The sequence below is a fragment of the Erinaceus europaeus genome, chromosome 13 (assembly GCF_950295315.1).
Source record: "Erinaceus europaeus chromosome 13, mEriEur2.1, whole genome shotgun sequence".
Taxonomy (NCBI): Eukaryota; Metazoa; Chordata; class Mammalia; order Eulipotyphla; family Erinaceidae; genus Erinaceus; species Erinaceus europaeus.
Window position 1 is genome coordinate 45847561 of NC_080174.1, and position 72089 is coordinate 45919649.

Here is a 72089-nt window from a genome sequence, read left to right on the forward strand (position 1 = left end):
AGAGACTCCACTAACAGCATTCAACATATGTTCTGGATCTGTTTACCCTGATTATGAAGCAAACATTATTCTTCAAAATAAACCTTGTGGTTACCTGGTGAATTACACATCACACATCTGTTGATGTGATGACAGTGAAGTTTAATTAGTAATTCCAAACAAGATGCTCTGGTTCAAGTATAAATGCAGACCACACACTCCCCAGCATATTCTGCGTTTATACTCTCAGGTATTATTTTTCACAATGCTATACATTTTCCAGTGTGCTCTGTTTTTCTGTCTTTCATAATCATGTCCAGATTTTACAGTGTATGCTAAATCAAGCAGAACACTAAGGGCATCACCATCTCCAAAGAAGTGGATCTCCAGTCTATGACCACACCCCCATGAACATGTCCGATGATGTCTGATCTCAGAAGTTAAGCAGGGTCAGGCCTGGTTAGTGCTTGGATGGGAGAAGTGGCCCCCCAGTCATAGGACAGATGACTTGCAAAATAAACCAGAAGCAAACAAACATGATGAAAGGGCCTGAAAAATACCACTATAAGCCAGCTATCAGATTGCCCACATAAACACTGAGTTTTTTTCCACCTCTTTCCAGTTGGCTATGCTCTGTTTTCTGTCTACTCTACCTTGTTGGTCAATGTTGAGCTTACAACTGAGCTCTCTTGGCCTCCTGCCTACAGCTCTCTTATTTGTAAATTTCCTGATCAAGCTCCCCTTGCTTTGATTTCTTCTATACTTTGCCTTTGTGAGTTCTTCTACACATACTTGAAACTGCCCTTATACCTACACACCTCACCTCACTGGGTCTGGTCCTATTTCACTCTGCAATGTCAGGAGGAGAGTCACTACAGCTCCACTTAGGCATGAGTGGCCTGTGTCCTTTACTCTTCAGGCTAACCCCTGCCGAGCCAGCCCACCATAAGTGAGCCAGGTGCATATGGCCTGGTGTTGCCTCAGAACCACTCAGGAAATCTGCAGTATGCCCACATGTCCCTTATACCCAGGCCTGGCAAGTTTTGTAGGACTCTTTCCATTTTGCTGCTAAGGCAAAGACACTAAAAACAGCCTCTCCTCCCAGTGGGCAGCCCAATCGGTAAAAATAACTGCTGTTATTGAGCTCAGCCTCCACCTCACTGGAGGAAGCTTTAGTGCTCTGGCATTTTTCCATTCCCCTCCCCACTCCTGGTCTGTCTCTGCTCTTCATCTCAGGTTCTGTTTCTTTCTTACTGTGAGTTCCCAGAAACGGCCATAGAAAAGCCAATTTTTTTTTGAGCTCTGGTCCCACCATGGGACACTGTGCTGGGACAAGTGGCCCATTCACATTGCCCTGCAAACATCAGGAAGCAGGTTCTCTGACTGCTGTCTTTCTCACAGAAGGAATCTAAGGCTCTTTTGTTTGTGGTTACCAGTTAACCTGGGCAGAACCAAGATGCCAACATACCTCAGTCCATTATTCTTCATGGAAGCTGCACTGGGACATTCCTGCGTGCAAGTTTAACACCATCACATCCACCAGCCAGCCACTAAGGTAGAATTACTTTAGAAGGTCACACAGTCTGTTGATCATGGCGCACAGCCACTGGCCACATGCACCTGTTGGAAATTGGAAAGGGATAGCTTTGCAAGGCATCCAGAGTTTACACTTGACAATGGGAAAAATGTGCTAACTCACTGTTAATACTCTAATACAAATTACAGGTTGACAGTAAGCACTGGGTTAAGTAAAATACATTGTTAGAGTAGATTTTACTTTTTTATGTGGCTTCAACAAAACTTCGAACAGCCTAGGTGACTCCCACTACAGTGCTATTGACAGAGCCGATCTAGACCCCAAGTTCAGGCTGATTGCTGATTTGCTTCCTCCTTAAGCCTCCAGAAGCAGTGGTCAAGCTTGTGTCTTGTGTGCAGTCACTCACATATGTAAGGGAAAGAGTTTGCAAAAGTGGATGTGGGGTGGGGGAGCAGGAAGCTCATGCAGTAGAGCGCACACATCACCATGTACAAGGGCCTAGATTAGAGCCTTGGGGCATCACAAGGGATGATGAAAGACAGTGCAACTGTTTGTGTGATGTCTTTCATTCCCCTTCCCATATCTTATGTTTTATCTAGAAGAGAAACAAATGGTCCTACAAGAAATAGTATTGAGGCACAGAGTCCTGGTAATAATCCTGAAGGAAAACACAGCGCACAGAGAAGGTAAATTTATAGAGGCTTTGTCCTGGAAAAGTGACAGTACATCCTCTCCCCTTGGCTGAGAAGTGCTTGTGGCTTCTTGTCCAGGCCACCTGCTGGGCTGGCAGCAAGGGGCTAATCAAAACAACTGTAAGGACCAGGGTCAAGTGTTGTCCTAAATGGAAAAATTGAATAGTTTCTTGTTTGTGTTTCTGAAATTTGCATTTCCACATATCTAGAAGCATTTCTGCCTCAGAGATATCTATCTCCCCAGTGCAGATTATGCATTTTCTTATTGGCCTGGATATGAGGAATTACCATATGCCTTCACAAGACAGTTGCTTTGTTACTTTGATATACTGTAAATTTCCTCTTCTTGAGAACAGCCAACCAGCTGCACCCATATATAATGTGGAACTTACATGGGGACAGGGGAATCAGCTTATCAGCATTCTCTCTACAGAGAATTATTTTTCCCCAGGTCAGCCTTCAAGTTAACTCTAGCAATTAAAGTTCTTCCTCCCCTCTGCACAGTGGTCATTGTTTCTGAAGTCAGCACCCTGAACAGGATTCTCTTAGTGATGTGGGCAGAGTTCTAAACCCTGCCATTAGCAGCCCCTGCCCCCAGTGCACCCATGAGGAGACTGAGGCTGGGAGCATTGAAGTTTACACAGTGCTGAGTGCAGCATCAAATTCCAATGCATTCAATGTCCAGGGCTGCCTGAGGTCAGATGGGTGCCAGCTCAGTGCAAGGATAGATGGGTGGCACCTTGAATCACCAAGCTCAAAGTCACAGAGTCTTGGATTCACCAGAGCATAGACTTTGCACACAAAGTGTAGACTTTGGCATGTAATGCCCCTCCCTCCTAGAATGCTAGACCTGCCTAGACTTGAGAATGCCCATGACTGAGATCTGGGGTCTGCAGACACACATATTCAAAGAAGCATGAAGTCTAAAGCTCACCAACACTGGGGTTGGTGCAGGTGTAATGCCTATGTGTGACCCATCTGGGACCCAGAACATAGCAGGGGCAGGTGAGAGGGCGAGAGCTGCCCCTGAGCCTGTCAGGACCTGCCTAGCAGCTCTGACTCAGAGCAGAAGTCCTGAGCTCTGTCTAGAGGCTTGTGAGGATTTCCTCGCCATCTGGGTGGAGCCATGGACCCAGGAGGGATGACTCAGATCTGTGGCTGGTCAGAATAGAGGCTGTTGTGTAAACTGCTGCACCACTGTGTCAGTGTGTCTGAGTGAACATGGGCACAGGCTTCAGCAGGGCCCAGCAGGCTGCAGGAGGAGTTAGGGATCCTGGTCAGCAGCCCTATAGGATGAGAATCTGGAAGTCAGGGAACCTGGATCCCCAACCTGACAGCAGCCAGTTAGTTACTCCTCAGTATCTACACAGACAAAGCAGGCTTCTTTGCAGTGCCCACTGGAAGAGTTAGCAGGATTAAAGGACAATGTAGACAGAGCCCATTTTCTGACATCAATAAATCCTTCTCCTTCTGCCTCCAGGCTCCTTCACTGCCTCTCCCTATCCCCTACATTCCTTCTCCCAGTGTGGGAAGACACAGATAATGACACCCCTTAATACCCACTGGGAATCATTCCCAGGACCCAGGCTCTGCCCTCCATTAGTCTTACCTGAGAAACCAGAAACAGACATCTACCTTCTAGTCACCCACCCATCCATTCATTTATTCACTCATTATGCATGTGAATGAAGTGATACAGGAAGCTGGCCAGCAGTGTAGAGTCCTTCCAGCCTAGTCCAGATGACAGCACCCTTCTCTACAGAAACTGCAGGACACCAGCTGGTGGGCATGCTGGGAATGCTCACCACACAGAGAGAGAGGGATACTCTGACCATGGGAAATTGACAGGCAGACTCCTCAAGTCTCAGTGCACTTAGATTCTACAGCCTGATCACCCTCTTACCTACCTGCAGACCACACTCCTTCCTTCCTTCCTTCCTTCCTTCCTTCCTTCCTTCCTTCCTTCCTTCCTTCCTTCCATCCTGCCTGCCTGCCTGCCTTCCTCTCTCCCTCCCTTTCTTCCTCTCTCCCTCCCTCCCTTCTTTCCTTCCTTCCTTCCTTTCTCCCTTCCTTCCTTCTGTCACTCATTGAGTTTTTTTTCTTGTTTATTTTCTATTGTTTTTATTTGTGATTAATAGTGGCTTACAAGATTGTAGGGCTACATACAGGATATAATTTGATACCTTACCTATCACTAAAATTCTGTGACCTCATTCTCCCAAAGTTTTGGAGATAGTCTGCTTGTGTCTGGTGTTTTGTTTTTCTTTCTTTCTTTCTTTTTTTTTTTTTGCTTTGTTTGTTTGTGAGTTCATGTTCAGTTCTCTGGATTCCACATAGTGAAACCATCCTGTAGTTTTCTTTTATTTCTTATTTCTCTATGAATTCCATTCATTTTGTCCCAAAGAACATAATATTATCTGTTTTAATTACAAAATGGCATTCCATGGAGTATATATATCCCACACCTTCTTTAGCCAGTCATTTGTTGATGGGCATTTAGGCTGCTTCCACCCTTTGGCCATTGTGAATAATGCAACTATGAACATAGGGATGCATATGCCCCTTTGATTAAGTGTTTGTATGTCCTTAGAATAAATGTTTAAGAATGATATTGCTGTATCATAAAGTAACTTCATTTTTATTTGTTTAAAAACTTATTATTATTATTAGATGTTACTGTTTTATTTCTTTTGTATAGTGGCTAAGAGTAATTAAGAGGGAAGGGGAGATAGAGAGACACCTGCAGCACTGTTTCACTGCTCATGATGCTTCTTCCCTGAAGGTGGGGACTGGAGGCGTGAACCCAGATCTTTTTACACTGTAATGTGTGTATATAACCCAGGGCACCACCACTTGGTCCTGCAAGGACTCTTTATTCAGTCTTCCGAAGGGGCTGCACCAGTGTGCATTCCCACCAGCAGTGTAGCAGAGTTCCTTTTTCTCCAGAACCTTTCTACTCTACAACACCTTCCACTTGGGCTCTATAGCAGCTTCCTCCTTGCCCACTGATCACCACCCTCTCCACACCAGAGGCCACAAAGTTAGGTTCACCGTAGTCATTCCATCATCTGCTTTGGCTTCCAGAGTTGCCCAGAACTCTCAGGATGAAAACTGCTTCCCTCAGTTGACCCAGTGCCTGGTCCCAAAGCCTGCACCTCAACCTCACCTGCTTTTTTCTCTGCCACCCCACCTTCACCCCAGACTCCAGGATGACCATGGCATGAATTTATCACCCTCCTCTACCACAGGGTCTTTGTACAAGTTGTTCCACATCCTGAAACACATTCCTTCCTCTTGTCTCCAGCATTTTCTCTCCTCAGCCTTCCAAACAAGGTGAGGCCTTGTTTGGGAACTTATCTTCCTCCATTGTCCCCACTGTGCCCAGGATCCATACCTAGCCAGACCACCCCGGGGTCCCAACTCTTACTCCATGATTCCTGGATTTCGTTCTTTCATTCCCTCTCCTGGAACATCCTCCCTCACCTCTGCTTCTGAAACTCAAGTCTCCTTCAAGACATAGCTCAAGTCTACCTTGTCTTTTCTCTATTCCCCAAAAAATCCTCAGGTATCCTCTTCCAGAGCTTGTTTCCATCTGACCACAAGACTGTGAGTTACTGGAGGGAGTCACAGAAGAATATCTTATTCTTCTTTTCTTGATGTCAGTTACATGACACATAGTAGGTTTACAAAGTGGAATGTCTGGCTGATTGGGTGGATGGATGTGTGGATATTGTTTGCCTCCATGTTTCTGAGGTTTTATTTATTTATTTGTTTATAATTGGGGGATTAATGGCTCATAGTCAACAGTAAGATACAATACTTTGTATCTATATATAACATTTCCATGTAACAATATAACCCCCACTAGGTTCTCCTCTGCCATCATGTCCTAGGACTTGAAATGCCACCCCCACCAACCCTGTCTTTTATTTAGGTGCAGTACACCAACTCCAGTCCAAGTTCTGCTTAGTGTTCTCCCTTCTGAGATTATTTTTTCAGTTTCTGTCTATGAGTCAGATTATCTCATATTCATCCTTTTGTTTCTGATTTGTCTCGCTTAACATGGTATCTTCAAGCTCCATCCAAGATAGGGTAAAGAAAGTGAATTCACTAGGGGGTCAGGTGGTAGTGCAGCAAGTTAAGTGCACATGGCGCCAAGCGCATGGACAGGTATAAGGACCCCGGTTCAAGCCCTCAGCTCCCCAACTGCAGGAGGGTCACTTCACAAGCGTTGAAGCAGGTCTGCAGGTGTCTATCTTTCTTCCTTCTTTCTGTCTTCCCCTCCATTCTCCATTTCTCTCTGCCCTATCCAACAACAACAGCAACAGCACTAACCACAATAACAACAACAGCAACAAAAAACAAGAGCAATAAAATGGGAAAAAATGGCTGCCAGAAACAGTGAATTTTTAGTGCAGACACCCAGCCCCAGCAATAACCCTGGAGGCAAAAAAAGAAAGAAAGAAAAAAGAAGATTAATTCACCATTTTTCTTTTCTTTTCTTTTCTTTTCTTTTCTTTTCTTTCAGTTTTTATTTATAAAATGGAAACACTGACAAGACCATAGTATAAGAGGGATAAAATTCCACACAATTCCCACCACCAGAACTCCATATCCCACTCCCTCCCCTGATAGCTTTCTTATTCTTTAACCCTCTGGGAGCATGGACCCAGGGTCATTATGGGGTGCAGGAGGTGGAAGGTCTGGTTTCTGTAATTGCTTCCCCACTGAGCATGGGTGTTGACAGGTCCATTCATACTGCCAGCCTGTCTCTCTCTTTCCCTGGTGGGGATCTGGAGAGGTGGGACTCCAGGACATCTGCTCTGGGAAGTCTGGTTTGCATTATGGAAACATCTGGAACCTGGTGGCTGAAAAAAGAGTTAAGATAGAAAGCAGAGAAAATTGTTGACTAATTGTGAACTTAAAAGCAAGAATATTGCAGATGCTGACTTGGGGTTTCCATTTTGGAGAAAGCTCATAGGTGTATTTTAGGTATAGTCCAAAGTGCCCATGACTCAACTAGTTTTTGCCTGTGCATGACATCTAATATACAGGTGACCTAAACTATTGTCCGGGGGGATTGTGTCACAGTTGGAAAAAGGACCAGAAAGCTGGATCAGGGAAGAGATTAGTATATAAATATTGTTACCATTTTTAATAGCTGAGTAGTATTCCATTCTGTATATAGGTCAAAACTTACTCAACCACTCTTCTGTTGTTGGACACCTGGGTTGCTTCCAGGTTTTGGCTATTACAAATTGTGCTGCTATGAACAAAGGTATATACAGATATTTTGGGATAGGTATGTTTGGTTCCTCAGGGTATATCCCCAGGAGAGGAATTACTGGGTCATAGGGCAGGTCCATTGCTAGCCTTGTGAAAGTTCTCCAGACTGCTCTCCACAGGGACTGGACCAATGGGCATTCCCACCAGCAGTGCAGGAGGGTTCCTTTGTCCCCATAACCTCTACAGCATTTGTTGTTGCTGTCATTTCATAACATTCTCACAGGAGTAAAGTGGTATCTCACTGTTGCCTTTATTTGCATTTCGCTGACAATCAATGGCTTGGAGCATTTTTTCATATGTTTACCAGCCTTTCAGATCTCTTCTATGGTAAATATTCTGTTCATATCCTCTCCCCTTTTTTGGATGGGGTCATTTGTTTGCTTGTTGTTGAGTTTGGCAAGCTCATTATATCTGATAGTTTCTGGTCTAACATTCAAGTCCTTGATCCACTTGCAATTTACTTTTGTGCTTGGTGAAATATAGTGGTTCAGTTTCACTCTTCTACATGTTTCTACCCATTTTTCCAACACCATTTGTTGAAGAGACTCTGCTTTCCCCATTTAATAGTCTGGACACCTTTGTTAAAGATTAAGATGTCCGGGAGTCGGGCTGTAGCGCAGCGGGTTAAGCACAGGTGGCGCAAAGCACAAGGACCGGCATAAGGATCCCGGTTCGAACCCCGGCTCCCCACCTGCAGGGGAGTCGCTTCACAGGCGGTGAAGCAGGTCTGCAGGTGTCTATCTTTCTCTCCTCCTCTCTGTCTTCCCCTCCTCTCTCCATTTCTCTCTGTCCTATCCAACAACGACAACAACAATACTAACTACAACAATAAAACAACAAGGGCAACAAAAGGGAATAAATAAATAAAATAAATATTAAAAAAAAAGAAGTGCAAAAAAAAAAAAAAAAGATTAAGATGTCCATAGGTGTGGGGGCTTACTTATGGGCTCTCAATTCTATTTCCATTGGTTAGTGAGTCTATTCATGTTCCAGTACCAAGCAGTTTTGATTACAGTGGCCCTATAATACAATGTGACATCTGGGAGTGTGAGGCCTCTAGTTCTTTCTTCTCAAGATTGTTTTTGGCAATTCTAGGTCTTTTATGGTTCCAGATAAACATTTGTAGCATTTGTTCTATTCTCCTAAAAGATGTGGTTGGGATATTGATGGAGATTGTATTAAATTTGTAGATGGCTCTGGGTAGTATATTCATTTGATGATGTTAATTCTTTCAACCAATGAACATGGAATATCTTTCCACTTCTTTTTCTATTTCCTTGACTAGGGACTCATAATTTTCAGTATACAAGTCTTTTACTTCTTTTGTTAGGTTTATTCCTAGGTATTTTATTGTTTTTTGTTGCTATAGTAAAAGGAATGGATTTCTGCATTTCTTCTTCTGCTACCTTAGTGTTTGCATAGAGCAATGTTACTGACTTTTGTATATTTATTTTGTAGCCTGACACCTTACTAGATTTCCTGATAATTTCCAAAAGCTTCCTGCTGGTTTCTTTAGGTTTTTCTATGTATATTATTATATCATCTGCAAATACTGAGAGTTTGCCTGAATATTTTAAGATGGACTGTATCCTGGCTCACCCACTAAGCATTTCATAAGTATCATCTCATCTAGCACTACCTACAACCCCTCTGTGTCTGGACATCTGCCTACATTGCAGATGTGGAAACCGCTGGTGCTGGAAGGGGATCATTGTAAAGGCAGGCTATGGGTAAGCATGAGCACTACCTTTACCTACTGCCTCTGCTTCTGTGCTCAGCACACAGCATGACAACGGCAAGGGCATCTTCACTGCCCTCACTGCTCAAGAGGGACCATGACAGAGGACTTGGCTGAAAGTCTTTATCATAAAACTCAGTCTCAGTTCTAGAGCAACAGTGAAGGTCCTTCCTTTTTACACTGCACATGCAGGGGTGAGGGCATCTGCAGGGGTGTCTCTACCTAACTGACAAGATTTGGGCAATGCTGCCCAAAGACATTCTCTCTGCTCTTTGATGGAAGAGCCCTCACTCTCCTCTCCACTCGGGCTGGAAATTTCTTTGTCCTTGTCCCTGGAAGCATCATCCGTGGACCACAAGGACTCAGACTGCAGAGTCAGACTTTGGTGCTCAGTAGAGCATACACATTACCATGTGTGAGGGCTTGGGCTCAGGCTCCAGGTCCATACCTGCAGATAGGAAGCTTCATGAGTGAGCACTGCCCTCCCTCTTCTTCTTCTCCTTCTATCTCTTACCATTTATCAAAGCAAGTAAGTAAAGAAATAGGGGTTAGAGAGATAGAATTGTGGTTATGTAAAAGATAACCATGATTGAATCTCCAAAGTCTCCCACACCACCATAAACCAGAGCTGAGCAGTTCTCTAGCATAAACAAGAAAAGTCAGATTGTTTGTGTGTCTCCAGTGAGCAGGGGCTATTTGAATCCCCCAAAGGCCTGGGGAGGAGAAGAAAATCTTAGAGAAAAAGCAGAGAAACTAGAGGAAACAGGATGTGCCAGGGAGATTAATCTCCACTCAGATGTGAAAGAAGTATGCTCAATTATTTTTACTGCATTTCATTCAAATGTACACAGCGCACTTAGCTGCCTGCAAGCTTCAGATTACCCAGAGAGAAAGCACAATGAAAGACAAGAACATGAAACACAGACAAAAGCTCCTCTTGGAATTGGAGTCATTAAGAGAGAAATAAAATTTGGACTTGAGACAAAAGCAGCCACTTGGCACAGAGGCATTCTCACTACAGACCCAGGTCCCTACCATCACAAGGCCCAGTGCCGGCTACCTGATTTCTCAGCATCCTGGTCACTAGTACCCAGAAGAATCCCAGAGCAGTCAGGAGGCCACTGTCCTCCCGGAACTTCCTTTCTGCTGCATCACCTATACATTTAAGCCACCTTATCCAAGGATGAAATGAGAAGTAGCCTGGACCAAGTGTTCTCAAAGGTAATGAGTGGGGTATATGTCAGAACAAGAATGCATCACAAGGGACCCTTTTCAGAGTCCAGGGGAGCCCCTATAATATTCCTTGGAGGCTTTGACTTCCTATTACAGGCCTAACTGTATCTTCTCAAATCCTTATGATGAAACTTCAATCTCCAATGTGACTATTTGGACAGGGATTTCAAGGAAGTAATCAAGATTAAATGTAGTTGTAGAGGCAGAACCCTAATCCAGTAAGACTGATCTCCATGTAAGAAGAGGAAATAATAGTGGTCAGGCACTTGATAGACACTTGATAAAACACACACATTACAATGTGCAAGGACCCAAGTTTTAGTCCCTGGTCCCCACCTATGAGGGGAAACTTCATGAGAAATGGAGCAGTGCTGCAGATCCCCCCCCTCTCTCTCTCTCTTTCTCTCTCTCTTTCTCTCTCTCTCTCTCTCTCTCTCGATATCTCTCTCTCTCCCCCTGTCTATTCCCCACTTCCTTCTCAATTTCTCTCTGTATGAATTTCTAAAAAACCAAGTGGAGAGGTGGATTTGTCATGCAGCCACCAAGTCTAAGCAATAACCATGATGGCAGAACAAGTTTAAGAAAGAAAAGAAGAAAGGAAGGAAATACTGAAAGTATACACAAAGAAGAGAATATGAAGTCATGGGGGGGGTGGGATGGGGGAAGACATCATCTGAAGCCTGAGGAAAGAGCTTTCAGGAGTCACCAGCTTTGCTCATACCTGATCTAAACTTATAGCCTTTAGAACAGGGAGAAAATGAACTTTTGTTGTTTAAGCCTCCCAGCCTGTGGCCATCTGTTACAGCATCCCCAAAAGACTAGGGCATCACACTGATGAGTCTGAACCAAAGCTCCCCTATAATCAATCAGGACAATGTGCTGAGCACAGGGATATACTAGTCCTGCCACCTCTCCTTTCCAGAACCTTATGTCTCTCCCATAACCCTAGCCTTGTCACCCAGATGTGCTTTGTCCATTTTCTTGGAACTAGTCACCAAGAGGGTGCTGGAGTCTGAGGCAGAAGAGATAGAGGACCTTGTAGAAGGTGACCCTCTGGCTTCTCAGTCACTGATTCTGCCCACCCTTAACCAGGTCACCATGGAGATGCAGTGAGTTAGGGTGGAAAATAGGAGGGTTAAGTCTAGCATCTGTTTGTAGGAAGTGATTCCAAACACTTTCTTTTCCCTCTAATGGGGCAATTAATGGTTTAAAGTCTACAGTGAAACATAGTAGTTTATACATGTTTATACATTTCTCAGTTTTCCACATAGCAATGCCTGGAACCAGTGGTGAGCCACCACCCAGATCCCAATTTCTTCTTCTTAGTGCCAAGCAACAAACCTTTGGAGCTACTACTCTGGGTCCTTCTCTAGATCAGGGGGGTTAGAGCAGGCAGATACAACCTCAGAAGCAAAATGATTTTATTTTTTCCAGGGATTTCAATATATTCCTAGAGTTGGGGTAGGTGAGTGGAACCAGAAGAGGGGACCCAATCATGACAAACAAGCTATTCTAGACTTTGTGTCTTATAGTAAGAGTAAAAGTAGGACATCTATATCAAAAGATGCACTCAAAAACATAATAAATAGATCAAAGTGTAGTATGAAGAATGTCCAAATAACCCACAGGGAACCAAGCAAAGAGAAACAGAAGAAAAATAACCAAAGGAAACCAACAGAAATCTATCAGTAAGATGACACAGATATGTCATATTTATTTTAAATGAAAATTTAAATTGTTGTAAATGTAAATTTGAATTTAAGTGATAAGTCAAAGATCTGAAAGTGGTTCAGAAGATTAAAAATACAGCCTATCTTATAAGAAACTGCTGCTTATAAGAAACCCACTTCAGATTCAAGGACATGGGAAGGATGAAAGAAATGGGATATGCAAAAGATCTACCACTCAAACATGAACCTAAGAAGGGCGGAATCATCTATATTAATATAAAATGATATATAATTCAGAGCAGATGAAGCCACCAGAAGCAAAAGAATACGTAATGATGAAAAGATTCATATACCAAGAAAAACCTAACAACTTCAAAGATCTATGCACTCAGAAATAAAAACCTCAAAATACATACATGAAAAACTGATAGGAATAAAAGGTGAAGCAGAAGAATTTTCACTTACAGTGGGGAAACTCACCACTCCATTATCAGAAACTGATAAACTGGTAAAATAATATCACAACACAGTCAACCAGCAGGATCCAGTCTAATAGACCTGTATACAACATTTCACCTGACAACATCTGAGTCCTCGTTATTCAAGTACTCAAGAAACATTCTCCAAGATAGACTATAAAACAGGCTATAAAAAACCTTGGCAACTTTTTAAAAAGAAATAATACAGAATGTGCTGGGGAAATATCACATTTTGTTTGTTTGTTTAGGCAACAGACTTTTAAGGCTGAGGCCCCTGAGGCCCCAGAGGCCCCAGGTTCAGTTCCTAGCATAAGCCAGAGCTGAACAGTGTTATGGTCAAAAAGAACTTTTGAAAAAGATACAGAAGGAATTCTTTGGCATATTGGAATAAAATTCGAAATCAGTAAGAGAAAGACATTAGAAAAATACTGAATATAGAATTAAGCAACATGATTCTAGATAATTCATAAACCAAAGAGATAATTAAAAAATTATATAGAGCTGTGTGAAAACCACACTGTGTGTGTGTGTGTGTGTGTGTGTGTGTGTGTGTGTGTGTGTGTGTGTATGTGTGTTTCAGCTAAGTCAGTGCTGAGAGGGACATTTATAGCACAAAATATTAGCCATCTAGTATACTTCTGAACACTAACCATGAGCTAGCCATGTTACAATCTCCAAAGGAAATAAAATATTTCACCATAAATATACAAGATTGGTCTTCTGTTAATTAACGTAAAGAACTTGAAAGGTACCATTTCCATTCTCACAGTGGGGGAAAAAACAGATGAATAAAGTAAAAAAAAAATAATCATAATATTTTTATTATTATTGTCACCAGAATTATTGCAGGAGCTTGGTGCCAGCATTATGAATCCATGGCTCCCAGCAGTCATTTTTTCCACAGGGAGTTAGAGAAGGAGAAGAGAGAGGAAGAGAGAGAGAGAGAGACCTGTAAACCTGCTTCACAGCTTGTGAAGCATTCCCCAGCAGGTGGGGACCAGAGCCTTGAACCCAGGTCCTTGGGCATAGTAACATGTGCTCCTTACCAGGTGTGCCCCTCAAGGCCCCTTAATAATCATCTTCGTGATCCATCAGAGAACTAAATTCATAGACAAAACAGTGTCCCGAAAACCAGAGAGATGGGCAGATGATGAGGATCGAGTTTACCAGGGACAGAATCCCATGTCTGAGCCATCAACTGTAGAACACATTGAATTCTAAGTGATGAATCTGATGAGTCCTTGGAGACTAGTTTGAATGTAAAATGCTCCAAAGCAGGGCTGGAGGGATAGCACAATGATAGTGCACCAGACCTTTGTGCCTGAGGCCACAGAGACCCTCCATAGGTTCAGTCCCCAGTAGCTTCATAAACTAAAAGTGAGTATTTCTCTACTCTCTTTCTCCCTCTCTCTTTAAGGTATAGATAGATACAGGTAACATAAATATATTCTCTTTCAAATATCCAGGGAAGTTAAGTCTCAGTGGGATGCCCATATTTTTGTGAATTTTACCTCCAGAAGCCATGTTCTCAGTATAATAAGAGAAAAATCCCCTATTTCCAATAGGAGGGGAGGGAAATGAAAAGTGATGTGTTTCCAATGTCTGCTCCAAGGGGATGGATCTTACCAGAGACTAACTACACCCAGCATGAGAAATCCCCAGACCAGGCTCAGAGAGAGACTGAGACCAACTCATAGGTCTTCAGAGTGCTTCTCTGGCCCCACACCTCACTGACACTTTAATAGCACTTCTGTGTGCTAAGGACAGCTAAAAGGACTGTCAGTCTCATACCCCGTGTGAGGTGTCTCTAAGAAACACAGTGTGATAGGGGAGACATACACAAGGGCATTGGAGGAAGTTTGGGCCCATCCCACAACTACGGCACAAGTAAACAGCTTAGTTCCTAGCCAGATAAACATCAACCTTTATATTAAACACCTATCGACCCACCGACCTGAGTTTTCTTTTGACCCAACACCTCATGTCTAGTTCTCAACAACAAACTCTATTGTGTGCTAAAAGGCAAAAGCACAGGTTGGAGAAACAAAGCTAGCCTCCTCTGTGAGGCATTGATGTTGTTTGCACAATCCAATGGCAAAATGCTCTCACCCCCATGTTAGGATACGTGAAATAGATTCTCATCTCAAAGGGCACAAAGAGATATTTCAATATGGAAATCAATAGTCGCTCCTGAAAAGAATTACCAGCGGAATAATGAGGGAGAGAAGTCAATAGGACTGACTAAATGAAAAGGAGAGGGAAGCCACAACTCACTCTTGATTAGAAGGTTGAAGACACTGAATTGATAAAAACAAAGACACTGCGATATGAAGAAACCTGCAACTTCTTAGCAAAAGAAGCAGGAAACCAGCTGAAGGGATAAGGCATGCTACAGGGAACATTAGAGCCTGGCTCCAAAGTAAGCCCTGGACTGGACGTGAGACCTGGGCTTGCCTTCCTTATACTCAATGAACTCTGTCTTCCCAGCACTTTCTCTAGACTGAGGCCAGTCTGTGTTTCCTACTCTTATACCCTGAGTGTGTAGTCCAGCCCCTCCAGGAAGTCTCCCGTGATTTCTCCAGGTTCCAGTCACCATGATTCAGACCACAGACACCTTCCTTCTTCTAAGATGCAAGAAGTCACAGCAGAATACGATGCTGAGTTTACAGAACACACCTGTCTCTGCTGGGTTCAGGTCTTCATTCCCGTAGAAGAGGACCAGGCCTGCCATTGTCTACAGTTTGCAGGGCCCATCCATGCTCTTCTTAGGGGATGCTAAGGACCCCAAGAAAAAGACATTGTCTTTTTTAAGCAAAGTTTTAAAAATTTATTTATTTGTTTGTTTTATTTGATAGGACAGAGATAACTCTATATAGAAGTGAGAGACAGGGAAAAAGAGAGACATCTAGAGAACCGCTTACCCATCCATGATGATTCCTCTGTGCAGGTGGGAACTAGGGGCTTAAACTGGGATCTATGTGGTAACATGTGTTCAGCCAGGTACACCACTGCCCAGTCCAGCAGGCAAGGTCTTGCATGAGCTCTAGAGGCAGACTTTCTGGGTTCAGATCTGATGTCAACACTTCCTAGTTACCTTGAACAAATGATTCCCTGTGCTTTTGTTGCTGTTTTGAGGAGCTGTCCTTGTACACACACACCATTCCACTGCTCTTAGATCAATTTTGTTTCATTCAAACAGGTGAGAGATAAAGAAAGGGGAACGATACCACAATACCAAAGCTTTCCCCTGTGATGGGGCTCAAAGCTGGGCTGCATGCAGAGCAACACCGGTACCCTTGTCTTATGAGTTGCATCTCTGGTCTAATTTCTAGGGCTTGAGTCTCAGTCTCATTGCCTGTAAGCAGGGGCTAACTCTGTATGGACTGCAAAGGACATTGAAAAGCCTGTAAGCAGTGCCTGGCAGAGACAGTGTTTCACTTGTACCTGAACTCTTTATCATCATCCCAGCTTTATAGAAGAGGAAACTAAGGCCCAGCATGGGCATGGAGTTCAGCTAAGAGTTATCCAGCAAGAATATGAAAGACTCAAGATCTAGGACAAAGGTGATTTCCTCCTCTCTTCTTATTTAAGATTGTTCAGCGGGAATCAGCAGGCCAGAGATGGAGGTGAAGAGCAACTGGGACTGTAAGAAGATAAGCTGGACAGCCAGCCTCATCTCCTGAACTCTGCATTTGTCAGAGACCTTGCAGGCTACAGCCCTCTGCAAAACCAGAAACTGCTCCCCAAGAAGAGTATCCTCTACCCACTCAGTATCCACAGATAATGCGTGAGCATCAGAAGTACGAATTCTATCTTCAGGTGCCCCAGGATAATCTCCCTAAAGCTGGGTTTTCCTCAGCCTCATTATCTTTGCCTCTCATAGTCTCAGGTCATGTCAATACCTTCCTACCCAAGGCCACTGTGAATCAGAGGCACAGCCTCAGGCCTGTTCCAGGAGCTGTAACACCCCTCCTCCCCCTGGAAATAGATTAAGAACCTACTTGCTAAATCCACTTGTTGAGGAACCAAAGGCCTCTTCTGGGCGTGTACTGGGATGGCTGAAGCTCAGTCTCCCCAGGCCCACATTCTGCCCAGGGCTAGGGGATCAGCAGGAAGCCTCTGGACTCAGAGAGTGCCACAGGGAGACCCCCAACAAGGTGAGCAGCTGCTGCCCAGCCTGCCTGAAACTCACCAGCACCGAGCAAGGCTCACCAGGCCCCAGACAAAGGCAGGAGAGCCTGTGGGGAGAGGCACCCTGGCTGGGGAAGAGTGCTTGCCTATCACCTGTTCCAGATAAACCCTCATTCTCAATTTGCCTCAGGGTCTGATGCTCTACAAAACCAAGGGGCTTAGGTCTGTGCCTCCTGGTGTAGGCAAGGGAGTGAGAGGCTGAAAATGGGGCTCATTTCCTGTTTCCCTTCCCTGGGACATCTATGAAGTGGTATGGGTTAGGTAGCAAGGGCTTAAAAGAGCTCATCTATGCCCAGAACACATGAACCCTCTCTCTGCCTGAATTCACATTGGAAGTAAGCTGCATAGTCCCACTGGCTGGGGCTATGCACCTTCAAGTTAATGCTCTGACTATTTGGCTATAGTCAACAGTCTGAAAGAGTGAATAGTGAGGACCCAAAGAGCCAGACCAAACATCCCCAGAGGCTTGGGGCATTCTTTGCACCCATCCAGGTTGTAGGGCTGGGGCGGGGTGTGCCTGGAAGCTTCCACTCCTGGCAGTGTAATCTGGGGCCAGTAAATCCCTCCCAGCACTGGAGAGGTCTGCTGGGGGAGTCAGGGAGGCAATGAACAGAAGCAGAGTAATTAGGCAGGAACTGCGAATGTGCCCAGCCTCTCAATGCTATAGCCTGCAGGGATGTGGTACAACGGGTGGCATTTGATTCCTGAAATCACTTGAGGATCGAAGAGAAACAAGCTCCTGAGAGGTGGGGCATAACTGGGAGAATCACCCCTTTATTGGACAGAAGGGAAAGCCAAGGTCCTGAGAGGGAAGGACATCTGCCCAAGGACACACAGCAGGGTAGTAACAGAAGTGGGCTGCATTCCAGCTCCCCTAGAAAGCAGTGCAGGCTGTTGTCAGCACACCTGGCTAAATAGGAGCTCACTGTCAGTTGGTCATGACTAGGCTAGCAGGAGGCAGTCTGTCAGGTGATAGATAGATTGGGGGGACTGAGGTTCATAGGTGGTAGGCCATTTGTCCAGAGATTCACAAGAACTGTGCTTTGCTGGCTCATTGTCTCTTCAGCTCAAGGTTCAGCTCTCTGGAACACAGGAAGGACCAAGACAGGAGTGGGGAGATCCCCAGAGGCCAGCTCCTTCAAGTGTGACTGCCAGGGTGTGCTCCTTTCCTGGCAGGTACCCACCACCCAGGACACTGGATGGGATGGTGACCTCAGTCCTGACAGCAACCCAGCAGCAAGGTGGTAACTGTTCCTCTTTATAGGTGAGAATACTGAGACTCAGAGAAGGAAAATACCTTTCCCAAATTTCCACAATGGAACACACAGTGCCCAAATGTGTCATTTATCAATTATCTCCTAGCTCTAAATCCTCTATCACCTGCTTGTGTTGCTGGGATGTGTCTCCCCTGACAGCTGATGGAGGTTAAGTCTTGCCATTGACTGACACTGTAAGAGACTAAGAGAAACAGAAGGAGGACATTTCTTGTTTCTTCCTGCTTCCTGCTTTCTGTCTGATTGCTCCAGAGCATGTAAAGGCCAGTATTGTAGGATGGTATCCATTTTTTGTCCCCCAAGTCCATTTGCATAATCCCTCCCAGGTCCCCAACAAGTTCCTCTGGCATGACATCTCAGAAATTCCTACACCATCCAATGTAATGCCACACTCTTTCTTACGATACCTGAACCCTGGTGTTGGAGGAAATGCAGAAAGAAGGTCCTTCCAGATTTGTCCCTTCCTCACATGGGTCCCCAGATGAGATGGCTGCTTTTAATAGCTACTATTTCTGCATGTTTAGAGTTTTGACTGCCCTCAGAGACAGTCCCCAGCTGTACTTAATAACTATGTCTGTTAAACTTTCCCTACCCCAGACAGCTTCTGTCTCCTCCCCAAATCTAATGAAGAGTCAGTATAAGGTATGACACCTAGGTAGCAGACTGGCAAAAAATGAGATATGAAGCCTGAGCAAGGCTGTGACCTTGGGTTTGGACACTGTGCTGAGCTCTTTGGGACCCTGTGGCACTGTCATTCATGAGGCTGTCACCTGAGCTTGGTTGTGATGGAATTCTAACAGAAGCCAACTCCAGTGGGAGCCCAAGTAACTGCAGCACTTGACTGTGACCATAATGATGACAATGGTGATGGGGTTGCAGTGCTCTTCCTGTGTGCACTGGAGCACACAGAAAAGATGATGAATTTGGTCCTTTTGCTCTATGTAATGACAACACTAAACAAATCTTCTTCCTTGCAGCCACAGAATGGAGAGTGCCCCCAAATCATAGACAAAGGCATGAAATTTGCTGGATTCCAGCATTGGTGGAACTTCTAGTCTTGACAGGTTTCTCATGTGAGTGTTAGGTGTTTGAGGAGTTAGAGAAGTACATAAGAATTCCCCACACCTATGAACATCTAATTTTTAATAAGGGGGGCCAAAACATTAAATGGAGAAATGAGGGTCTCTTCAATAAATGGTGCTGGGAAAATTAGGTTGAAACATACAGATGAATGAGACTGAACCACTGTATCGCACTAGAAACAAAAGTAAACTCCAGATGGATCAAGGACCTGGATGATAGGCCAGAAACTATCAAACATTTAAAGGAAAATATTGGTGGAACTCTTTCCCTTCTAAATCTAAAGAGCATCTTTGATGATACAGATCCAGTTGCAAGGAAGACTAAAACAAAAATAAACCAATGGGACTACATCCTACATCAAATTGAAAAGCTTATGCACAGCAAAATAAACTATCACCCAAGTAAAGAGACTCCTCACAGAATGGGAAATGATTTTTATATGCCATACATCAGACCAGAGGCTAATAACCAAAATATATAAAGAGTTAATAAAACTTAGCAACATAAAAATCAAATGACCCAATTCAAAAGTGTGTGTGTGGGGGATATGAACAGAATACTCACTACCAAGAGATACAAAGGCCAACAGACATGAAAAATTTCTCCAAATCACTGACTGTCAGAGAAATGTAAATAAAGACAACAATGAGATACCACTTCACTCCTGTGAGAATGGCATACATCAAAAACAACACCAACAACAAATGCTGGAGAGGTTGTGGGGACAAAAGAATCCTCCTGCACTGCTGGTGGGAATGTCAATTGGTCCAATCCCTGTGATGAACAGTCTGAAGAACCCTCACAAGGCTAGAATTGGACCTTCCTAATGACCTAGTAATTCCTCTCCTGGGGATATATTCTAAAGAGTCAAACATACCCATCCAAAAATATGTGTATGTTCATAGCAGCACAATTTGTAATAAATAGCCAAAACCTGGATGCAACCCAGCTGCCCAACAACAGAAGAATGGCTGAAAAAAATGTGGTATATACACACAATCGTATACCACCCAGCTAAAAGAATAATGAATCTACCTTCTTTGACCCACCTTGGATGATGCTAGAAAGAATTACGTTAAGTGAGATAAGCCAGAAAGAGAAAAAAGAGTATGAGATTGACCCACTCATAAGCAGAAGTTGAGAAAGAAGAACAGAAAGGGAAACATGAAGCAGAATTTGACTGAATCTGGATTATTTCACCAAAGTAAAAAAAAGAGGGCAGGGAGGGTAGATTTTCAGCTCTATTGTAGGAACACAGACCCTGGGTAGCAAGAATGGTGTAATATAAAATCTTATTAACTTATAGTCTCATAAATCACTATTTAATCAATATGAAAGGGGAAAATAAATTGAATATCTTTAGCTTTTTAATGCATAGACTTCAGTTCTGAGTATATATCCCTCCAACCTAAGCACATAAGGTTTCAAATTAGTTAAAGTGAATTTCAACAATGGGATTAAATTGCTAATGTATTTTTAATAATAACTTTTTTGAAATATTAAATCATCTTAGACCAGGGAGACCAGAAGCAACTGGTCTTGTTAGTATATAAGATATAGTTATTTGTAAATAGCATTAAATGACATAAACCATGGCAAGGCCTGATATGGAACCTCTGGGGCTTTGCTCATTTTCCTTCATGCTTCTTTTGATCCATGCTACTTGACACTACATCCACTGCTCTCAACCAAATCAATGCAACCAGGGTCACTTTAACATGTTTCACTTAGGACTGTGTCCAGAGACGCCAGGCCTGGGTAGTCAACCCTCCAACTCCAATACTTGAATGAGACACTTCCTAGCCAATAGAACTCTTAAGTTCCATTTTGGGTACCTCCTGGCAGAGTTATATAACCTAGATAAAGACCAGGGCACATAAGATAGGGCACACACATGTATGCGTAAGATAGGGAAAATATATACTTTAAAGTAAAAACAGTAGTGTACAGTGACTCAGTAAGTGCAACAAGCAAGTAGAAAGACCTAAAAAAGACAATATAGAGTTGGAGCCAAGATGGCGACTTGGAGACAATACCTAGTGTGAGCTCTGAAAAGAAGCAGCTTTCCACCTGGAATTCTTGGGAGAGTATAAGATTTCTGGGACATCGGTGGAAAGAGAGAGCAATGGGGGGTCAGGGTGACACCAAAAAAAAGTCCTATAAACCACTCTTGGGCTGACAAACAAAGGCCATAAAGGACAAAGGAAATGAGATCTTTGGCTTGATTATTTCTGAACTCCCCCTCCCCCTCCCCTCACCAAAACCAGCCCCTACATTTTGGCCAGCTGCTCCTAGCAGGCTTCCTATGGAGCTATGTTCTTTATGAATATTACTGGCTCAGCAGGGGTGTCATTCCAAGTCCTTTTTCCCCCCTCTTTTTTCTTTTTGAAGGGGGCTGGAACTCTACTTGAGTAAGAGAATACCTGACCAATCAAGGCTTCAGCCCTGCCTGGGAAAGGCTAGCTGGAGTTTTTCTTTGTTGTTTTTTTTTTTTTTTTTTTTTTGATACTTCTTATAATTGTTGTCTTTGCTTGGTTTAGGAAGGAGTCCAGGCTGCATGCAGCCAATCTGGAGCAGTCCAAGCTGCAGGCTGACTGTTAGGGTTTTTAACTCTATTTTATTATATTGTTATTATTATATATGCGTGTCCCTTTTCCCTCCTCTTCAGGTTTACAAAAATTAACTGTTATTGCTTTTTCCACTGATAAGTGACTGGCTGTGCTATCCATTGTGGGAGGAATTTGTTTCTCTCTCTCTCTTCCCTCCACCCTCCTTTGTCTCTCTTGCTAGATAATTCAAAACAAATCTCTTTTCTTTCACCACTTTTTTTCTTCCCTTTTTCTTCTTTCTTTTGCTTTCTGAATTCACTGACACTCATTTGTGAATTATTTTGTGAAGGAAATCTGACTCGAAGTGGATTCTTTCTCTCTCTCTCTCTCTATCTCTCTCTGTGTATGTGTGTATGCCAGCACGTCTTTTCTCCTTTCCTTTCTCCTCTTGCTATCTCTAGAATTTATAGTGCCAGTAGATTTGCCTAATTATTTGTTTGTGATTTGTCTTTTTTTCTTTCTCTTCTTTTTCTTTCTTTTTTTTTTCTTGAATTGGAGGTGTTGTTTGACTGGTATTGGTTGAACTGCATCAATCTTTGCTTCAGTTGTTATTGTACTTTCTGAGGTTTGTGACAGCATTTGTAAAAAGACTTTAGTTTAGCATGGCTTGTTCTAAAACACAACTGAAGAATGACAGAACAGAAAAATATAAACCACATCAATAAAAAAAATGGTCATAATCAAAATAAAATTGCTACCATAATGAATCAGGACAGGAGCCCAGAAAAAGACAATATAAAGTATTTAATCAAATATTTTCTACTTAGACTTAGAAACTCTCCTCTCATTCTTCCTATGTCACTTCCCTCATCACTCTAAGCCTAACCCTGTAAGGTAAAGTAATGACTACAAAAACTGGATAAGGGCAAGAGACCAACACATTTTAATGATGGTCTTTTTGGTCAACACCAGGCCACCCCATCATCCTAGGCCCTAGTTAGGGAATCCTGGGATTCCCACATAGATATGATGGGTCTAGACCAAAAAAAAAAGTCTAGACCATCACTGGTCATCTTAATCAGGAACAGCATCATAAACCCTCTTGTAGGCCTCTACAAGACCTTGTCTTCAATGTAGAATAACAATGATAGAAACTGCCCAACTCTTTGAAGAGAGGGTCAACATACTTTACCACTCAAGGAAAACTGGTCCTGAAATGAGTGCAGCCTAATGTTCCTAGATATGACCAAAGTTCAGACCAGTGTGGAAGCAGAGGTTTCACAAGCTCGTGTGCTAAGTATGGATAGACATGGGTCCCAGGTCAGATAAATGGGGTTTTAATTAGCAATATATACACTTTCCCCATATTTGGGAGCCACTCTTTGCCCTGATCCAGCTTTCAAGTCCTATTCCCAACTCTGATACCATCTTCCTAGACAATACTTTCAGCCCACCTGCATATTAGCTATCAGACTCAGACAAAAGTTAATAAAGGTATGGGGCCCTTGGAATATACCTAAAATAGACTTCCTAGCTTCTTCCAACATGAGTACCCCAAATATCATCTGCTATATTCTTAGCTTTATTTTCCTGATTACTAAACAATCTTTTTTGCTTTATACCTTAATGTTTTTCAGCCAACAAGTTGCAGATACTACAGTGATGCCAACCTGACTTCTCTGGGCAGATGATTTCAAAAATGAGTCCAGGAGCCCCAACTCCCTAGAACCATACTCCACTAGGGAAAGATAGTAACAGGCTGGGGTTATGGATTGATCTATCAACACCCATGTCCAGTGGGGAAGCAGTTACAGAAGCCAGGCCTTCTACCTTCTGCACCCCATAAAGATCACTGTTCCATACTCCCAGAGGCATAGAGAATAGGGAACCCTCCAAATTGATGAGATGGGATGTGAAACTCTGTTGGTGGAATTTGTGTGTAATTGTAGATCTCTCATCCCACAATCTTGTTGATCAATATTAAATCACTAATAAAGTAAATATAAAAAAATTATTTGTGATCATTGAGGAATTACTTATACTAGAAAAATATTGGGATCCTGAACTTTGCACTGTGAGTCAAAAATCTTTTTTGAAAGACCTTTTCATATATGAGGGAGAGAGAGGAGAGAAAGAGAGAGAGAACCAGAGTATAATACTGGCTCATGTGATATGGAGATAGAATTCAGGACCTCATGCTTGAGAACCATGCTTTATCTACTTGTGCCACCTCCTGGATGTGAAGGCAAAATCTTGAACTTCCAAGTCACTCGGCACTCCTTTATAGTGGGGATGTATGCATTCTCCATACTCGGTGCCTGAGGACAATTTCTATCCTAAGTTTAAAAATACTGTGGTTTTTCAGGTAACTCCTCTGGGGCAGGTTCCTTCAGATGAGATGCTCACATGCCTGGAGACACACAGCACCACCATTTGGGGCCACTAGACCCATAACTGTGATCAAGTTGCAGCCAAGCCCTAAAGAGTACTGTCAGTACGATTCAGTAAGATATCACCTAAAAAAACAAAAGCATTTCTTTGTTAACAATAATATATTGAAGTCAATCTGCAGAACATTTAGGAGGAGTGGGTCCTATAGCTTTTAGACCAAGAAGGAACAAGAAACAAAATTAGGACCAACACATTGATACGGGAATGCTTACCAGAGATCCTGAAAAGGAAATAAAGAAAGCAATTCCATTTACAATTGAACCCAAAAAGTTGAAATACCTTGGAATGAATCCAACAAAAAGAAGGTCATGGCCTCTTGCTCATTTTTAAGACCTAAAGCTGATCACAGATACAGAATCCCTTGATTGAAGAGGAGGCCTGACACCTTCAAAGAAAGGCTCTGTACCATCATTACAAGCATGTTTCATTAATCTTCCCCAAGCCTTCTCCAAAGAAGCCTGCAGCCATTTATTAGAGCAAATGCACACTGGGGAAGGGAATTCATTTAGAGGAGTTCTCCACACTGAATCTGAATTGACATTAATTCATGGGGACTCAAAGTGACACTGTGTTCTAACAAAGTATGAACTTACAATGATGAGGGAATAGAAAAGAACTTTAAGGCACAGAGTGTGAATCTTAATGTATGCAATTCTTTATAATATCATTTAGTTGGTCAAAGGCTCTCAGGATGCAAAGCAGACAATAGCAAAACAATCTCATTGTGTTACAAATGTATCAAACAACCTCTCCAAAGGGGAGGTGGGGAGAACATACTGGCATATAATTTAGAAGTCAGTAGTCTCGCCAACTCTCCTTATAACAAGTGCAGTTAACCCACTGGCCACTTTGTGGAGTTCCATTGCCCTGACCTTACCTCTGTAAATAGCCCATTAATTGTACTTTCTGCAGAAGCAGACAGAGTCAAAACCCAAAACGTAAATTAAATACATGTGAATTTTTACGAATATAAATAAATGATTGAATAAAATAATAAATGGATAAGATGAGACACATCTCCAATTAATAACTCCAAATAATTTACGTAGCTACTCTGCCCTATTTGGAGGTGTTAGATAACCTGTGTAGACTGTACATAATAATTTCTTTGCAGAGAGTACAGTAAGAAAATGTGCATGGGAAGAAGAGAGGAGGGGTAACTCTCCATAGAGAAAAATCCATCTTATCCAGGTGATAAGACCAACAGCGACTACAAAATTTCATGCTGATGGTATGAACCCTCACCAGGAAGGGTAAAAGCAGACCACTCTCTGGTTTACCAAAATTTCACAATATGAGTGTAATCATAAAGAACAAATCAGGCCAATTCCAATAGAGGGGTCTCCTAAAAATACCTCCCCAGTACTCCTCAAAGCAGTTAAGGCCATCAAAAGTGAGGAAAGTCTGAGAAACTGGCATAGTCAGGTGAAGCCCAAGGTGGCATGGTGACCAAACATAATGTGACATCATGGCTCCATTTTGGAACAGAAAATGTATAGTACATAAAAACCTGCATAAATTGGGGCTCTAGGTGATAATAATATACCAACACTGTTTGATTACTTGTGGCAAACATATCAAGATAACATAAGGACATCTATGGTGTCTCTGAAAAAAAGTCTATTGCCTCATTTTTTTCCAGTAAGTCTAATGTCATTCCTTCCTTCCTTCCTTCATTCATTCATACATTCATACATTCTTTACCACAGCCCTGCTCAGTTCCGGTTTATGATGGTGCTGGGAATTGAAACTTGGAGCCTCAGGTATGAAAGGTTTTTTGCATAACCATTGTGCTATATCCCCAGTCCTGCAGTAAAGCTAAAACTATTTTGAACAATGAAGTCAATTTTTTAAATATCTAAAACTAAAAAAGAGATGGTTTAGACTTTTGGAGGTGGGGCTACAGAGCAGCAACAACTGTGTTTCTCTGCTCTCCTCCCTGGGTCAACTAGGAATACCAAAGAAGACCACCTGGGGACAGCAACAAGACAGGACTAGAATGACTATAGGAACCCACCAAATCACCAGTGAGTGAAAATATGTGTGTGTTGTGGACAAAGAGGAGCCTTGGGAGAGATTAAGTGGCTGGTAACAGTTCACCAGATTACCAGTTGAGACACAACATTCAGTCTGTTTCACCAACAAAAAGATGGCTGAAGGGAGGAGAGGACTCCCCTAAGACTCACCAAATGCAACTAGCGTCTTCATTGCTACTGCTCTCAGAATCTGGATCTGGGGGTGGGGGGGTAAGAGGGTGGGGAGGCCCTGTGCTGACTGACACAAAGGGACAGAGAACTAAAGAAGAAACACAGGAGAAGATTTATACCTCAGTGGCCAAGAAGTGGGGCTATGACAGTCTCTTTTCATAACCACTGAATTATATCTGCCCCATCCTGCTTTATCTCTTGGTCAGAAGTCAGTGTTAGTCTAAACTAAGAAGCCTACTTAGAGTTTAAAAGCTCTCAGACTCCCATAGCCTACAGGGAAGAAACAAAACAAAAGAGGCTTTTGCTGCACTGTGATCCAGCTCAGGGATTAAAATAATGTTGAAACAACTGTCAATTTCCACAACTGTGAACCCTTTAAGTACCTTACTTAGACAAAAGTCAAATCCAGGCAAGAGTGATCAGTAATTTCAAAAATACTGAGAGAGGGACCTCGTAACATACTATATAGAATGGTTAAACCAAGAGAGAGGCAGACTGGGAGTATGGACCGACCAGTCAACGCCCATGTTCAGCGGGGAAGCAATTACAGAAGCCAGACCCTCTACCTTCTGCAACCCTCAAGACCCTGGGTCCATGCTCCCAGAGGGCTAGAGAATGGGAAGGCTATCATGGGAGAGGGTGGGTTATGGGGATTGGGTGGTGGGAATTGTGTGGAGTTGTACCCCTCCTACCTTATGCCTTTGTTCACTAATCCTTTCTTAAATAAAAAATTAAAAAAAAAAAAAAAAGAATTAAAAAAAAAAATACTAATAAAGAATGGAAGGTAAAAAAAAAAAAAAAAGAATGGTTAAACCAACAAGAAGAAATATTGGAGAAATGAACCAGGACAAGAGTCCAGCTAAAAGCTCCACAAAGGTTAAAGCACAAAATAATGACGTCAACGTCCAAAGGGAAATGATCACAGGAGTGAGTAAAGAGTTTGTAAGAAATTGGAATACATATTCTACTCAAGTCCACAGGGGTAATAGACCATATGTTAGGCCACAAAGACATCATCTGCAAATTCAATAGCATTGAAATCATCCCAAGCATCTTCTCAAACCACAGTGGAATTAAACTAATACTTTACAATCAACAAAAGATTAGTAATATTCCAAAAGTGTGGAAGCTCAACAGTACACTCCTTAACAACTACTGGGTCAAAGAGGAAATAAAGGAAGAAATTCAAATGTTTCAAAAGTTCAATGAAAATGAAGACACAAAGCACCCAGAAAGACAGAAATCACTAAAATTAGAGCAGAAATATACAATATCGAAAATAAGAGAACCATGCAAAAGATCAATGAAGCCAAATGTTGGTTCTATGAGAAATTAAACAAGATTGACAAACCCCTAGCCAAACTCACTGAAAAAAAAAAAAAAAGGAGAACACTCAAATTGATAGAATCGTAAACAATAGAGGAGATATCACAACTGACAGCATAGAAATTCAGAAAATCATGCGAAACTTCTATGAAGAACTATACGCCACCAAGCTAGAAAATCTGGAGGAAATGGAAGAATTCCTAGAAAATGAAGACAGAAACTATCAAAATATTTGGGACACAGGTAAGGCAGTACTGAGAAGAAAGTTCATAGCCATACAAGCACACATTAGGAAATAACAAAAAAGCACAATTAAACCACCTGATTACACATCTTAAAGACATAGAAGAAGAACAAAGGAACCCTAAAGCAAACAGAAGGACAAAAATAACTAAATTTGGGGCAAAAATAAATAACATTGAAAATAAAAAGCCATATAAAAGATCAGTGAAAGTAAATGTTGGTTTCTTGAGTGAACAAAACCAACAAACATTTAGCCAGACTCACAAAACAAAAGAGGGAAAAGACCCAAATAAATTGGATTGTAAATGAAAGAGGAGATATCACAACAGACACCACAGAAATTCAGCATATCATGTGAGGCTTCTACGAACAACTATATGCCACCAAGCTAGAGAACCTAGAAGAAATGAACAAGTTCCTCAATACCTACAAACTTCCAAAATTAAATAAAGAGAAACTAGATAATCTGAACAGACCCATCACAATTTATGAAATTGAAAGAGTTATCAGAAACTTTCCCAAGAATAAAAGTTATGAACCAGATAGTTTCACAAATGAATTCTACAAAACTTTCATAGAAGAACTAGTGCCTCTACTTTTAAAAGTCTTCCAGAAGACTGAAGACACTGGAATACTCCCTTTCAGCTTCTATGAAGCCAACATCACTTCGATACTAAAAGCAGACAGGGACACAACCTAAAAAGAAAACTACAGAATCACAACTCTGATGAATATAGATGCTAAAATACTGAACAAAATTCTAGTCAACTGGATACAGCATTATATTAAAAATAGTTTTCTTTTCCTTTGTTTTTTTATTTTTTTAATATTTATTTATTCCCTTTTGCTATCCTTGTTGTTTTTTATTGTTGTTGTCATTGATATTGTCGTTGTTGGATAGGACAGAGAGAAATGGAGAGAGGAGGGGAAGACAAAGAGGGGGAGAGAAAGATAGACACCTGCAGACCTGCTTCACCACTTGTGAAGTGACTCCCCTGCAGGTGGGGAGCCAGGGGCTGAACCAGGATCCTTAATGCAGGTCCTTGTGCTTTGCACCACGTGTGCTTAACCCGCTGTGCTAACCCCCGACTCCCTAAAAATATTTTTCATCATGACCAAGTGGGGTTTATCCCAGGGATGCAAGATTGGTTTAATATTCATAAATAAATCAATATGATCCACCACATCAATACAAGCAAGACCAAAAACCAAATGGTCATAGCAATAGATGCAGACAAAGCCTTTGACAAAATACAACATCCCTTTATGATCAAAATACTACAAACATGGGAATAGATGGAAAATTCCTGAAGATAGTGGAGTCTATATATAGCAAACCTACAGCCAACATCATACCCAATGGTAAAAAAAAAAAAAAAACTGGAAGCATTTCCCCTCAGATCAGGTATTAGACAGGGCTGCCCATTCTCACCACTATTATTCGACATAGTGTTGGAAGTTCTTGCCATAGAAATCAGGCAGGAGCAAAGAATTAAAGGAATACAGATTGGAAGAAAAGAAGTCAAACTCTCCCTAGTTGCAGATGACATGATAGTATACATAGAAAAAGCCTAAGGAATCCAGAAAGAAGCTTTTGGAAATTATCAGGAAATACAGTAAGGTGTCAGGCTACAAAATTAACACTGAAAAGTCAGTGGCATTCCTCTATGCAAACACTAAGGTAGAAGAAGTTGAAATCAGAACTCTATTCCTTTTATTATAGCAATAAAAACAATAAAATATCTAGAAATAAACCTAACCAAAGAAACAAAAGACTTGTATAAGGAAAATTATGAGTCACTACTCAAGGAAATTGAAAAAGAAACAAAGAAGTAGAAAGATATTCCATGTTCATGGGTTGGAAGAATTAACATCATCAAAATGAATATACTACCCAGAGCCATATACAAATTAAATGTTAACCCCATAAAGATCCCAACCACATTTTTAGGAGAATAGAACAAATGCTACATATGTTTATCTGGAACCAGAAAAGACCAAGAATTGTCAAAACAGTCTTAAGAAGAAAAAACAACTGGAGGCATCACACTCCCAGATGTCCAATTGTATTATAGGGCCATTGTCATCAAAACTGCTTGGTACTGGTACATGAATAGACACGCTGACCAGTGGAATAGAACTGAGAGCCCAGAAGTAAGCCCCGACACCTATGGACATCTAATTCTTGACAAAGGTGCCCAGACTATTAAGTGGGGAAAGCAGAGTCTCTTCAACAAATGGTGTTGGAAAAATGTGTTGAAACATGCAGAAGAATGAAACTGAACCACTATATTTCACCAAATACAAAAATAAATTCCAAGTAGATCAAGGACTTGAATGTTAGACCACAAACTATCAGATACTTGGAGGAAAATATTGGCAGAACTCTTTTCTGTATAAATTTTAAGGACATCTTCAATGAAATGAATAAAATTACAAAGAAGACTAAGGCAAGTATAAGCCTATGCGACTACATCAAATTAAAAACTTTCTGCACAGCAGAAGAAAGCACTACTCAAACCAAGAGACCCCTCACAGTATGGGAGAAGATTTTTTACATGCCATATATCAGACAAGAGGCTAATAATAAAAATATATAAAGAGCTTTCCAAACTCGACAACAAGACAACAAATCTTCCCAACCAAAAATGGGGAGAGGACATGGGCAGAATATTCACCACAGAAGAGATCCAAAATGCTGAGAAACATATAAAAGAGTGCTCCAAACCTTTGATTGTCAGAGAAATGCAAATAAAGACAACAATGAGATACCACTTCACTCCTGTGAGAATGTCATACAACAGAAAAGGTAACAGCAGCAAATGCTGGAGAGGTTGTGGGGGCAAAGTAACCCTCCTGCACTCCTGGTGGGAATGTAAATTGGCATCCTCTATGGAGAACAGTCTGGAGAAATGTCAGAAGGCTAGAAATGGACCTACCCTATGATCCTGCAATTCCTTTCCTGGGGATATAGCCTAAGGAACCCAACACACCCATCCAAAAAGATCTGTATATACATATGTTCTCAAGCAGCACAATTTGTAATAGCTAAAACCTGGAAGCATAGGTGTCCAACAACAGATGAGTGACTGAGCAAGTTGTGGTATATATACACAATGGAATACTACTCGGCTATTAAAATCACTGAATTCACTGTTTTCAGCCAATCCTGGATGGACCTAGAAAAAAATCATTTTAAGTGACATAAGCCAGAAACAGAAGGATGAATTAGGGATGATGTCACTCTGTAGCAGAAGTTGAAAAACAAGATCAGTAGAGAAAACCCAAGTAGAACCCAAACTGGAATTGGCATATTGCACCAGAGTAAAAGACTCTGGGGTGTGTGTGTGTGGGGGGGAAGAATACAGGTCCAAAAAGGATGAGAGAAGACCTAGAGGGGGTTGTATCGTTATATGGAAAACTGGGAAATGTTATGCATGTACAAACTATTGTATTAATGTCGATTGTAAAACATTGATTCTCCAATAAAGAAATTGAGAGAGAGAGAGAGAGAGAGAGAGAGCTATTCTCAACACTTGAAAACCAGTGATCTATTGATATTTCAGTTTCATTGCTTCTAGTACTTTCTTTTGTAGTCCTTTTGGCATAGTTATTACTGATCGGTGTGATAATTACCTTGTTTTTGTTTACTTTCCTTCTGGCTTTTGACCTGCAGTATGGTGGGTGTCAAGCAACCACCATGCTGTTATAAACACAGCGAGGACTTTATTTATGGTGATGCATCCCATCAACTATATAAGCTTCAGTGTAGTTGACTGAACTCAATTGATTGAGTTGTTCTTAACTTCTTGTTATTATAAATAATCCTACACTTTAAAGCCTCTAGAGATAACAGTAGGAGAGAGCCCAGACAATATATACAATGTGCTACTTATTAACTATTGAATGGCCAACATCTGATGATCACCAATAGGAACAGTATCAATGCTGTTTTCCTGATTCAAATAAGCTCTGTTCAACATCCTCCCCACAACTTAAACAAAGGGCAACACAGTTTCTGCTTTAGCCTTGGACTCTTCCTCCTCTTTCCAGCATCTTGTATAGTCAAGATCACTATGCTCATCAGCAGTGAAAGTCCAGTTATAGTCCTGTCCCCGATTTAGGTCTGGCTCATCAGGACAGGGATCACACAAGTGAAGGGGTGGGTAGGTGGAGTGTATGTCTATCTGCTGCTTCCCTCTTCTTTTCCCTCCAAGATCTTTGGGAGAGGAGAGGAACCTCGAAAGAGCAAAAGGACTCTGTTTGTTACTTGCCTGGTAAAGTTTGCAGTCATTTCACAATGGTGGAACATGGCCAAGTTGGGCATGTACATGCCAACTCTCTCTGGGGACAAAGGTGAATATGTTCCTGAAAATCAACATGCTTTCTCTTACTGATCTCCAATCGCTATCGAACAGGCCATGACCGGTGCGCCGCTATGTTCCATCGCTGGGGAGCCAGAGACGACCAGAACTGCCCCTGCGGCTCCAGACAGACTATGACCCACATAGTCAATGACTGCCACCTCTCCAGATTCAAAGGAGGTCTCGAAACTTTACATCAGGCTCAACCTGATGCTGTTGACTGGCTATGGAAGAAGGGCAAACGCTAGAAGAAACTGATCTCCCCCCACCCCCACCCCCGGACACACCCATCCCCAAATACTCTCCTTGTTCAGTTCACTCTTCTACTAGGATTCTTTCCTCCCAATGAGACTGCAAAGAGACTCTAGGCCCAGTGAAATTCTGCCACCTCCATGTGTGTCTATTCAAACTGCTATAACACAAGTAGCATAGAAGTAGAATGTGAGGGGAGTCAGGCGAAATCGCAGCAGGTTAAGCGCAGGTGGCGCAAAGCGCAAGGACGGGCACTAAGAATCCCGGTTTGAGCCCCTGGCTTCCCACCTGCAGTGGAGTCGCTTCACAAGTGGTGAAGCAGGTCTCCAGGTGTCTTATGTTTCTCTTCCCCTCTCTGTCTTACCCTCCTCTCTCCATTTCTGTCTGTCCCATCCAAGAACGAAGGCATCAATAACTACAATAATAATAAACAACAAGGGCAACAAAAAGGAATAAATACATATATATATATATATATATATATATATATTTTTTTTTTTTTTAAAAGAAGTAGAATGTGTGGATCACAGTTCTAAGACCGCAAAATCGCATGATTAAGATACCAACAGGTTTGGTTCGTGGACAGTTTTCTTGCTGTGCCCACACATGGACAAGGTTGTCTGAGTTATAAAGGTACTAATCCAATTCCTGTGGGCTCCACTCTCATGAGCTGAATTTCCTTTCAAAAGGGGGAAGATAGGTTTCAGTATATGAATTTGAAGAAGATACAATCAGTTCATAGTAACATAGAGGAAACTTCCCTTTCCTCACTCATCACTTGGGCATCCCAGTGACCTCTCATCTGTCCCTACTTGGGTGGATGACTGTGGACAGGTTCCAATCAACCTTTGACCCCCTGTATACCCCATGTATGCCTATTCAGGTAACTGGGTTATTCTTCATCACATGAGGCATAGAGAGGGTAAGTCCAAGATATATGTAGGGGATCAACAGAACCAAGAGTTTGCTATCTAAAATTAAGTTAAAAAGCAGAGATGATTACTCCTTCCAATAGAGAAAAAAGGGGTAAAAAGCAGAGATGCCAGGAAAAATTGAACAAAAAGAGTATAAATAGGATATTGAAGCAGTGGAAGGGACAATCACTACAGAAGTACAGAGTGTATAGAAGTAACACACAGGAAAATTGTATGAATAACTTTATGCCAATGCATTTGAACTTTTATATTGATTAAATGCATTCCTAATAAAATGTGACTACCAAAAGTGACCCCCATTTATTTTAATTCTCTATAAGTTTATAACCACTAAGTGAATGAACTCAGTACTGGAAAGGAAATATCCTCACAAATAAAATATTCTTACTATGCATTTTTACAAATTTTCTCAAAAATTTTCTTTTTGTACTAATATTTTCATTCACAAAACTAATGGAGCCCTAAAGTTCAAGTCACACCAACAATGGTCATCAAAGAGCAGATTAAAAAAAAAAAAAAGGAAATGCAAAATACTGTCTTTCAACATTTACCAAGACAACTCCAGCAATAAATTTAATAGATGATATCCTATAATAAACTTTGATTTTTCTTAGGGATATGATGTCAGGATAGTATCACCATATTAATGTAATTTATCATATGGGAGATCTGTGATCATCTGAATAAAAGCACTTGATAGAAGTCAGAGGCTAGTCGTAATAAAAAAAATTAAAACTACCAACAAAATAGGAATAAAAAGAGCCAAAGACATTTTACCAAACCAAAAGCCTACAGAAAACATCACATCATGATGAAGCATTGAAAGCTGTCCTCTTAAGCTCAGGAACAAGCCCAGGATGACTGCCAACATCATTACTATTCAACACGGGTGGTCCTTTCTAGAATACTTAGCAAGAAAAGGCATAACAGGTATACGAATTGGAAAGGAAGAGTAAAAACTGTCATCATTTACATATTGTGTGATTGTCTCTTTGGAAAAAAATCCAAGAGTCCCCATAAAATAAGAGAGTTTAACATGTTGTCAGGGTTCGAAAACAAAATACAGAAATAAAGGTGCCATTTGAAATAAAAAGAAAATACACCACATTTCTTAGATAAATAAATCTAACCAAAATCAAGTTCTTTATGTAGAAAATGAATACTTGGATCTGCCTGATATATATGTGGCATGTTGTAACATTTCATTAAATATGCATTTCTGTCTACCCCTGCCTGAGAGTCTTTCATTTTCATCCTAAGGAAATGCTATCAGATTTGTCAGAACAATTTGTAGACATTGAATTTGGCTGACTGACTATTACTTTCTAGATGAGTATTTGTATAACACATTTGCCAAACACTGTCACACTCATCTTTTCCCCAAGGAGTGGGCGATAATGTTTTCATTTTGCATTGGAGGATGAGGACATGCAGGGTAGAGCAGGCTTGGCATAGGGCTTGTCCCAGGTCCACTTTGTTTCCATAGCTGTGCTCTTCTACTCTCCCCCTACACACACACACACACACACACACACACACACACACATACACACACACACCCCTGTTCAGTGAGAGATTGCAGAGGTAATTATGGAACTTGTGCCAAAAACAAGGGTCACAGTGTATACACAGGGGACTTGAAACTTACCTTCATGGGATTCAAGTCCACTGCAATGTTCTTTTTTTTTTTATTATTTTCCCTTTTGTTGCCCTTGTTGTTTTTCATTGTTGTTGTAGTTATTATTGTTGTTATTGATATCATCATTGTTAGATAGGACAGAGAAAAATGGAGAGAAGCGGGGGAAGGCAGAAAGGGGGAAAGAAAGATAGACACCTGCAGACCTGCTTCACCACCTGTGAAACGACTCCCCTACAGGTGGGAAGCCGGGGGCTGGAACCGGGATCCTTAGGCCGGTCCTTGTACTTTGTAACACTTTTTGTACTACCACCCGACTCCTTACTGCAATATTCTGATCAAGCACTACTAGACAGTGTTCAGCTGTGGATGATGCAAACACACCGGAGAGAAATGAGGGAGGTGGTTCTGGAAGAATGGATGCTTCTTATCGGATCTGACTGAAGAAGCATCCTGATACAAAGAGAGGAAGGGGGAAAGAATAGGGGGTAAGGCAGTGGCTCAGGGTGATGCATCTACCTTGGATTCTTGAGATTGTGGATTTTGTTTCCAGTGTTGTGAGAGGAGCATAGAGAAAATGAGTAGAACTCTATGAATTGCATATGTGAGTTACATATATCATGCACATACATGTAAAATTCTCCCATAAAATTCACAAAATATATATTGGACCAGAGGTGACACAGAAGCAGAGTATATACCCAAGTCCCTGGGTTCCATCTCTGACACAGCATGAAACACAAAAGAAGCTAAGTGTCAGCCAGAGGAAGCAGCATATGCCGGACGTGGAGGGGTGAGCCTGGGTAACATGTAGAGCATACAGACTCGGTCCAGAGTCAGTATATTGTATGCAGGCATAATGAGTGAGAAATGAGGCACTCAGGAGCCAGACACATACCAGAATAAGAAGTGCACCTTTGATGCTAAAATCAGGAGGCAGTGACTAAAGTGTAAGCAAGAGCATGGCAGAGCCAGACCTGAGCTAGAAGACAGTAGGCAGACTGAAGGGTGGACCACTGGAGGAGGTCCTGAGGACAGGGAGTTGGGTCAAGTTGAAGAAGAGCTGTGTACAAATCTAGCAAACTCACTTGCTGCTGATGCTGAGCCCTTACGGACTCATGAGCCCACTCACACTATCCAGGACAATGGGCCCCAGGACAGTCCAATAGCTGAGACTTGAGAAGGAATAGTTAGTCCCAGGATGAGTGAATTCAAGAGCTAGACGGAAAAAAGAATGTTCACCTCTGCCTTTGGGACTCTACCATACCTATGTTTCATCCCTGTTTCCTTCTTTAAAGTAGCCTCATCCTTTCCAATTCTACCTGTGAAATGGTCAGTGGAAACAGAGAAGAAGCCTCAAATGTTTCCAACATCATGATTCCAAAGGTAATAGGAAATCCCCCACCCTCAAGAGTAACAAAAAAAAGAAAAAAAAAGAAAAAGAAAATTCAGGGAGGGAGTCAATAGCATATAAGGGCTATTCTTCTAAGACTATTCTACCAGAACATCTTTTCTATAAAGGAAGCTACAGAATAGGAGCTGGAAGTGCCCTTGGGAGCTGTCCAAGGACATGGCTAAGGCAGCGAATGAGTAGGTAAAGATCCCTTCCCATCTCATCCCATGAAGCCTGGGGCTAGCAGCCATCTGAGACTTGCAACCACACCTTCCCCAAAACCCTGGAGCCTCACAGAAGACCTGGTCTGGTAAACATTGTAAGCTAGCAATTCAACTCCAGAGTATCACAGATAGACTTCCACAGACACAGTGAGCACACAAAAAGATGTATTGCAGGGTGAAGATGCCTGTATAGGAAGGGGATGGAGACAAGTAAAATAACCTTGAGTTGAAAAAATGGCAATGGTAAAGGAAGAGAGAAAAAGCAAAGTAGAATGAGGAGGGAAGAAGAGGGAGGAAGGAGGCAAGATGAAGAAAGAAAGAGAAGTAGGGCTTTAGGAGAAACACCCAAGTATTGGAGATAAATTACTTGATTAAAATGAATACAGTTCCTATTGTACTGACAAAGAAAGATTTCCATGGCATTACAAAATGATTAAACAACTAGATACACAGATACATATCTTATGACACCTTTCATCTATTTTAAAATAAGCATGAGGGGGGCTGGGTGGTGGTGCACCTGACAGAGAGCACACATTACCATCCACAAAGACCTAGGTGCCCAGCTGCCAAGGAGAAGCTTCAGGAGTGATGAAACATTGTTGCAGATCTCTCTCTCTCCCTCTCTTTCTTTCTCTCTCTCTCCCTGTCTCTCTTTCTGTCTCTATTAAAACATGGAAAATATTGACCACTGGGAATGGAGGATTCATTGTGCAGGCACCAAACCCCAATGATAACCTGGTGTCAACATAAAAATATAATAAGCCTGCACATACATGTGTGTGTAAATGGATAAAGGTCTATAATAATTATATACCACTTTAGTGCATAGTATAGATGTGGGTAAAATTTTGCAGGGAAGTTGTATAATTAGAAGTCATTTTTAATGAGTGAGGACAAATAAAATGGCAGGCAATATATTTTGCTTGCAAAAGCAAAAAAAAGCAATCTAAATACAAATACATCTGAAGGGAACTGACTAAAATAAATGATAGTGCCAATTACAACAGAAAGCCAGGCACAAGGCCATTGAAATCAAAGGAGACTTACATCAGAAAATATTCTTAAATGAAAAGCAGATTACGAATTAGTGGGTACCATATACTTTTATTTTGTAAAAAGAAAAAAAGAAAATTTAGAATATGCATAGGAAAAATAATATATAAGGAAAAGAGTGAGACTTCATGAGATTAGATGCACTTTGGACATTCCCCAGTTGAGTGGCAGCTGGAACTCCAGCCACATAAAATCAGGTAGATAGAACCCAGAGCAAAGGGCATGGAGCCCTCACTCTCTGTCATTTTGTCTTGAGTCCTGAGAGGAGCTGGCACCATAGCCCTGCAGCCAGTAAGGAGATGGGTGGGGCTTTGGGGAGAAGGTGTCCAGGAAACTACTGTTTCCTTCAGACTCACTTGGGGCTGCTGCTGCCTCTCCAGTTTCAGGGTGTCAGGGGTTCCATCCAGCTGTGTAGGTAGACAGTGAAAGCTGAGCACCTGATGTGTGTCTGGCCAGTGCAGGGCCCCCAGCTGCTGTGAAAAGGACTGGCCTTCATCCTATGATCAGCATCTTGACATGATGAATAAGCCCTGTTCTCTTTCTCACAACTCTGGGCTAAGTGTGTTTAACCCTTACACTCTGTAAAGCACAGTTGTGCTATCATATTCATCTTACAGAAAAGGAAACTGAGGCTCAAAAGTGCACATCAACCGTGTGACATTTCTGTGCAAAGGCAGCTGGGACATGAGCTCAAGTCACTGTATGCTGAGCATGTGTCCTGCATAGCCCGGCATTCCTGGCACCTGCTAAAGTGCTCTAGGAGTCACATCCTTCTCAGCATCGCACCCAAGTCAGGGACAGACCCCAATAGCAATTTCCTGTGCACACACACACACCCACACACACACACACACACACACACACACACACACACACACACACACACACAGAGAGAGAGAGAGACTAGGTTAACTTGAATGCTCACATCTGGAGACTGAGCCTGGTTTGAGCAGCCTGGACCCTGGTTCTTCCCCTGGTTATACCCCCTCCCTCCAGCATCTATCTTCTAAATTATCTTACTTCTTTCTTATATGTCCTTACCCACTAACACATGACTTGTTCATCATCTGTCTACACAGCCACACAGCTGAACTTGAATATAGATGGGAGGGAAGTGATCTGCTAAGACTTGCAACTAGGTATGGGCTAGTGTCCCCAACATCCCAAGGAGATGCTATCCTCTCCAAAGGACAAACCCCAAAGCCTGCTTTCTTGAGTGTCACTGTCAGTAGGACCTTGGCACAGAGACAGGAAACCAAGTGCATCACAGAGAAAGGGAAGAAGATTTTCCCTGCTCCCCTGCACCCACCCCAGGGCAGGGAGCTACTCCAGTTACTGGAGCTCCGGCTGCCCCGTGAGGATAGAGATGCAGGCCCTTGGCATGTAGGTGACACTGTCATCCCCATGGGGCATAGCCAACAGGGCAGATTACAGGCATACCCAGTGATTTCCCAAACTCAGACTAGTGCTGGCAGCAGGGGTCACCAAGCAGAGTCCACTAGCAATCATATGAGGCCCCAAGGGACCCTCAAACTAGGGGCTGGGAAGGGAAATGGAGCCAGTTAATTCAGGTACAAGAGAGACTCAAGAGCTTGTGAGGCCTGACCAGTTTGATGCCATCTGCTTTCCACCAAAGCCAGTGAGATCCAGAGACATTAAGAGACTGTGAGCCCCCAGACTGTATGTGCACTCCTTCCTGTGCCCTCAGGCCTGCTTCTCCCTTAGGTGACTGAACAGAGTGGAGCCATAGCAGGACAATGGGGCCTTTTTTGTTGAAAAGCTCTAATACTTCCAGAGCCCATGATCACTACCATATATACAGGCTGGCACCCTGGGTCTACCATGGGCACACAGCTGCTGAGTGCCATACCACCTCATCAGACTTATACCTGGACATTGAACAAAGTCAACACTTATTTTGTTTGAGTAAGTCAGATACCCACCACAGCCAGACAGTGTGGAGATTCTAGGGCATCCAGCCACTAGAGGGAGAAGAACAGAGATCCGATCCCAAGGCTTGATGATTTCACCTTCTCTAGGCAGCTGCCCTTTTCTGGGTAGCTTGCCTGCAGCCAAGCTGTGCACCCAGAACCTTGCTTCCACTCCACCACAGAACCTACAGGCGGCTTCCATCCCTTCCTGTTTCCTTCTCTTCTCTTCTTCTCTGCACTTGCCCCCGGTTCTCCTGCTTATTTTCTCTTTCTGCTTATTTTCATCTCCGAGGGCAGAGTAATGTGATCTTAGAATGGTGCAGCCTGCCTTTAATCGGAGCCTAACTCCTTATCAGAGAGCTCAGACAAGAGGGTTGCAAGGAAGCCTCAGTGATAATTAACATCCCCTGCTCTCTGGAAAGCAGGACTCACTTCCAGGTGTGGGTTTCTTTCTTAAGGAGCTTTAGAACGAAAGGCTGAATCTTGGAGGCCAGTCCATGGATTAGCAAACTCCACCAGGCAAAGCAAGATTCAGAGCAAAGGAGGGTTGCCAAGACTAGCAGCGCTCCTTGTAAGTCCTCCTCCCACCTCTCCTCTTCCCTTGTGTGATATAAGTAGCCCCTGTGCAGAAGAGCTATCCTCCACCTCACAAACATCACTACTTCAGGGCCTGCTACAACTCCCACCATCAGTGCCATCATGACCTTCTCCTGCCAGCCTCCTCCCCATCCTTCCCTCCAGGAAACTCCTTGCAAGGTAGGTTTTCCCTGTGCTCCCCACACCAGAGCCCACTGGGCCCACTGTTATCCTGCCAGGACTCTGCTCCTGTCCTGCTGTAACGCCTCCCTTCTTCTCCATCCTCCACTGTGAAACTTCTGTGTATCCTACAAAGCCCAAACTTCACCCCTCTGGTAATATTTTTTGGTGAAACTACTCTGTCCTTTAACTCTTTTCAAGGGCAGGTCATAGACAATATGCTCTGGGTTATAGGGGATCCCAGGAGGCCGGGTGGCTTTATGCCATCACAGGCTGAGGTCAGGCACAGGGGAGGGCTCAATGTCCTCTCAGGAGATGCCTATGCCTGCTCCAGCAGCCTCACTCCATTCTCCTAAGCAGTAGCAGAATTCTACAACACCCTTATACCTTTAACTCACCCTCACCTCCTAACTCTGTAGAAAGACATGTGTTGTGACACACACACACACACACACACACACACACACACACACACACACCAGACTCACAGACCTTAGCACAGCTTTCCCTCCCTTGAGAGGCCTCTGTACACCTTATGCATCCAGAGAAACCCTGCCCATCCCCAGGCCTAGGCGAGGCGGGGAGGTAGGGGCTAACCTATGTGCCTGCCTGCCATGTGCCGCAGGTGGGTCCTCTCAGGGAGTTCACTGCAACTTGGGCATCACCACCAGAGGGATCCTCCCTAGCCTATTTCACAGGTGGAGAAAATAAGACTCTAAGATGTTCAATAGCTCTTCTGTGTCTCCTAGTAGACAGTGGCAGGTCAGGATAAATTTTGACAAGGCCAGTTGACCCACAGTCCCATCCCTAACTCTGGACATTCTTCTTCTTCTTTTAATTCTTATTTATAAAGTGGACACACTGACAAAACCATAGGATAAGAGGGGTACAACTCCACACAATTCATACCACCAGAACTCTGTATCCTATCCTCTCCCCTGATACCATTTCTATTCTTCAACCCTCTGGGTATATGGACCCAGGATCATTGTGGGGTGCAGAAGGTGGAAGGTCTGGCTTCTGTAATTGCTTCCCACTGAACATGAGTGCTGGCAGATCGATCTATACTCCCAGCCTGTCTCTCTCTTTCCCTAGTGGGGCAGAGTTCTAGGGAGGTGGGGCTCTAGGATGCAGTGGTGAGGTCCTCTGCCCAGGGAAGTCTTGTTGACATAATGGAAGCATCTGGAACCTGGTGGCTAAAAATGAATTAACATATAAAGCCAAACAAATTGACTAATCATGAACCTAAAGGCTGGAATATCGCAGATGAAGATTTGGGGGTCTCGTTTTGGAAATAGCTAGTGGGTCTATTTTAGGTATATTCCAAAGGGATGACTTTACTAGTTTTTGCCTGAGCTTGACATCTGATATGTAAGTGGACCCAAGTTTTTGTCTGGGGGAATGGTGTCATAGTTGGAAAAAAGACCATAAAGCTGGAACAGGGAATAGAGTAGCCCCCAAATATGGGCAAAGTATATAAATACTGTTGACTGTAGACCCCATCAATTTCATCTAGGGCCCATATTCAGCATAGGAGCCTATGTAACCTCTGCATCCCTGTAGGTCTGAGCTCAATCTTCCACCTACCCCTTGAGAGGTATAATTCCTTGCCCTCCCAGGTAAGACTCTCTATATATCTTTGTGTCTACATGTTTTCAAGTTGTCTCTAGTCGTAGTGAACTACCCTGGAGAGTTAGCTCTGCAGTATAATGGGCATGTTGCTTCCACCTTCCTTGCCCATAATATCCAAAAACAGCTTCTACAGCAATGTAAGATTTTACAGTTACCTCTCATTGGAACAGAATGTAGTAGGTGTGTGCTGGAGGCCTGGCAAGCTAGCTCACCTGGATAGTGTACCTGCTTTTCTATGTGCACAGCCCAGGTTCTAGCCCAGCCTCCAGTACACTGAAGGGAACTTCACTGCTCTGGTCTTTCTCTCTCTCTCTCTCTGTAAAAGGTGGTCTGGAATAATGACTAAATGAACAAAAAAAGGAGCATTTTGGAGGGGGTTGGGTTATAATATGGAGTAGCCTGTGGGTTCAGCATCTGCAGACTGATTGGTCATGTGGCAGATTCCCCTGCCAGGTGGTGGGCTCCCATTTCCACAGGAGGCCACACTGTTACTTACAGGACAGGAAAGAGAGGGCCTTCTGCAATGGAGCTGTGGTGGGAGCTGGACTCAGACCACCTCCTATGCTGATTCTGACTCTGGGGTATCTATTTCAAGACCATGTTTCTCTAGATCAAGTTTGTGATTCTATGGGTCCAATAAGCTGTAGTGAAGTTCCAGGGTCTCTCCAGAGACTCTTTAATACTGATATTCTCAGGCCCATGAATCTAGGAATGATTCTAGAATGTGAAAGTTCTGCGAAAGGGACCAGATGCTCAGATTTTAGGATTTGAGAATTCTGTGAGCACCTTGAATCTCTGAAAAAACTGTAGCAGAGAAGGGGCCCCTGAACTCAGAACTCATAGGACTTGACCATGAGGAATGGACAAGTCCCATTCCTAAGCCCCTACATGCACCTCAAGAGTCTCCTGGAGTGGTCTGAGCTGATTGACCTGAGCCCTCATGTGCTGGCAGGGAGGTTGGGCCCCTCATACTGAGCAATGTGACAGAGTGGTAATGATGTTGCTTGCTTCTAATATGTCCTTGAGGGGACCTGGCTTCACAAGGTGTATGCCCACATTGTAGTGGCTTGGTGTCTGGGCCCTGGATCAAAGGCCAGCCAGAAAAGGTGTCTTGTTGTTGCTGCTGCTAGGTCTGTTTTCTGAGGGTGTCACTCAATGTTGGATCAGCAGTGAAGAGTGGCCATTCCAGCTAGTGGAGGACAAGAGGTTTGTTTGTTTGTTTTTTGCAAATCTGGGCTTGAGTCCTGGCTGTGTCACTCCATATTGTGGCTCTGGTCAACTAATTCATTTCCTCATTGGTTGAGTGTGATGGTAATTCCTGTGATGCCTAGACTACAAGAGTGTTCAGAAGTCCTGCATTACCTCATGCTGTGTGACCCTGGGCATGCCTTCAACCTCCCTGAACCTCTATTTCCTTTATGTTATGATGATGAAATAAAGTACTAGTTTTTGCTTCCTCAAGAAGACTTGCCTTGGGTCGGTGAAATATTTGATTGTCCAGAAGTCATGATTTTTTTCTTTGTTAAAATGTTGACTTTTCCAAAAACCCAGTAGCTCACTTGGATAGTGAGCAGTTTTGGATAGTGGGCTGCTTTGCCATGTGTTCAAAGCAGGGGCCCACTGTCTTGAAGGGAGCTTCATGGTGTGGTATCTTTTTGCCTATGTTTAAAAACTGAGAAGGAGAAGGACGATGGGAAAGAAGAGGAAGAGGAAGAGGAAGAAGAAGAAGAAGGAAAGGAAAAGATAGAAGAAGGAGGAGGAGGAGAAGAAGAAACAGGAGAAGAAGAAATCTTTCCTTTTCTCAGTTCAGGCCATCCTGAACACTCCAGATCTCAAAAGTAAAACACAATGGGAGCCTTTAAAATACAGAAATGTCTCCTCTGGAAAGGGGCCAGGGGATTAGAGAGTTGGTAAAGTGGGGATGATTGACCGGTACTGAAGTCCACTGAGTCCTGGGTAACAGGTGGCCTTAGGATCGGCCCCACAGTTTTTTGTGTTTGGGGTCCTGAGCAACCACTCCACTCACAGACAGAGCAAAGCATGGAGCCACAGGTTGGACCAATCAGAATCTTGCATACTCCTCACAGTGTGATGGAGTCAGGGAAGAACCAATCAGAGCAATGGAACTGAGGGCTAGGAGGCCCTGGCTGTCAGCAAAGAGGTGGGGCCAGACCATCCCTAGGCAAGGCTTACTGGTGATAACCAGACAAGAGTGGACAGAGCTCAAGACCTGAGTTTGCTGAGCCAGATGCCTCCCCATCCTTCCAGGGCATCCTAGCAGTGCCTGCATTGTGCTTATTTATTTATTTATTTATTTATTTATTTATTTATTTATTTATCTATGTATTTATTTATCTATTTATTTGAATAGAGATAGAGAGATAGATATCAAAAGGGAAGGGAGAGAGAGAGAGAGAGACCTGCAGTACTGTTTGACCACTCATAAAGCTTTCTCCCTGCAGGTGGGGATTGGGGGCTAGAACTCAGGTTCTTGCACACTATAACGTGCCCTTAACCAGGTGGGCCATCACCCAGGGTGGCCTCATTGCAGAATCTTGAGGCTGGGGCCCGGAGGTCCCCAGATGTGCACTGAGTCAGGCCTGATCAAGTCAAAGCCACAGTTACAGCCCCCAGTTTGAAGTCTATCAGCCTAGCCTCTGCTGGCCCTTCCCTGGGTGTCAGGTCCCAGACCATATATCTCCCGCCTTGACCCCCACCCCAATCCCTTTGACCTTTTACTACCACAGTATCAGCTGAGTCTCATCCAGCTCAGCAGAACCCTTTCTCCTAGCCCAACATCCACAGCCCCAGTCTACAGGGTTTTCCCACCCTCAAAAGTGGGTCCAGCCACAAGCTATTTTGCTGCCCCATGGCCAGGGTCTCCACTGATCTTTGAGGTGCTGCTTACCTGGAAGAGGCAGAGAAAAGCAGTACTATGAGCCAAGGCTTGTCATCCGGACCACAGCACTTGCGTAATGGTCTTATTAATCAAGGCTTTGCATACAACTACTCAGAACAGAGACTTCCTATCTGGGGAGATAGCAAAATGGTTATGCAAAAGATTTTCATGCTCTCAGGTCCCAGTTTACTTCCCAGCACCACCATAAGCCAGAGCTGAGCAGAGGTCCCGTTATAAGAAAGGAACAAACCAGAAGAAAACAGAGACTTTCACTTTCCAAGGTTAGTTAATTGCACAGGTGCACCATCATAATCTGGGGAGGGGATTCCTGGCCTCCATTCCTCTAGGAGAGCTTCAGGGGCAGTAGAAAGCCCTCTCTGCCCAGCTGCTGAGCACTGCAGAGTAGAGGGGGCTCTATGAGCAGACCAACTCTCTCACCTAACTCTCTCTCACCCCCCAGGCTGTTCCAGAGTACTCAGTGAGGAAGCAGCCTTATTACTGGTGCCTCAGCTCATTAACATCAGCTGGAGGTGCTGGGGAGCACCGAGGACACCAGCAGGTTGGGTGGGACAGGGCAGCTGAGCCAGCAGTGATAAACATCTGCACAGACTTTGTGCTGAGTTTGCTGGGTTCAGACTCATTGGGCTTCTGTGAGTCACTCCTGATCATCACAAACACAGGTGCCTCACACTGTGACTAGGACATCCCCATCTGCAGCTGTGAATTGGGTGCAGGGAGGAGGAGTGACTTCCCCAAGGTCACATAGCTGGAGATGGTAAGCCCAGTCCTGGCAGCAGCTCCTCCTGTAAGCCTGACATCACTGTAGCCCATATGGGCTAAGAGCACATGGAGTGACAGTAATAGCCAGGACACAGAGAGGGCAAGGTGCTTACCCCAGTCACACAGTCCATCTTTTTTACAGACCCTTGTTCCTTCCACACTAAGATAGGATCAGGCTCCTCCAGGGAAAGGCCTGAACCTCCTAAAAATGTATCCATGGTCCCTGCTCAAGCTAATACCCCCTCTCTCCTAGCCCCCAAAGCATTAATAGTACACTGAGAAAGAGTTGATGGTACTAAAAAGACAGGTTTCTGACCACAAGGAATGGACAGGCTGATGCAATCTAGAACCAGCTCAAGCTGAGTTCTGGTCCTGAATCTGCCTCTCCTTTGCTGTGTGATGTTGGTATGCATGAGATCCCTTCTGTTTCATTTGGTTTAAATCCCCCCTGCTTAACACTATTCTATTTACATAACCACTTCATTCTATTTACATAACCGCTGTTAACAAGCATCACCCTCCCTCCAGGGCATTAGTGGTTCAGTGATAGAATTCTCGCCTGCTCCACACCCTCTCCTTGTCACACCCTGATCCTCTCCTTGTCACACTCTGATTTTCACCAGTCACTTTTCTCTCCACCCTCTCTATGTCACATCCTGTTTCCACCCTACTTGGCAAGTATATATAAAGACAGCATTGTGAGTTTTACAGTAACTTGAGTTTAGCTTAGCTCGGCTTAGATTGGCCATGGCACTTGCCTTGGACACAGACCTGGATCATGTGCAAGGTGGTGCAGGCACCCTACCTGGTGAGCTGTAGCTATCTCTGCAGCCCTCACCTGATTTGCTGTTGGATTCTTAATTGGTTTCTTGGACTTTCTAGGGAGTGAGTCTGTAGCTATTTAGGTTAGAGCCCAGTGTGCTTATCTGATAGATATAATGTCAGTTCCTGTATTGTAGACCTTACCAGCTGTGTGTATTTACGCAAACAATTGGTGAGCAGAATCTTTTATTTAAACTGGGTCACATCTGTCCATCATTTCCTTTGTGCTCGACACATTTTGTCTTCTTTTTTTAATCAAATAGCTCCTTTTCCACTCAAAACCATACAGTTAGTATGATTTATCATCCCCCCAACTCTCAGGGAGGCAGGCAACTGTCTGGGTGGGGTGGCTGGGGGCTGATAGATATCCCAAGGCCAGGCACAGACAGTGGGAAGAAGACGGGCCCTTTGGAAATCAATTTGGCATTCGCCTGTAAAGTTGAACATGCACACACCTTCTAATTCAGCAGCTCTACCTGGAGAACAAGCCCCAGAGACTCTCCTGTACATTTGTGTTGGAGACTTGTACAGGAATGTTCACAGCAGCTTCCCTTGTAATAACAAAAACTCAGAAACAGCTCAATCGATGTTTCTTTTCAGTAAGTGAATGAACCTCTCAAGTCCAACCTGGAAATGCCTGAGCCCCCACGACAAGCCTCGTGCCACCCTGTGACAAGAACTGACTCTCCCCCAACCCTTGCGGTTCCCTACAGACCGGGGAGCTCAAAAGACAACCCACTACCGCTGTTCAGATTTCGTGTTTGATCTGGCTAGGGAGATCTCCCAAAGGAAGGGAGGTCTGTGCCAGTAACTTCTCCACTGAGAACCATGGAGGCCCAACCTGACCCAGATATTTAAAAGTCCTCAGAAAGTTTCATTTCCAGGGTTCTAAGTGGTGGCCCACATAGCTAAGTGCACAGATTACCATAGTGAGGACCTAGGTTCAAGCCTCTGCCCCCCACCTACGGGGTGGGGGGAGTTTCACAAGCAGGAAAACGGGTCTGTAGGTGTTTTTCTTTCTCTTTCCCTTCCTATCTCCCTTTCCTCCCTCAATTTCTCTATTACATTAAAAAAAAAAAAAAAGGTAATTGGCCGCTAACTCTGGTGGCAATAAAAAAATCATTTCCAGCCCCCCAATAAGCACAGTAAAGCCAACAGATTAGCTTGGAGAAAGGCCACAGATCTCCTAAACTGCAACCTATCAGTCTTTCCAGAACCCCAATGTACCCCCTCAAAGACCCCTGACACTCCAGCAAGTCCAGGGTCACCTCTTCTCAGAATCTCAATCTCTCTCTCCCTCTCCCTCACCCTCACCCTCTCTCCCTATCTTTCTCTCCCTCCCTTTTTCTCTCTCCCCATTTCCCACTCCCCTCACTCTTTCTCATACCCACCAGATGGAGTTACAGTGGTGTGCAGTCCCATCCATCTCTCTGCTTCTTCCCTACTCTTTCTCTCCCCTCCTCTCCTGTCTTTATTTCTTCTACAGCCGGGCTTGTTCCATCTCCAGCTTATATAAGGAAGCCCCTTGAAAAGCAGTGGGTGGAGCTCTCCTTCTTTAGGGAGCTTCTATGCACCACCATATGTACCTTCAAGAGACCTTTTGTCAGCAGCCTAGTCAACCCACTTGCCACTCTGCTTATAGCAAAGAAAAGGTAGCAGAGTTTCCTAGCCTGGGAACATGGAGTTGGGCTTCTAAACGGCTCCTGGGTTCTCAACCCATGGTCAGTAGGCAAAAAAAACTAGTTTTCATCCTAATCCATGGGTCTAGAGAAATGGAATGGGCAGTGATAGTAATTGTCAAAGGAATGTCTTGATCACAGGGAGCAGCAGGTGCAAAGGCCCTGTGGTAGTAGTGAGCTTGTACTCAAAGGATGGTGGAGAGATGAGTATAGCTGGAATACAGTAAGTAGAGGGGAAATAACAGGAGGTGAGGTGAGTAGTCAACAAACAGAATATACTGGACATTTGGACTTTACTTTTAACATGGAGTTGACTGCAGAGTTTTGAACACAAGAGTAGCTTGACCTAATCCATCTTAAAGAAGTCACTTTGATTGCTGGGTTTATAACAGAAGACTTGGGAGAAGGCTCAGAACTGGGGAGGAAGTGAGGAGGACTGAGAGGCATCTACTCACCCAGTGGTGATGGTGATTATGATGATGGGGTAAGTGAGGAAGGTAACTCAGATGTCATCAATGATGGTTGTGCTGGTGGTGTGTGGTTTTGTGGGTAGCTATTGAAGAAGGAGCTCAAGCATCAGGGGAGGAGTGTACCACAAGTCCACCAAAATACCTTCCAGTTCAAGCATTGGGGCGGGACACTATAAGCTAGGTGATTGATGTCAGACAAAGCTCACTCACCAAGTCTTGTCTTCCTAGTGTTATGGGGCTGTTTAGAGAAAGACTTCTCTAGAAGAAGGGTATTAGGAACCCCTCCCTCTGTACCCTGCAAGTAGCCTGGAAGAGGGGCCAGTTCCTACTGAAATGTCTGCACCCTTTACAGGTATCTACATTTCCACCTGCCCGCTATGCAGATGAATGCAGACAGCAGATAATGGCTGCTGTTAATGTCCTCAGGGTCCAGCTTCCTCTATTAGAAGACCTGGAAACTCGAGACGTCCCATGCTCAGTTTAACTCTATACTTCACCCTACATTATTGACTCAGTATTCTATTAAGTATTCAGTACTAAATCTCTTGGCCCTATTGTCCTGAATAAAACTCCTTGCCAGGGCTGATCCACCTTTAGAGGTAGGTAGCCTGTAACCTAGCCCAGCTTGATTCCATTAAGTGTTATTTTTACAAGTATTACTTCCACTTACAGACTTTCCTGCTAAGTCCATTTTAGCACAAGCCTACTGGTCCCTGGCTCCAAAAGATTTTGTTATTTTCTCACTAATTTTCATTAGAGTTTTTTTTTTTTTTTTTTTTTTTGTAGATTAGCTGGTTTTGCCTGGTCTCTGCCATCCTGGACTGTCCCCCATTGTATCTTTGAGGAACTGCATTCAGCTGCTAGTAGTACCTTAAACAATTCATTGTTCTGTCATTTAAGGACATTTGGCATATAGGAGGCCCCAGTATGTAGTGTTAGCTCCACATCTTTTATCAGCATTTCAGGGTGTTTCCTTGTTTTTGTTTTTCTGTCTATAGTGAAAATGTCATCCTCAAGATTGTCTGTTGGTTACATGATGGCTGCCAATGCTCTTGAAATTTCTGTAGTATTCAAGACTGGAAGGGAAAAATAAAAGGCAAAGATAGGGAAGCAAAGAGGGTTCTGCCAGGTGCTAAGCTCCCATCAAAGAACTTTTCTGAAGGCCTCAATGAACACATCTGGTCATATATTATTGACCATCACTATCTGAGGGGAGGCTGGGGCTGGTATGTAGAAAATCCAAGTGGGACACAGCCTACAACAATGGTTTTCTGTCACTAGAAGAGAGGCAGCAGGACTTTAAATGACAGCCCATGTTCTACCTTTTGAGTAGGAGATTTAAACAATGACCAAGAGACCTTCAGCCAAAAACTCTACTCTCATCACTCAAGCCAAGATGTCTCCTTGTGATAAAGATGGAATAACAGCCTCCACTTTAAAAACAAATTAAAAATAATATTTCAGCAATAGATGCCTATTGCAGAAATAACACAAACAAAAAGAAAAGAAAAGAAAAGAAATTCAGCATCCTTTATAATCCCCCTTACAGAGATAACATCTGTTGGTATTTTTTGGATACATCCTTCTGGGTTTTATGTTTCCTTTGCTTATTTTAGCAAAATGAGGAGTTTACTTTTTGTCCAGTTTTATGCTCTGCTTTTATTCCCTACCTTTATTTTTATAAGCACTCTCCCAGCATGAATTATTTCTTTGTTTTCAGGCTGGCCATCCCCAAATGCGTTTTTCCTTTATTGAGACATACTGTGCAAGTAATAAAAATCACACATCTTAAATGCACGATTTGATAAGGTTTGACACATTTATACATCCTAGTTACCACCAGCCAAATCAAAATATAGTAAATTGTCATCAAACCAGAAAGCTCCCTCATGCCATTTTCTAACCAGTCACTATTCCCACCACTTCCATGACAGCCATGGCTCTAGTTTATGTAAGTAATTGTTTTGCCTCTTCTTTGTCCCTGCTGAAGCAACTTGTCTAAGGACACACACAAGTTAACTATACTCAAGTATTAAGAATCAAGCACACATAAACCAATCTGTGTGCCCATTGCTTTTTCTGACTCAAACCTTTAGCTCTCCAGTAAGTCCATAGGTCCATTACATTATTATTATTATTATTATTCAAAATATAGAAAAGTTGATGGGGAAAGTGGAAATAGAGAGAGAGAAACACCTGCAGCACTGCTTCACTGCTCTTGAAGATTCCCCCCACCCCCCCGCAGGTGGAGACCTGGGGCTTGAAGCTGGTTCCTAGTGCATGGTAACAAGAGCACTCAATCAAGTGTACCACCACTTGATTTCTCTCTCTCTCTCTCTCTCTCTCTCTCTCTCTCTCTCTCTCTCTCTCTCCTCCCATTCATCTCTCTCTCTCCCTCTCTGTTTTATTTATTTTGTGTTTGTTTGTTTACCACCAGGGTTATTGCCAGGGCTAGATGTCTGCAGGACTTATCCACTACTTCTGGTGAGAATTTTTTTTTTCTTTTGCAGGACAGAAAGACAGATTGGGTGGAGAGGGGATATGGAGAGGGGTAAAAGAGAAACAATTGCAACACTGTTTCACCCTTTCTGAAGCTTCCCCTGAGCTTGAACCTGGATCCTTGCACATGGTTAATGTGTACACCAAACTGGGTTCCAGGTCCATTACTTTTTTTTTAATTTATTTTTTATTTAAGCAAGGATAAGGATAAATTAACAAAACAATAGGGTAGGAGGGGTACAATTCCACACAATTCCCACCACCCAATCTCCATAACCCCTCCCCTCCCCTGATAGCTTTCCCATTCTCTATCCCTCTGGGAGCATGGACCCAGGGTCATTGTGGGTTGCAGAAGGTAGAAGGTCTTGCTTCTGTAATTGCTTCCCCGCTGAACATGGACGTTGACTGGTCAGTCCATACTCCCAGTCTGCCTCTCTCTTTCCCTAGTAGGGTGGGTCTCTGGGGAAGAGGAGCTCCAGGGCACATTGGTAGGGTCTTCAGTCCAGGGAAGCCTGGCTGGCATCCTGATGGCATCTGGAACCTGGTGGCTGAAAACAGAGTTAACATACAAAGCCAAACAAATTGTTGAGCAATCATGGACCCAATGGTTGGAATAGTGGAGAGGAAGTGTTAGGGGGGTACTCACTGCAAACTCTAGTGTACTTCCGCTTTCGGTATATATTTTGCACTACTTTATGGATAAGTGTGAACATATGCTCTCTCTCACAGAACCTGGTCTATATCCAGGTTTTGGGACTTTGTTAGAAAGTGAACCACCTGAGATGGAATTAGAGAATACTATGAAAAGAAAGGTCTCACCCGAGTAATGAAGCTGAAGGGTTGTCATTCCACACCTGAAGTCTCTGGACACAGTCTGAGCTGAAGCATGTTGAGGTGGCAATCGTTGCGTTGATTAGGTTGCGATCAGCAGATGCTATATTATTTGATATGGATTGGGAGAGGCATGCGGGAAAGTGGGCCCTACCCTAAGGTTCCAGGACTGGGGGAAATATAGGCTCTCTAGTGGAGATGTGAGGTTCCTATTGTCTTAGAGTTCAAAAAGACAATGGATAGTTAATGTTATCATCACATTATTTGGTAATTGGGTTAACTTTGAAAAGTCCTTTTGTTAGAGTTTGCTGTATAGTACCCAGTATCTTGTATGTAGCTGTGCCATTGGTTGCTTCTGATCTACTTGGTCTAGGCTTTTGAGAGAGTCCGCATATCAAATACACAACCTGTATATTAAAAAGACTCAGTCTGTGTTTTAAAAACTTCAAGACATACAATTAATTTTCCCTCTCTCATATTAATTAACTAGTGATTTATATGACTACACTTTACTAGGAGTGTACATAAACACCATTCCCACCACCAAAAGACTATGTCCCATCCCACCCACCCACCCCCACCCCCCACCGCCCCAGGAAGCTGCATGTCTACCCCTCACCACAGGGTTTTTACTTTGGTGCCCTACTCCATATTTAGTCAAATCCTGCTTTTAGTTTCCCTTTCAGATCTTCTTTCTCAACTTCTGTTGATGGTCCATTACTTTTTGAAGGTCTCATTTTTGGTGTCCACAAAAAAGCCCATCATGTGGAGTGTTCCCTAACTAACTGAGCTCAGCCACTCCCTTTAAGCAAGGAGATGGTTCCAGTGTAACTATGGCCATGATAGACACACCTGGCATGACTTCCTGTGCATGGGTCTTTCTCTAAGTCTGGCTGCTCCTTACTGTGATTTCTGGATTCACCACATCAAAAAGGAATGGGCATTTTTAAGACTCAGGATATACATTCTGCGGTTGACCTGCTGGAAAGTTGGTCTGAGCTCCACTCCCCATCCTCAGATGGGATTCCCCTGCCTCTGGGCCACCTTCTTCAAGATTCCCTTTCTGAATGCTGCCTCAGCCTCCTCTCTCCTGTCTCCCTCAGAATACAATGGGGAAAATTTTATATTCTGAAATATCTAAGTATGTATTTATCTCTAAGTACTTTAAAAAGTCAACATAATTATTCTAGTCCCACTAAGTTTAATTTGCAGCAAATTATGCATTTAGCGTGGAGTTGGGTGCTCTGCTGGGTGGAGCTGAGATGGGGTGTGAATGTTCATAAGGAGCCGTGCTTATAGCCTGGGCCTGCTAAAAGCATCAGGCCCTTTCAGGAAAAGACATTAGCCAGGTGAGAGATTCAGAGCTTGAAGAAAGAATCCTGCAAAAGAATCACCTGGGCCCGCTGTGGTAACCCCTAGCTGTGGTTGGCTATCCCTGGCTCCTGACCTCACCCCTCAGGCCCTCTCCCTCTGTTTCTCCACCTAGGGGTTCTGTTTTGGGAGCTTGACCAGCTGTGGGAACTGAAATAACACCCAGAAGTGGTAAGTAAATAGATCAACACCAGCATCCCTCTGAAGGTCAGGTATGAGCCATATTCTTTCATGTCCTCCAGGGTCTCCCAGGACCAGCCTGACTCAGCTTTTAGGAATTTTCTCCCTTCCCACCCACTGTTTCCTCCTCTCTGAGCTCTGGAACCATGAATAATTCAAGTGCTTTTTCTGACTCAAACCTTTAGCTCTCCAGCAAGTCCATAGGTCCATTACATTATTTATTATTATTATTATACAAAACATAGAAAAGTTGATGGGGGAAGGTGGAGATAAAGAGGGAGAAAGAAACACCTGCAGCACTGCTTAACTGCTCATGAAGCTTCCCCCTGCAGGTGGAGACCTGGGACTTGAAGCTGGTTCCTAGTGCATGGTAACATGAGCATTCAATCAAGTGTACCACCTTCTGGAGAAGTCCAGACCCAGACAACACTGGGACCCTCAGCAGTGATAGCAAGGTGGATAGCATAGGGGAAGGGGGAGAGGCTCAGGGAGCCTGGGGGCACAGTGAGGAGTGAAAGGAGGAGAGGCCACAGCAACCTAGAGTGAGTAGCACTCCTTTCACACATGTGCACGCACACGTGTGTGTGTGTGTGTGTGTGTGTGTGTGTGTGTGTGTGTGTGTGTGTGTGTGTGTGTGTGTGTGTGTGATATGTAAGGACCAATCTTGAGTTTCTAATGTATGCATAAACAGGATATGTCTATTTGTCCTTCCGAATCTTGGTGCAAAATAATTTATAACAATTAGCATAGAGTTCCTTGTCAGGAAACTGTGAGGTTGTGGTTGGCACACCCACACTAGCCCGGCAGTTCCTGAACATAAAAACCTCCTTAAACGTCTTGCTTTTGATGCTACTGAAATAAGACTGTCTTAATATTTTATAACAAGTGTTTATTTTCAGTGCAGAGCAGGACACAGCAAACCTGGTCTGTAAAAAGGCCAAAAAGTACTCATTTTTAAGATTTAAGCAGCATACACCTTCACTATCATTTACCTCTACTATTAGAGTGTGAATGGAGCCATAGACAATATGAAAATGAGCTTTGGTTGTATTCCAGTAACAGTTTATTTACGTGCACTGAATTTGATTTCACATAATTTTTATGTCAAAATATTATTTGGGGGTTATCTTTAACTATCTAGGAAATTCGAAAGCATTCTTAGCTCACAGGTCATAAAACTCAGGTGGCAGAGTAAAGTTGACTTGTAGGCCACAACTGGCATAGATAAATCAATTGATTTTTATGCTTGGACACACTCTGGCAACTTGTTAAATCCACTTCTCATCTTACAGACCTTCTTATAGTTGTACCCTGGACCTTGTAAAACTCATTCACAATGTGGGGTTGTCTATAATGCAATTGTGTTCTGGGAAAGGTCCAAGAGCTGGAGCAGATTGTCAAGAACTTTGAAGACAAAGGGACTGACCAAAAATACTTGGGGTGAGAGTCTGATCATAGAGCTGCTGAGCTTGGATTCTGTAGATCTCAAAGGAGGGGTTATGTGCATTATGCCAGTAGAGATGTTATCACCAAGGTCCACACCTTAGAAAAACTTTGACAGGGAGTTATAGATTCCCAGGTCAAGTTCAGGTTTACAAACAATAGTCTAGATCCCTTGAAACCATCCCTCTACAACAGGAAGTCTTGGAGATGGTGCCATGTAAGAAAGCACAACAATGAGGAAGATCACCACTCACAATCAGCAGCCAGGAGTCAAAGAAACACCATCTCTGGGGATGGGCAGTGGCACACCTACTTGAGTGCACATGTTAACATGCTAGAAGACCTGGATTTAAGCCCCAAGTTCCCACCTGCAGGGAAGAAGATTCACTGGTGATGTAGTAATGCTGCAGGTGTCAATCTTTCCCTATCAATCAATCTATCTATCTATCTATCTATCTATCTATCTATCTATCTCTAACTCTCTCCTTTTCCTCTCAACTTCTCTGTCTCTCCAAAATGAATAAACAATAACATATTTTTCAAAAGCATCAGCAGCTTCAACCCTCAACAGTCTATAGTCTCTGCTCAATAAAAATCAAACTCCAGGAACTGGGAATGGTTTATGTGCTTTTGAGAATGTAAAGTACCTTCCAGTCAAGGTCTTTAAATAAGCTGGTTTTTACTAGTCACAGTTCCTCAATTTTTAGTTGCTTAGTGGAGACAAAGCACACCAATAAAAGGGTTAAGAGAAAAACAGCGCTTTCCTTTTACCATCTTAGTCTCTATAAACAAAGAAGATGTTTGTTTTTAAAAGTTTAACTTCACTGCATGTTGTTCGAGGGTGCTCTCTGTTATCCACATTGTAGTTTGTCTCCTGTAGCTCCGGACTGACAAAGGTATGGGCAGAAAGGTCAATTTAGGACATTTATTCTTCAGATATGTTACTTTAATGGATGGTTTTCCTGCTCCCATAGCTAAAATACTTAACATTAGCCAGAAATAAATATGTAAGAAATCAGAGAATATCAATATGTTGGGTAATTCTACTATTACATTCAAAAAGAAATAACAGAAGAATAATATTGTTTTAAAAGTTCTTAATTCATATTTTCCAAATGCCTGGACACTTACCTCCTTTTCTTGTCATATTGAAATAACTAGATCTTCTAGGCAATATTGAATAGAAATGGTATTAATAAGCATCTTGACTTGTTCCTTACAGGTAGAATGCATTCAATCTTTTGCCTTTGTATCTGATGTTAGCTGTTGGCTTTAATACTGAGGCCTTTGATAAAATTAAGGAAGTTTCCTTCTATTTCTAGTTTGCTGGGAGTTTTTGTCATGAATGAGTGTTCAGTTTTATTTATTTATTAACTGGTCTTGTTGCACTTTGCTGTATATATTTTCTTGGCCTTTACTGAGATGAACACGAGTTTGCACCATTGTTATACCACTATGGTGAGCTACTTTGGCTAATTTTCAGAAGTTGAATCAATCTTGCATTCTTGGAACAAATACTGCTTGATCATGATACATTATCTGTATTTTGTGTTTTAATAGTTGTAGGAACTTTGCATTTATGTCCTTGAACTAATTAGAGATAATTATCTTTATCTTGTAATGTCCTCATCAGTGCGTGATGTCAGGGTTATGCTTGTCAAAATGAAATGTGAAATGGTCCCTCCTTCCTGTAATCTGTAAGAATTTGTGGTTGATTAATTAGTTGATATTTATTAAAAAATTTAACATAATTCATAACTTGTGTCTAGAGCTTCCTTTGTAGAAAAGGTTTTTAATTATAAATTCATTTGAAATACTAGATATAAGTCTACTCAGAGTTTCTATTTTTTTTGTTTTAGCAGGTTACCTATTTCAAGTATTTTCTTAGCTTATCTAAGTTGTTGAATTGCCAGCATAATGTTATTTACAATAACTCCTCACTACAATCTTAATGTCTGTGTGATTTGTAGTGATATTGGCTCCAGGTAGTAGCTCATTTGGATAGTGTGTTGCTTTGCTGTATGTTTCTTTGCTGTGTGCACTACCCAGCTTGGAACCTAAACCTTAACCTATTGAAGGTAGCTTCAGTACTGTGGTATCTTCTTACTCTCTGCCTCAACACTTCTTTAAAAAAAAAAGTAATAAAATTGAGTCGTATCTCCTCTACCATCCTTTGTATTGGTAATTTATGTTTCTTTCATTTTCCCCATGCTGTCTTTTGCATGTGTTCACTTTGGTTTTTTATGCTCATTGACTTGAAGTCTCCTATCTCTAGCATTATTTTTAGCCACACTAATTTCCTTATTCTTAGCTCATTATCTTTTTATTTTGTCCTCTTAGCCAGTATCTTTACATTTTAATTGTGTGTTTTTAATAATCATATAGTTGAATCTTCGTTTTTGTGGGGCTTGTCTCTAGAGCATCCCTGCTCAAAAAAAGAAAAGAAAGAAAGAAAGAAAAACAGCTTTTTTTCAGATAGAAATAGGGAAAGATATCACAGCACCAAAGCTTCCTCTAGTACAGTGGAAGATCAACTTGAGCCTTGGTGGGTTGCATAATAAAGCAGGCACACTATCTAGGTGAGCTATCTTGTTTTGACATTTGAGCTTGTTTTTGAAACTAATATGAGAATCTCTTTCACTGCAAGTATTGTGTCTACATTGGTTTTGTCTTCTTTTTGTTTTCCATTTGTCCCATTTGCTCCTGGTTTCATTGTAACTCCTTTATTGTTTTCTATGAGGCTAACCAAGCATTTTTTTAGCATTCTAATCTTTCTTTTTTTATTGGTGATTTAATTATGCTTCTATAGGTTATTCTTTGTTTTTTTCCTAACAATTACAGTATGTTTTATTTTGTGGCTCATTGAAGTCTCACTGGCACATACTTGTTTAGTCAGTCTGCATCCTTAACTTATCTCAGTCCAACTTAAATTAATACCAGATTGTTTTATGTATGGAAGAGCCTATAGCAATACCATTTCATTTGTTCTCACTCCCATTCATTGATCATTATTGCCATGCAACTTACTTCTCCCTGTGTTATAAACCCCATAATGCATTGTTATAATTTCTACTCTAAACTGTTAACTAACTTTTACAGAATTGAAGAGGAAATCATTTTTTTATTTACCATTCCCAGTGCTCCTCCATCTTTTCTGCAGATCTGAAATTTGATCTAATATTATTTCCTTTCAGACTGAAGAACTTCCTTTAGGACATCTGTAGTGAGGGCCTGTTGACAGCAAGTATGATCATCTTTCATTTATCTGAAGGTGCTTTTTAATTCATCTTAATTTAAAAAGGAAAGGGTTTTTTTGTTTGGGGTATTTTTTTCTTGTGTAAAGTGTTTCTAGACTAAAAGTTGTCTCTCCTTTCTAGAACTTTAGATATGTTACCTTGTCTTAAGGCTTCCACTTACCTGTAGTTCAGTCATTCTTCTCCATTATCCTTGTTCCCTTGTATTACATTCTCACTTCCATTCTGACTTCCTCTAAATGTGAATGTTCATTTATCTCTGGGGAGAGAAATCTATGAAGGTCGAGAGATTCTGCCCTTATGTTTATTCTGCTTAGAATTCACTGAGTTTCCTGATCTCTGAACTTTATTATTTTTTTATTTATAAAAAGGAAACATTGACAAACTATAGGATAAGAGGGGCACATCTCCACACAGTTACCACCACCAGAACTCTGTATCCCATCCCCTCCCTTGATAACTTTCCTATTCTTTAACCCTAAGGGAGTGTGGACCCAAAGTCATTGTGGGATGCAGAAGGTGGAAGGTCTGGCTTCTGTAATTGCTTCCCTGCTGAATATGGGCATTGGCAGGTCGATCCATACTCCCAGCCTGCCTCTCTCTTTTCCTAGTGGGGTGGAGTTCTGGGGAATTGGAGCTCCAGGACACATTGGTGGGGTTGTCTGTCCAGGGAAGTCTGGTTGGCATCATGCTAGCATCTGGAACCTGGTGGTTGAAAAGGGAATTAACATACAAAGCCAAACAAATTGTTGATTAATCATGAACCTAAAGGTTGGAATAGTGCAGATAAAGAGTTGGGGGGTTTCCATTTTGTAGATAGCTAGTAGGCATATTTTAGTTATACCCCAAAGGGCCTGCGGCTATAGTAGTTCAATCTCTCTCTCTCTCTCTCTCTCTCTCTCTGATTTTCCCTGAGCCTGAAATCTGATATGTAGGTGGATCCAAGTTATTGTCTGGGGAGATGATGTCATGGCTGGAAAAAGGACCAAAAAGCTGGATCAGGGAAGAGAGTAGTTCCTAAACATGGGAAAGGTGTATAAATATTGTTGACTATAAACCCCACTGATATGATGTGATCTGGGGCCCATATTCAGCTTAGGAGCCTATGTGACCTCTGTATCCCTCTAGATCTGATTTCACATTCTGTGGTCATGAGTAGGAATGTTCCAAGCTGCACCAATATCAGAACCCATCTTCCTCAATTATAGCATAGAGTATGTTGTTCAGCCTTCCTTCGGAGGATGGAACATTCTGTACTGTTGTTGACCCAAGTTGAGGGCAAGGTCCTATGGAGCCCCACAAAGGTGTCTATTGTGTTGTTCCTGATAGAGATGATCAGTAACAATGGAGAGAGAGATTTATTTGAGGTCTACACTCATCATGTCTGTTTGGGAATCTCAGGACTCCCCAAATAGGGCCCCAGCTGATGGGGTGGCCTGATAGTGACTCAAGAATAAATTGTTAAAGTATGCCAGTCTCTTGCCCTTATTCAGCTTTTGCAGTCCTGGCTTTGCTAAGGTTAGCTTTGAAGTGAGTGAGAGAACTATAACAGGAAATAGGTGAAGAAGATAACTAAGTCTAAGTAAACATTATTTCATTATGAATTTTCTACTGACTCACTGTAAACTATTGTGTACTTTTGCTTTCAGGTATATATTTTGCCCTAATTTATGGATACATGTGAACATATGTTCTATGTCATGGGACCTGGTCTATATCTAGGTTTCTGGGACTTTGTTAGGAAGTGAACCCCCTGGAGTGGAATTAGAGAATCCTATGAAAGGAAAGGTCTCACCATAGTAATGAGGGTGAAGGGCTGACATTCCATGCCTGATGTCTCTGGACACAGTCTGTAGTGAAGCATATACTTGTTGCATTGATTAAGTTGGCATCAGCGAATGCAATGTCATTTGGTATGAACTGAGAGAAGCTTGCAGGAAAGTGAGCCCCACCCTACAGGTTCCAGGACTGGAGTAAATATAGACTCTATAGAGGAAGCAAGAGGTTCCTGCTGTCTTAGGGTTAAAGAAGGCAATAGTTATTGCTGTAATCAAATTATTTAATTATGTGTTTTAATTATTGCATGACAGAATGGGTAGATATCCGTAACACTTCTGGCACAGAGGAGGGCTCCAAATGAATATTAGTTGATTGAATAAGCAAATCTGTTAGACTGTACTACAGCAGAACAATCCTCTCAGCCACATCTCGCTTGTCCACAAAAATTAAATATCTGACAGGTTTGGCTATCTGGAATGCAACAGCAACAACAAAACTCCAAAAAGCCTTGGAACTAACCAAAATGCAGCACTGGTACTCGGCTGTTGGGCAGTATGCCAGCTCCCCCCTGCTTAACGCTGTGGTCTATTTACATAATCACTGTTTTACCTGAGAACCGCCCTGCCTGCAGGGCACTGGTTTAATCTCACTGGTTCACACTCTCTTTTCACTCCACCCTCTCTATGTCACATCCTGTTTTCCACCCTACTATTTCCTTTTTGGCAAGTATAAATACAGAGGCTCTTCTGATTAAACACACTTGGGATTGCCTTCCGGTTCCAAGAGTCCCAGTCTCTCTCCTGTGACGCTAGCCTGGCATGAGTTCCTGATCCTTCTCCCACGCAGCAGACTAGGTTGGCTCCAGTCGAGTTCTCTCCAACCCAGAGAGCACTTGCTCGGGAAGAAGCACCCTCAGGCTATCCTGGCACCCAGCAACTACCCCATGAGCCTGAGAGGGTGTGTACAGTCACTCCACTTTACAGATGGTAAACTGAGCCTAAGAGGATAAGGATGGAGTAGGATACACTCAGCTTCTGGTTCTTTCCAGTGTTGCTTCCACTTGCGGACAACGGGCCTCTAGTCCATTCTCACTGTGCCTCCTTCCCCCAAGTGTCCACAAGTCCCATTTTAGCTGAGAACCCCCAGGGCATCAACTCAGCCCTCCTCCACCTGCTCACTCCAGATGTTCTGTCCTCTGCCCTCCCTGCCTGCTCCCTCACAGCTAAACTCTCAGAGAAGCCCCCCAGGAGCAGGTGTTTTCTCCTGAGCCATGAGTGGGAGGGGCCTGACCTGGGATCTGAGCTTGAGATACCGGGCTGGCCTGGGAGATGAAACAGGTATCCCAATGTGAGAGGCAGGTGTGGTATGGGGACAAAAGCCTCTGCCCTATGCTAACCTTGGGCTATGGGAGCATCCTGGCTTCCTGAAGGTGACCTCACACAGAAGCCACCTGACAAGTGTCCTGGGCCACCACCACCCAGCAAGGTTTTCTCAGTCACTTCCATATGAAAGAAGAAGAAAGTAAGAAAATCAAATCCCAAGCTATCATAGTTGCACGAGGCCACAAAACTCTGATTTTTAAGTGTCACTTGTTGCTGATGAGGAAACTTAGGCACTGGCAGGAAGTTCAGAGCTGACCCTTATGTGTATCTGTGTGGAGTGGCCTGTGTGTGTCTGTGTTAATGTACATCTCCCCTGCAGGGTTGAGGGGAGGTTCTTCTGTTGTTAAATGGCTGACTGAAGCTGTGTATTTGACACACATGTAAAGGTCATAAGGACATGAATACATTGTTGTAAGATGTGGATTTGAGTGAGTGAGTGAGTGAGTGAGTGAGTGGCTTCCTTGTGGCTGCCCCAGGGCCATGCTGGATCCTTGCAAGTACACTGTGTGCAGGAGGCATGGCATTCTTTCTGAGGGGGGTCCCCATACACGCTCCCCAGAGAATTCCTGGCCCTTGGCCAAGAGCAGCAAGGCACCTGGTTATTTCTATTTGGTCTTTAGATTATGAAACAAAAATTCTATTTAAACTCCTTGCAGAGAAGTGATTTTTTTCCTAATCACTCACCCTGATGCACAGATCCCTACAACTTGATTATATCTAATTAGATTAATTAGATGGAGAGTGATATTATTTCTCGGAGAATCTGAATGCACTGTGTGAGGCCTCCTGACTCCTTTCCCCCCAGCATCTCTGTTTCCTTGTCCCCAATTCTCTCCTGGCCAGGCTTCCCTAGCCCTAGACATAAGCACCCTCCCTGGACCCCTTTTCTCTGCCAGATCATGTTCCTTCTGTATGGAGGAGGCGGCCCTGTGTGACTTGCTCAAAGTCATGCCCTGGCATCTGGGGCAGTGGAGTAAGCAGAGTCACATGAGTGGACAATAGCCCGAGCTCCCTCAGAAGCTCCTGCAGAGCCAGGCTGTCTGGCCCACACTGGGCTCTGGAAGGTTCCACTGAAGATCAGAGTCTAGAAGTCATTGGCCTGGGGGCAGAGCCAGCCTTGCTAGGGCAGAGGGCATCTTAGGGTCTGGCTACCATCCCTAACTCTAGACACCACTCCTGCCCTCACCTCTGGGTCTCAGCACTTAGATAAGCACCATTTTACTTCTGTTGAAGAGTCAGAAAACTAGGAACATTCTTAGCTGCTATGTCTCTGGGAGCCTCCTTGTTGGAGGCTTTGGGGGTGGGGGTGGTCCCAGCCCTCCTCTCCCCTTCCCTATGCACTCTGTCCTCACCTGGCCCAGGGTCTCACCTTCTCTCCCAGATAAAGCTCAGCAGCCCTGTTCCTTTATGTCCTCCCTCAAGTTTCTCCCATGGCTTCCACTGATCTGAGGGCTAAAATCCTAGCAATGCAAGTAGACCCCCAGCCCCACTCTCAACCCCAGCTCCTATTCTGAGGGGCCATATGTGCCCCTGTGCGTGTGCTGGTCCAGGTCCCCAGACACCTCTCCACTTCCTTTCTAACACCACCTTTTTGCTCATCTGTGCTCAGGTCAAGGTCAGAGCTGGGGTGACTACGTCCCAGGCTCTGGTGACTGTCGCTGTTAATACAATAACTGGGCATGTGTGCTACACCAATTTTTACTGAAGGGGAAATTAAAGTTCCAAGTCAGGAATCATCTGGCCAAGGTCAGAGGCAGGGAGGTGGTGAAGCTAGGACTTGAACGGAGGCCACATCAGTGTGTCTTTCTCCTTGCAGTTCCCTCTTCCACACCCCTGTCTCCCCAGCATGTGCCTGACTCTTTCCCCGTCTCCTCCTGGTTTGGAGGCCTCCATGCCCACATGGGCCTCAGTTCTCTCTGATGCCCAAAGCCCAGGCAAGTCTGCTGCCCAAGGAGTGGTGGGGTGGCATCTCTTCTGGTGTTTGGGATACTCCTACTCCCACTCTCTCCTCCCACTCCCCAATACTTCAGTAAGCAAAGCCTTTAAACTAAAAACAATTTTACAGTTCATTTGAGTTAATCACGGCTGCTCTTTCTGGAAAGCATCTTCCCCAAATTGTCTTCAGAGAAGCAGGCAGCCTGCGTGGCAGGCCCCCTCCCCGCCTTCCATCACAGAGCCCAGGAATGGGAGGGGGTTTGACAATCTAGGAATTCAAATCAGCTATTATAACATGTTGCTATAAGCTGTGATGGCACGGGGGTACAGCAGTCCCATCTTCACAGACCTCACCATGTAGGAAGAGACCAGGCTTCTATTTTTATTTTTATTTGGTTCTTTCTCAGCAGAGATTTGTTGTTAAAATTCGGAGGTTCTTGCTGGCCGGGCTAGCTTCACGGGCGGGTAACAGAGATGCAGAGACAACGGCTGGGCAGGGAAGCTGTATTTCTTTATTCAGGAACAACGATTCATAAACTAAACCAAACTAATCACCAAACAGAACTCTGCTGTCTCTTTGCGGCGGCACAAGCACTCTCTCTTACTCTGGAACTCAGGAACCCTCCCCAACTCCGGAACTCTCGAACTCTGAAACTCTGGCACTCAGGAACCCTCTCCCTGGAACTCTGGCGGGGTTCCTTCAGGCGGGGCCAAGCGGGCCCGCGAAATTAGCAGGACTGATCCAATTCTCTTGGCGGGGGAGAACTAGAACAACCCAATGTAAAGCATACAACAGAGATTTGCTCAGTTCTTATGGCAGTGCTAGGGATTGAACCTGGGACCTCAGAAAGGCATGAAAGTCAATTGTGTTGGTACTATTTCTCCAGCCTGGAAGAGACCAAATTTAAGTAAATTTACAAGTAAGTGTTTAGTTGGTGCTGAGTTGTAATAAGGTAATCATGAAGAAACCTAATGGTACTGTTCAACCCTGGCAACTTGATAAAACCTGTGAAACCTCAGTTTACTTATCTGTAACAGAGAGCACTGAGGCATCTTCTCTTGGGGGTATTGTGAGCATCCTATAAGGTATTTGCATTTCTTTAGCACCTAGTACTGGTTAGCTTTAACATACATTAAGGACTGTATTACTTTTATAGAACTATCATGACAAAATGCCACAGACTCAGTGACCTAAACAACAGAAACTTTTTATTTCCTCATTATTCTTAAGGCTGGAAGTCCAAGACCAAGACTCAACAAAATTGTTTTCTTCTGAGATTTCTCTCCTCTTGGTATTTCCCTGCCCATCATTTCCTACTATTATTTTCCCATGATATTCCTTTTTGTGGCAATGTCCTAACCTCCTTTCAGGGACACCTGTTACACCAGATTAAAGCCTAACCATACTGAGTGGTAAGACTTTAATCTATGAGCAAAAAAGTACAAATTAATCCACAGCTGTATGTACTCAAGTTAAAACATATTATATGTCCACAAGTCACTTAATGTGTTCATGTTCATAGACGTTATATGGCTAGTACTCACAAAGAAAATAATAAAGATGCCCCATTTATAAGAGAATGAATGGATTAACTATGGTAGATGAATAAAAATGAAAACACAGCACTTGCAAAAAATGAACAAGCTAACAACACACATAAAACATGTATGATCATCACAGGCATATTAGATGTTAGACACAAAAGATATACACTTCATGATTTCACTTATATAAACTAATCTATAGAGATAGAATTCAAAATGATAGATCTCTCTCAGGGTGGTAGGATTAACTAGAAAGTGAAAGACACAAACTTTCTGGAGTACAATAAGTGTTTGATATCATTAACTAGAAAGTGAAAGACACAAACTTTCTGGAGTACAATAAGTGTTTGATATCTTAATTTGGTTAATGGTTGAATGAAGTTACACATTTGTAAAACTTCATAGAAATATCCCTATCAGCTTTTGCTTTACACTAAACTAATTTGGTAGTGAAAATAACAATTTATGTAGCCTGCAATTCAATTGGCTGTCTGTCTAACTGCCCAGCTCTAAGCTATCTCAGCTTCTTTCTGACACTATATCTTGTGGGTCTGCATTTAGTTACATGGCATACTACAGTGGTACCTCACATCTGGAAGGTGACAAGCTCTCGGTCAGAGCATCTTTATTTCCCTCCACATATGCTTTACCTTTCTTTCCAGTAGGCTAACTCAGATTCATTCTTGTCTCCAGATGCAGCAAGAAAGGGACAATTCCAATGTGCAAGCACTTTTAAGCCCAACTACTATTTGTGAGTATTCACAGCTAGAGAGATAACATAATGGTTATGCAAACAGATTTTCACACCTCAGGCTCTAAGGTCCTAGATTCAGTCCTCAGTGCCACCAAAAGTAACAGAAAATGGATACCAAGAAGAAAATAATTCATGGTTATTTTCACAAGTACACCACATGAACATTTAAGATTTGTGCATCTTAATATATTCAAGTTATGTCTTAATACAACGAAGGTTATAAGGCTTTAGTCAAAGTACCTTATAATAAAAGGAGCCTTTAAAACAGGTATCTAGCCTTCCTTGTGTTCTATTCCAGTCAACCCATTCTTAAAGAGAGCTCAAGAGAAGTTACTTAATCTCTGGGCTATGGATGCCATGTCTGTTATATATGGAAAACACTGGTAGCAGCAACTTCACAGAATTTTGATGAGGACTACATCAAAATAAAGAAGACAAAGCCCCAACTATAGTAGCCAGCACATGATCAGTGCTAAAAATTCACCTGTTGTTGTTGCTACCCTTAGCATTATTATCCCCCAAGAGATTTATTGCATAAGGTAAAAATAATTAAGAAATTTTTCATGACCCCAGAGGTGTGTCACAATTACTAAATAATTTTCATCAGTTATATAATCTAACTGTTAAAAATAAACCAATTAACAAATAATGTGATAATAATATCAACTATTGATTGTCTTTTTGAACCCTAAGACAGCAGGAACCTCACATCTTCACTATAGAGCCCCTACTTCCCCCAGTCCTGGCACCCTTGGATAGGGCCCACTTTCCTGTATGCATCTCCCAATCCAAACCAAATAATATTGCATCCGCCGATCACAACCTAACCAAAGCAACGATTGCCATCTCAACATGCTTCACCTCAGACTGTATCCAGAGACTTCACGTGTGGAATGACAACCCTTCAGCTTCATTACTCGGGTGAGACCTTTCCTTTAATAGTACACTCTAATTTCATCTCAGGTAGTTCACTTTCTAACAAAGTCCCATAACCTAGATATACACCAGTTTCTGTGAGAGAGAGCTTATGTGCACACGTATCCATAAACTACTGCAAAATATATACCTGAAAGCAGGATTACACTAGAGTTTGCAGTGAGTACCTCCCTAACACTTCCTCTCCACTATTCCAAGCTTGGGATCCATGATTGCTCAACAAATTGTTTGGCTTCATATGTTAACTCTCTTTTCAATCACCAGGTTCCAGATGCCACCAGGATGCTGGCCAGGCTTCCCTGGATTGAAGACCCCACCAACGTGTCCTGGAGCTCAGCTTCCCCAGAGACACACCCTACTAGGGAAAGAGAGAGGCAGACTGGGGGTATGGACCGACCAGTCAACGCCCATGTTCAGCAGGGAAGCAATTACAGAAGCCAGACCTTCTACCTTCTGCAACCCACAACGACCCTGGGTCCATGCTCCCAGAGGGCTAGAGAATGGGAAAGCTACCATGGGAGGGGGTGGGTTATGGGGATTGGGTGGTGGGAATTGTGTGGAGTTGTACCCCTCCTACCTTATGCTTTTGTTCACTAATCCTTTCTTAAATAAAAAATTTAAAAATAAATAAATAAATAAAGCTAACTGCTTTTTCACATTATTATATTTTGTTTTTACCAAGATAATTTATTCATATGTTACTTGATAAAAAATAAGTAAAATAAAACATAATAATATGAATTATTAAATTAAGGAGACACAGGATTAGACGCTACTTATGGACTCTATAAACCCTCCCTTCTCAGTCTTTAAGTCAAGATTTAGAGATGGATGCAGCCAGACATAGTGTTAACTGAGAACCAAAAATGATAAGGGCAGACTTGGAGAGGACCCCAGCTTTGAAATAATGGTCAAAAGGAGACCTCACCAATGTGTCCTGGAACCTTACCTCCCTGAAGCCCTATCCCACTAGGAAAAGATAGAAACAGGCTTGGGGTATGGATCAACCTGCCATCATCGATGCTCAGTGGAGAAGCAATTACATAAGTCAGACCTTCCACCTTATGTTCCCCTAAAGAATTGTTGTTTATACTCCCAGAGGGATAAATAATAGGAAACTTCTAATGGAGGGGATGCCGGATACAGAACTCTGGAGGTGGGAATTATAGGAATTGTACCCCTCTTGTCTTATAATCTTGTTAAACATTATTAAATCACTAATAAAATTTCTAAAAAAAAAAAAAAAAGGTCAAAAGAAATATATATCCTCATATCCTCACCCGAGATTTTGGTCTCTCTGAGCCCTGATACAAGCACTCACAGCTCCTTTGCATTGCTATGACCATGAAGGCATCATCTGAGCTTCTTGATTTTACCACAATTTTCTCTTCTTCGTCAGAGCCTTTTCATAGTCTATAACTCAACTCATTGAGACCAGATTAAGGACCAGTGTAAGGATCCCAATTCAAGCCCCCGGCTCCCCACCTGCAGGGGGGTCACTTCACAGGTGGTGAAGCAGGTCTCTATCTTTCTCTACTCTCTCTGTCTTCCCCTCCTCTCTCAATTTCTGTCTGTCTTATCCAACAACAATAACAACAATAAAAATGACAACAACAAGGGTGACAACAAGGGCAACAAAACAGGAAGAAAATGCTCTCCAGGATCAGTGGATTCGTAGTACAGGCACCGAGCCCCAGCAATAACCCTGGAAGCAAAAAAAAAAAAAAAGATACTATTTAATACCATGTTCTGTAATGATATGAGTCTCTAGATCCAGCCAATCCTGAAGCTACTGTATGGTGTCTTTGTAGACTAGGAAACTAACGTCCAAAGAGCCTAGGTAAGTGTCTCCGGAGGCACACAGTCAGCATGTGGTAGAGTTGGCATTCTAGGCTAGGTGGTCACCTTTCACCCAATACTTTTCCCAAAATAATTACACTTTTCTTTCTCCAAACATAGTCATATTGGTCGTCATGACTTTCATAAGCACAAAAAATAAATGCGTGGCCTGAGAGGTGGCCCAGTAGCTAGAGCTTTGGGACTCTGGAACTCAAAAATAAATGCAAGAAAACTCATATTCATATACATAAAGCTCTTACACACACTCATAAATGCATTCACTTGTATTGTCATGTGTTGTTGCATGTGCACATGGGCTCACACACCCAGACATCTGTATGCACACACAGAAACAGGATCACATGTATATTCACTCAGATACATGCACTCAAATAAATATTCCTAAGCCCACTCACAAATACTTGTGCATATGTTTACACACTATTGCTCATGGACACACTCATGAATATTATCAGAGTCTCATATATACATACATTTACATATGTACATTTACTAAGGCATAGCCAATACACACAGGTGCAAGCACACATGATCTCACATAAACATGTGCTCACACACATCAACACACTCTCACATGCAGGTGCTTATAGAAGCACTCAAATCCGCATCCAAGTATGAATGAACAGTTGTTCTGTGGCTGCCTTCTGTACTCTACTGTGAACCCTACAAGGCAGAACCCTGTCTAGTCCATTGTGATGTCCCCTATCCACATCACCATGCACAGAATAGAATTGAGGTCCTCACTCCTCCAAGGGAGAGAACAAGGTTGCTCAACCCTTCAGGAGGGCTATGTGCATCAGAAAGAGAAAGAAATACTGGATGATCTCATTCATAGGTGGGACTTAGGAAACAAAGCAAGGGAAAGCACAGGGTAGAAGAGGAACAAACTGGGGTCCGTTGCAGCAAATTCAAGGACTCAAGGGGAGAAGCTGGAGATGTCAAAGAGGTTGGGGACCCAGTGTCCAAGGGTGGAGGAAGAAGACAACTTGTTGGATGAGGTGTGCTTACACTTACCATGAGAAGATGTGAAACTGTGACAATAGTCTGAGAAATCTGTATTCCCTCAACCAAGTAATTTGGTTGAAAATAACAAAGAACTAAGAAATAAATGAGGAAGAAAAAAACAAAACCAACAATAATACCTTCTCCTCTTCCCAGTTCCTGGCTTACTTTTTCCTTCCCTTCCCCCCTCTTTTCCCTGTTCTATCTGCCGCTCCCCACTGCTCCCCAGACCTTCACTCCTTCACCCTCTCCTTTCTCTGCCACAACTCCATAATACCACCTCTTCTTGCCATCTCTCTCCACCTTCCAAAGTTAATTAAATGGATCTGTGGAATGTGTTTCATTTGCATTTGGTTCAAAGGGGCCACAGAGCACCAACACGTGCTCATTAAAGGGCTCTGTATAGAGCGATGTAATGAACCAGTTTTATTACACACTCATCTTGGCCCATTCTGTGAGTCGATTATGTATTCATGGAGAAAAGAGGACCACAAACATTGTGTCTGAGATGGAAAGAGAGAGTGAGGAGAGTCTGGGCCCAGGTGGCCACCACAACTACACTGTCACCATCATGTGGATACAACCCCCTGTGACTCTGACATGTGCCACAGCCATAGCGCAGACTTCTTACCTGTCCCCCACAACTCCTGGGGTGCTTCCTGGAAGGGGCCCCTGAGTTTAGCTGTGCACCAAGCACTGTCTGTGGATGAAATCACTCTCCTATTATATTATGCATGTATGCTACAGTGATTACAATGACAAGCTTACTGAATACCATTCTGCATTCCTAGTGGCCTGTCCATTATGTATTTCTTCAGTCAATGGAATCTAATAGTAGTGTTTGGAGCAGTGCTATATAATAACAGCAGCCACCACTGTGTGCTAGACACTGGGCCTGGTGATCTACCTGGGTTATTCCATTTAATTCCCACAATGTCCAATATCCCTTGTCACATGGCCTGTCACATGGTCAGATAAGAAAACTGAGACTCAGAGGTACTGTGTCCAAAGAAACCAAGCCAGAATTTGATGTGTTCAGGATCTTACCCAGATCTATGTTTTCCACACAGCTTTCTATAATCCCCAGGTAAATGGAGCACAAAGCAAAGACACTCCTCCACCAAAAAATCAAAAAAATTAAGTAATATATATTATATTCTAGTGATTCTGACTATTGTTAACAGCTTTTTCTGTGCCCAGAACTATTCTAGAATTTTACAAATATCTTATTGTGTCTTTGAAACCCCCTCATAAAGGAACTACTATTATTACTCCCTTTTAAATATGGTAAAATTGGGGACAGAAGGATTAGGTCATTTCCTCAATCCACAGCACTGTCTAGGCCAGGCAGGTATCAAATCCACAGCCCGGTTCCGATGTTTACCCCTGACTGACCTTGTACCTTGGTGTAGGTTTCCTACTGGGGTTGTAACTGAACACCATAAACCCACTGACTTAAGTAACACAAATTATTTCTTTCAGTTCCAGAGATCAAAATCCCAAAATGAATCTCACTGTGCTGCAATTAACATCTGTACAGAGCTTTGTTCCTTTCTCTCTGGGCTCTGTGGGAGATTCTGGCCCCTGTCTTTCCCAAATTCTGAGGTCACCTGCATTTCTTGGCTCCTGGCAACTCTTCCATCTTCAGAGTTAACAACAGCAGGGCACATCCTCTGCACATTACATCCTTCCAACCTCCTCCTCTGCCTCCTTCTTCCACATGAAGGGCTTACTTAGGTAATCCAAGAGAACCCTTAATCTAAGGTGTTAATTAGCAAGTTTGCTTCTGTCTGCAACCTTAATTTCCCTTTGCCATGCAGCATAAGGTAACAAACATGTCCTCCGGCTCCAAGGATTAGGACATGGGCATCTCGAGGGGCCATTGTTCCGCCTGCCTTAACCACAGCTCCCCTCATGGGGTGGGAAGGTGGGTTACCATGTGTCAGGGTTTATCTCATCTCACCTGACTCTCCGGATAACCAGATGAGGAAAGGATCACCATTCCCATTTTTTAAATGACAGGGCTGAGGATCAGGAAAATGAGGGGCTGCTGAATTTCCGTGTTCCCAGTACTGGTGGCCCTCTGGAGACTGACAGGTCTGCTTCAGAGCACCCTCCTCCACACACTCCATTTTCAGAATGGAGTGAGTTTTATCATTAGTTTCTCATCAGATGTGGGGGTGCTAGAGATGCCTTTGGGATAGACCACAGCTGGCTGGAGTCCCTGGGCCCCCTCATAACGCTTCCTGTTCATCTCTAGCCCAGTGGTTGGGCCCTAGTTCCTGCCCAAACTGCTCAGACTCTGCATCATCTGAGCTAATTAGGCCAGAATGCTTTCTAGTTCCCTCCCTGCTTTATTAGAAATTAGATGCATTAAAGATTTCTGCTGATCTCTCAGATCACAGCAGAACTCTGGGCCCCACATAACCCTGACTCTGCCAAGGGTCCTTCCTAGAAGCCAGATTTGTGAATTCATTATCAGAGAAGCGGCCACACTGCTAACAATCCCTGGACATCAGAAGCATATGTGCATCCTGGCACACTGCTCCCT